At 45.4% G+C, this 66,998-nt stretch overlaps 1 pseudogene; it reads right to left on the reverse strand.

Moving 5' to 3' along the window:
* Window positions 1-10,663: 10,663 nt before the first annotated feature.
* LOC138666841 (glucosidase 2 subunit beta pseudogene) lies at window positions 10,664-27,398 on the reverse strand (annotated as a pseudogene).
* Between the last annotated feature and the right edge of the window lie 39,600 nt (window positions 27,399-66,998).

Below are 66,998 nucleotides of genomic sequence, written 5' to 3' on the forward strand. Positions count from 1 at the left end.
AAAAATAGTTACTGACAGTAAGTACAAATACTAAAATAGCAAGACTGCACTACCACCTCCGGCCAGAAGGGGGAGCTCCAGAGACTCCCCTTGATCCATTCTGGTCTGAGAGAAGAAATGGCAGTTGGGCCAAGGAGCTGATAGTGAGAGGTCATACAGTTGAATCTCTAACAGCCCTGTGACTGTTACCAGGCCTAAATCACCGGCCTGAGGAGAAGAGGGATAGAGAAAAAGGACATTGTGAGAACCGGGTAGCATTAATCACTACCCAGAACAGGCGCAAAGACGGATACCGGATCCGTGGCTGTATTCATTATATATAATACAGCAACCGGAAAAACGTGAGGTGATATCAGCTTCACTAGGGTCGGATGCAGCAACAGACACAGAGTTCAGCGGTACTCCCAGAGGGGGTAAACCGATAAAAGGACTCGGGTTGCCCGTCGAACCAGGACCCGGAGGGGACAGATTGGGCCGGCAGCCAGTTCACATACAGCAGCAGGGCCACACAGAAATTGCGCACAATAAGAGGCGAAGACCCCGGCAGGGTCAAAGTAACTCAGAGTTCCCATACAGACTCCGGTGACAGGACTGGTTGTAAATCCTTTTATGTTAAAGTAAACTGGTTAAACGTTTCAGTGCCTCAGTCTTTCATTTGGACAATAGCCATCTATCCAGGATCGAGATCGTCACCGCTGGGAGAACCTGCTGCTGATCAAGTAAGTGCCTGTCCCCTCATGATACCCCTTACACTGTGCATTGCCTGAGGCCACAGCACCGGGTCAAGCCACCCGTGACATCCCCCTCAAGAGACAGACTCCATTGGTCCGGTGTTGGGTATCCCGGTCTCCTGGGCGTCACAATTGGTGTCACGAACAGGATCTAGCCAGCCCGTATACTGGGTATTGTGTGCCGTGATTGGAGCCCAAAACTGTAAAAACTGGGATGAAAAATCTTGAAAATTGACTTTATTAAAGAAAAATCCATTCCCCATTGAAAACTATTGAAAGTGACTTTTCCCCATTGGTTATAATGGAGTAAAGATGGCCGCCATCCCCTGAGGTAATCACTTCATAACCATTAGGCACGAGACTGTTAATTGAGCTACGCCATCACCTGAGCCCCAGTCTAACTGAAAAACTTCAGAATTCGCCATTACAGAGCGCGGTGGGTGGGAGCAGCAGGGGGCGTGTCATTGTGGGCGGCACCAAGCTGAGCGCTCTGACATCAGAGCAAGGGGAAAATCGATCCTGCTGCACAGCGGAACGAATCTACACTATCCCGACGGAAGCGGAGGACCGGAAGGGTCCGGATTAACTAAGGGGGCACAGTATGTCGCAGCACGGAGACGCCGCAGCACTCGGCAACGCTAATGCAGCTGAAAGACAGAGTGTCAATAGAGAGTCCGGCAGCGCAGCGGTGCAAGGAGTGGCGCCCATCATGCCGGTGCTGATGCCATATACCCCGGGTGGCCCATGGCTTCCAATGTATGAAGGTGAGCCTAATACCCTTGACGATTTCAGAGAAAAGATGCTGGCCCATTTTGACATGTTCCCTGTGGGTGAAGTTCAGCGTGTTAGTCTCCTGATGATGCAGTTAAGTGGCCATGCTAAGCGAGAAGTCACAGCATGGGCAGCTGATCTAAAAGGCACTGTTGAACGCATATTTGCTGGATTAAAAGCTACATTTGAAACCACGGCCAGCAGCAAAGCTAAAATACGATTCTTTAGTTGCAAACAAAAAGCTAATGAGGGCGTGAGAGACTTTGCCTTAAACCTGCAGGAAGCCCTTAAATCACTTACACTGGATGAACCCATTTTTAACACCGGAGCGGATAAACTGCTAAGAGATCAATTTATTGAGGGACTCTACACCCCTTCTCACCGGGGGCATGTGAGCATGCTTGTTTTTAAGAACCCTGAATTGACATTTGCCCAATTAAAGGAGAGCGCTATACGTCTCCAGCTGGCAGAGGCACCTCGGGATCAGGATCCTGCGCAACCCATGGCAGAGGCACCTCAACAACAGGGAGTGCCAGTGACATCAGCTATGTCTGGGGCCATTGCTAAGCCCCTGGGGCCCAGTACTAATGAGGCTCTTCAACAAAAGCTTGACTCTTTAGCTGATGTTGTTGCTTCAATGGCTAAAACCATGCAGGAGATGAGAGGACACAAGATGGAGTTGGCAAACTGTAGAGAGGATGTTCCATGGATGAGACCCCGGAGATACCCGACATGGAGAGGACGACCCCGCGACCGCTACCAACCGGATGGACAGCCCATTTGCCGCCGTTGCCAGCAGCCGGGCCACTTTGCACGAGATTGTGATTTAAACGGGAATCCCCTGGGAATGCGGGCCGCTTCGCAGGAATGAACTTTCAAGGCCCAACACCCTGGCACGACAGGTACATCGGAGGACGACCCATTATCCCTATCGTGCTGGACGGAATTCCCCTCAACGCTTTGCTGGACACAGGTTCCCAGATTTCATCTATACCGTATATCCTTTATAAGAGGTACTGGGCTGATGCAGATATTGATAAAGGGCCCTCTGATGTTGAACTAGATATATGGGCCAGTAATGGTAAGTTGGTACCGAAACTAGGATTCAGGGAGATGACCATAAAGATTGGTAAAGTAGAACTGAAGAAACAGGGTATAATTGTTGTTGATGTTGACCGGCGGAACTGTGAACCAACTGTATTGATAGGAATGAATGTGTTAGAGAACTGCTTTTCCGAAGTCATTTCTGTCTTACAGCAAATTGCTGAAACTGCCCAATCCTGCCAGCAGAGAGTTCTCCGGAGGGAAATAAAAGTATTGATGTTAAGGCAACAGGTAGAAGTTGCAGGTGGAGAAATCGGCAGTGTGAGGGTAAGTGATCCAACGTCTATTGTAATCCCACCAAAAACAGAAATGCTGGTATGGTGTAGAGCAGCCATTGGTACTAAGGGACGAGATTATCAAGCCTTAATAGAACCAGTGTACACCGACAGCAGGCCCACTATACTCACAGCACGAGGGATAGTCGAGGTACACCGGGGACGAGTGCCGGTACGACTTTTGAACTGTGAAGAGGAAGAGGTCACTTTGCCAAGGTATGCTACAATGGCAAAGCTATATACTGTTGACAACAATGCCATCACAACCATTGAGCCCTTAGAACCAACCTGTCAGGTGGAAGGCAATGGCTCAGATGGAGAAATGGAGGATTGGTGCCAACAGCTACACGTGGGCATAAATTCAACACCTACCCATCAAAAACAAGGGGTGTATAGGCTAGTGAAGGAATATGAACAAGTCTTCAGTAAACACCCATTGGACTTCGGACGGATAGAAGGGGTAGAACACACAATCCCCACAGGTGACCATCCCCCAATAAAAGAAAGATATAGACCCATACCGCCCGCTCACTATCAATGTGCAAAAGATATGCTGAGGGAAATGAAACAGGCCGGGGTAATAAGAGACAGCTGTAGCCCCTGGGCGGCCCCTCTAGTGATTGTCAAAAAAAAGGACGGAACCATGAGAATGTGCGTAGACTACCGGAAGATTAATAACATCACCCATAAAGACGCCTACCCCTTGCCTAGGATTGAAGAGTCCTTAACTGCTTTGAAATCTGCTAATTATTTTTCCACCTTAGACTTAACAAGCGGGTATTGGCAAGTCCCTGTGGCTGAGAGAGATAAGGAAAAGATGGCATTCACCACACCAATGGGTCTATGTGAATTTAATCGCATGCCGTTCGGACTCTGCAACGCATCCAGTACCTTCCAGCGGCTGATGGAATGCTGCCTCGGACACAAGAACTTCGAGACCGTCCTCCTGTACCTAGATGATGTGATCGTCTACTCAAAGACTTACGAACAACACTTAATAGACCTGGCAGAAGTGTTCAAAGCCTTATCCAGGTATGGCATGAAAGTCAAGCCATCCAAATGTCACCTTCTCAAGCCAAAGGTACAGTACCTGGGACACATCGTGAGTTCGGAGGGAGTAGCACCAGATCCCGAGAAAATAAGCGCCATAAGGGATTGGCCAAGACCTACCAGCGCAAAAGAAGTGAGACAATTCCTGGGATTGGTGGGTTACTATCGCAGATTTATAAAAGGATTTACCAAGTTGGCAGCACCCTTGCAAGACACCTTGGTAGGGCAGACGAAGAAACCTTCAAACCGAAACCCTCCTTTTCAGTGGAACGACGAAAGGGAAGACTCCTTTGAACAACTAAAGAAGGCACTAACCGGAGAAGAGGTTCTGGCATACCCAGATTACCATAAACCTTTCATCCTCTACACCGATGCCAGTAATGTGGGACTAGGAGCGGTGCTGTCACAAAAGCAAGAAGGTCGGGAGAAAGTCATCGCCTTTGCAAGTAGAAAGCTCCGGCCTACTGAAAGAAATTCAGAAAATTACAGCTCCTTCAAATTGGAACTACTGGCAGTAGTTTGGGCTGTGACGGAGCGTTTCAAACACTATCTGGCCGCTGCAGAATTTATTGTCTATGCTGACAACAATCCGTTGACCCACCTGGACACAGCCAAATTAGGTGCGTTAGAACAGCGATGGATAGCCCGGTTATCTAATTACAACTTCATAATCAAGTATCGAGCAGGTCGCAAGAATGGAAATGCCAATGCCCTATCCCGGATGCCACACTTGAGAGATGTAGAAGAGGAAACGGGGGAGCTTGAAGAAATTGAACTACCAGCCTTCCATCGTCCCAAGGCAAAACATCATCAGTCAAGTACCTATCAGAAACAACAAGAGGTGAATTTTAATCCGTTAGCACACCATAGATGGGCTGACACCCAAGACAGCAATCCGGCTGTGAAGTTGGTGAAGGAACTGTTGACTGAGCAAAGTGCATATCCCTATGAGGATGCCCCAGAAGAGACGCATCAACTCTGGAAAGAGAGAGGCAAAATGTTCCTGTATCAAGGGAAGCTCTGTAGAAGATACACCAATCCGAAAACACATGAATTGGTTTGGCAGATTATTGTGCCTAAACAAGATGTGAAGATGGTCCTCGAAGCTTACCATAATGGTGCTGGTCACTTCGGTTGGAAAAAGTTAGAAGTACTTCTAAGAGAAAGATTTTATTGGGTCGGGATGAGAAAATCAATCGAACTGTGGTGCAGAAATTGTGGCCCGTGTAACCTCAGAAGAAACGATCAAAAGAACCAAAGAGCACCACTGCAGCCCATAATCACCAAACAACCACTTGAACTTGTAGCCATGGACCACGTGAAGTTGACACCAAGCCAGTCCGGCTATGTCTATGCCTTGACCATCGTGGACCATTATTCTTGTTTCTTGGTAGTAGTACCCGTAAAAGATCTGACAGCAAAAACAGCAGCCAAAGCGTTCCAAACGTACTTTTGTAGACCCCATGGATATCCGGAACAGGTTCTCACCGACCAAGGTACAGCCTTTGAATCAGAGATCTTCAGAGAATTCTGTAATATGTATGGTTGCAAAAAGATCCGGACGACGGCCTATCATCCACAAACAAACGGCTTATGCGAGAAGATGAACCATATTGTAATAGACCTACTAAAGACTTTACCTGAGACAGAAAGGAATCAATGGCCAGAGAAATTGCCTGACTTGGTGGATCTGTATAATCATGTCCCGGTGAGCTCCACCAACTGCACCCCAGCTTACCTTATGCGTGCAAGACCCGGCCAATTACCAATCGATCTAGAAATGGGAATTCTGAAACCAGACGCAGAAGTTCAAGACTCCAATTGGGATATCATACGGCAAAAGCAGTATCGCCAAGTGCAAGAGAGTGTGGAAAGAAGCCTTCAGCAAACTAGAGAAAGACAAGAGCGAACTTTCAACCAGAATGCTCTAGCGACCCCATTAAGACCGGGTGACCAAGTGCTCAAGAGAAATCGTCGAACCAATAAACTGGACAATCAGTGGGAAGCCGTACCCTACACAGTTTTACCAACAAGAGTGGATAATCCTAAAATGTGTCTCATTAGCAAAAACGGAGGCTTAACATCTGTACTAGTGTCAAGAGACAATCTTAAATTATGTCCGGAAGCATTGAAAGAGCCAGACGTTGTCCAGCCAGAACCAGAAGTTATTCAACCCATACAGGTTCAACCAGTAAAGGAAAAAGAAGAGGAAGTGTATCACACCTGTATAGGAGACTTTCCCAAAACCCTACTAACATACCATGGTGCAGTAGTGGTTCCCATGGTGGCCTTTTACCCAACACCGAACCCAATACCAGAAGTCCCAAGACAGGAAGAGGCTGACCCCGTACTACAGGAGGTTCCAGGCCAGGAAGAACAGATTCCTGGTCAGAGTAATCCCATTCACGGTGGACTTGCCAACTCCATAGTCGTGGAATTATCTTTAGCAGAGCGGGCAGATACTACATCCGCAGTAGACAGTAGTACACCACATGAAGAGACACCGCTATTACGTAGATCACAGCGTAGTACCCAGGGTCAATTACCGGCCAGGTATGCAGATTACCAACTATAAAGCTCATAATGTGAATTGTATATATGTTATGCCGTATATAGTTAAACAGAAAATGTAGTATAGTCATTGCTATCAGTCTGCAACGTTTAAGCCCAGTGCCTACAGAGACTTGTCTATATGAACTTATTGCATATTCTTGAACTTTTTATCAGCCCGGAGGCACTAAATCAAAGCTCCGGAAAGACTGCTTTTTGAACTTTGCTTTTTGCTCTTTTTGAACTTTCTTTAGACTTTATATTGATAACTCCGTTGGAAAAATGGAACTAAATTCCTGGACACTAAGTACAGTGCCGTTCCTAATACCTTCAAGGATAGAACTGTATTAATGGACGCTATTTGAAGTGACTTTTTACAGAACTCTATTTTTGTTTCCTTGAGTGGTTTTTGTAACTTTTCATTTTTAAGACTCTGTACATATTAATTGTTATTTCAAAATGTTATTGTCCCACAGTCCCGGAGTACTGTTCTTAACTAAGGGGGAATGTGGCACCCCTAGGGGTATTTGCCACAAAAATAGTTACTGACAGTAAGTACAAATACTAAAATAGCAAGACTGCACTACCACCTCCGGCCAGAAGGGGGAGCTCCAGAGACTCCCCTTGATCCATTCTGATCTGAGAGAAGAAATGGCAGTTGGGCCAAGGAGCTGATAGTGAGAGGTCATACAGTTGAATCTCTAACAGCCCTGTGACTGTTACCAGGCCTAAATCACCGGCCTGAGGAGAAGAGGGATAGAGAAAAAGGACACTGTGAGAACCGGGTAGCATTAATCACTACCCAGAACAGGCGCAAAGACGGATACCGGATCCGTGGCTGTATTCATTATATATAATACAGCAACCGGAAAAACGTGAGGTGATATCAGCTTCACTAGGGTCGGATGCAGCAACAGACACAGAGTTCAGCGGTACTCCCAGAGGGGGTAAACCGATAAAAGGACTCGGGTTGCCCGTCGAACCAGGACCCGGAGGGGACAGATTGGGCCGGCAGCCAGTTCACATACAGCAGCAGGGCCACACAGAAATTGCGCACAATAAGAGGCGAAGACCCCGGCAGGGTCAAAGTAACTCAGAGTTCCGATACAGACTCCGGTGACAGGACTGGTTGTAAATCCTTTTATGTTAAAGTAAACTGGTTAAACGTTTCAGTGCCTCAGTCTTTCATTTGGACAATAGCCATCTATCCAGGATCGAGATCGTCACCGCTGGGAGAACCTGCTGCTGATCAAGTAAGTGCCTGTCCCCTCATGATACCCCTTACACTGTGCATTGCCTGAGGCCACAGCACCGGGTCAAGCCACCCGTGACATCCCCCTCAAGAGACAGACTCCATTGGTCCGGTGCTGGGTATCCCGGTCTCCTGGGCGTCACAATAGGCGATCTTGGTAAGCCATCAGCTCAACCGACGGTGATTTAAGAAGACAACCAAGGATGCTTTAAACCTTCATGCAGTGAGAAGATCAATGACATTGACATTAAACATCATTACCTGTGTGATTTAGTAGAATGTGGCACAATAGAGTTTGTTTATTGCAAGAATTACCCGATAATAGCTAATAGTATGACGAAGCAGTTTCTAAGAGCCAAATTTGAAGAATTTAGAACCACTACAGGACTGACAGGATAAGTAGTTGTTGAGTGGAGGAATAATGCTTTTTATTGTATATATTGCAACAACTACTAATTATTACAGTTTAATAGTGCATGAGATTGTGCCACCAGCAAAAGTGTTATGTTGCCAGTAAAGCACTACTACAAAAAAAAACACGATATTCCTCCTCACTATGTAGCTGAAGCACAGATTTACTGTCACTTTGTAAGCTGACAGACAAGATGCTAAGATCTTCCCTAAGCTATAATGAATACAAGTTGTAAGCTGTTATCTTTGTTCATAAGTAAGTATATTTATACTCTTGAACGGCTGGACAGTACAGAGATTAATCCGCTGCCAACATTGCCTCTAATTCTATCCTCTTCCCTTCTCCACTCTCCATAGAACTGTATAAGAAGGTCCGTATTCACTAAAGACAGATAAAACTTTTGAATTGAGACTTGAGAATTAATGATCGATCCAGGAAGAGAAAGAAGCCGATTTCTCGGATAAGATTTATTATAAAGTATATTATTTTCATATGCATTACATATATATTTTTTTTAAATTAAAAGATACAATAATGGTAACTGTTTAAAGGGGTTGGCCACTACTTTACATGCCCCTTTCATGTGAACTAACTTCCTTAGATAAGCACTTCACTAAATACTTTGCTTTCACTGAGAAAGAACAGCCATTCTCAAATGGGTAAAAAATATATTTTTATTCACAATTTCAAAAATAAACAATAATGGTCATATAAATAGTCCAGTAAATACAGCACAAAAGGGGATACATAAAATCAGGTACAGAAAAAGAGGTGGGAACACCTGGAAATAGCAAAGCAGTATGTAAACAACAATACAATGTTAATATAAGTTATCAACTTCCAAAGGGAGACAACGTGCCTATATATATTTCTAAAGTGTCCATATAGTTATAAATAAAGTGCAAGTGCTCTATATATAATAGACCATACAATTGGTGTAGACACGACACATATCCCTTTAGATAGTAGAGACAAAAGTAAGACACAATGTCACATAGTTCAGACTATAGGTCCTATAGATACAATTAAACATAAATAGCTCAAAAAGTCAAATAAAGCAATGCATATTTAACTCCAAGTATAGGTATCCATGTGCCCACCACACCCGACGCACGTTTCGCTCTGAAAGCTTCGTCCAGGGCTGATGGGCAACTGGTTAATGAGCTATTTTAAACAATCATTGGCCAATGAGACAAAGGCACACCAGCCTCTGTTGAATAATCACCTAAACGCGCATTTCGGCATATGACTTCCTGCCCGTGGTTGTGGAAGGACTGCACCATCACATGATACAATCACATGTCCGCAGTGTCATTGGATATCTACATCCTGCTGTGCAGCTCGTCCGGAACGTATAGTCGCCCGCGGCTGTGAAGGTGATGCATCCATCACGTGATATGATCACGTAAACAACACGTCACCAATAGAGTTGAGCGACTTTAACTTTTTTAGGATCGGGTCGGGTTTCGCGAAACCCGACTTTGTCAAAAGTCTGGTCGGGTGAAATCGGCAGATTATTGCGAAAAGTCGGGGGCCGACTGAAACACGAAACCCAATGCAAGTCAATGGAGAAGCAAAGTCGGCAGTGAGTGGAGGACAGGAAAACACCTACAGTGCCCATTTTAATGCCAAAAACATCAATTCTTATTACTTAAGCTTGTCAATCTTAATTTACTTTATAATAATAGTTAGGCATTGAAAACTGGGGGTCATTTGGCTAAAGTTGTGGGGGGGTGCGCCTGGCTCAAGATTTTCGTGGGCCCAGGAAACGCGGAATACGTCACGGCGGTGGAGCAGGGAGAGGTAAGTATTTCAACTTTGCAAGTACTGTGATCCTGAGCAAGCAGGGGGGGGGCCACTTGTTGGCATTGGCACAGGGCCCCTCATAGTACGGCAGTGTGTTTGGCCGGCGTCACACTCACCACCAAAAAATGAGTACAAAGTACTCACAGACCACTATGACACTGACAATATAAAATCAATAAAGTTTATTGAAAATTCATCTAAAATACATATCGTACCATATGAGGATCTCAAAAAGACTCAGCCAGAATTCCATATATAGCAGTGGTAACTTATCAGCACCTATCACATAGCATTGTAAGTTTATATATATAAATACTTATCCCATATGAGGCTCGCGAAACATCCTTTAAGGTTACCATTTGATATATTGTTACCTGGATGATGAGAACTTAACATTAGGGACATCTTGATAAAAATGTTAAAAGTAAATCAATGCTTACCCATTCTTAGTTAGAGTGCCACTGCAAGGAACGCCCTGACGCGCGTTTCGCCCACGTGCTTTCTGAAGGGTAGTGTATGTGTGTAAAAGTGTGTAAATAAAGTGAAAGTGACGCAGGGCAGCAGGGATGGCGGGATGGTGGATGGAATGTGTCTTTTGGTTGCCTTTGTCCTTTACTGCAGAGATGGGGTGAAGGTGGGACGGGGGTCTGGAATGAGGTTAGGGACGATGTGGAAGTGAGGAACAAGGCGGCCGTTGGATCTAACTCTTCACAGTCCGTCTGGTTCCGTTCACATGTGGTCTTCTCTACGTCTGCTGTTCTGCTGGTATCACAGCTCGTCATGCTCTTCCTGGGGGATGTCCACCGGCTGATGGCAGGCGGCCGCAGTGAAGAACTCCATGAGGTATTCGCAGCGACTGGGCTCAGAGGTCGACGTGACCATGGTCTCCTTCCCGCAGTACAGAATCCCCATGATCCCAAATTAGTCTCTGAGCCTCCAACCTTCAGCTTCTGTGTCACACGACTAAATGGACACCAGCGATAAATATATTCGCTGGTCGATAGCTCGTCGCATTGTCCATAAAGATAAGAAAACTCCCCATGTGACCCAAAATTCAAGTAAATCTCCTTCTCCAGATTCCTAATTGTATCCTCAATTTCTCGCAGTGACTTCTCCACTTCATCATACTGATTACGAGCCACTTGAGCAGTGTCTATCAGAGCCTGGGTGGTCTCGTCATATGGGGGCATCTCCACTTCCTCAGTGGGAGACTTGCTTGCTGGAGCCCTGTGCTCTTCTTCAGAGTCGTCATCATCATCCTCCTTATCTCCCTCAGCTACGTCATCCTCATCTTCCTCAGTGGGGATTTCCGCGTGGCTTTCTGTCCCCTCTTCCAGTGGGGGCAATGGTGGGGCGTCGCTCTCTGACTTGAACTTCTTTTTAATCTGTGGCCACACAGAGTCCAGGAAGGTGGCGGCGTCCACCGAGTACGACCCTCCGAGGAGATCCAGGGCTTCTTTATCGGACAACGATCCGTCCCCATCTGAATCCAGCTCCATGTGAGAGAGCAGCTCCGGGGTGGAAACCATGCCGTCCGAGTCCTGGTCTCGGCGAACACTTCCAGGCAGCGTTTCTTCTCCATTGCGGCCTTCTCAGCGTCCCTCCGCTCTTCCCATTCCTTCTTGTGAGCATCTGTGGCTTCCTTCTTCAGCGTATGAAAATACGGTCCATTTTTTACGGCCGTAATACGCAGAAATGTTCCCAAAATAGTGATCCGTATGTCATCCGTAGGCAGGGTGTGGCAGTGTATTTTGCGCATATCATCCTCCGTATGTAATCGCTATGGCATCCGTACTGCGAGATTTTCTCTCAGGCTTGCAAAAACGGACATACAATGGATCCATGCTCTCAAATGTTCCTGAAAACATATATACTGTCAGTGAGACATATATATATATGTATATATATATATATATTAATATTTCATACAGCGCTAGATAGCAGAAAGGCAGGTAATTAAATTGCCGGCTTTTGCTATCTCCTTCCAAAACCTGACATGATATGAGACATGGTTTACATACAGTAAACCATCTCCTATCCCTTATTTTATTACATATTCCTCTTTAGTAATGTTAGAAGTGTATGTGTGTAAAATTTGATGTCTCTAGCTATTAAATTAAAGGGTTAAATCGCAGAAAAAATTGGCTTGGGCTCCCGCGCAATGTTCTCCGCCAGAGTGGGAAAGCCAGTGACTGAGGGCAGATATTAATAGCCTGGAGAGGGACCATGGATATTGGCCCCCCAAGCTAAAAACATCTGCTCCCAGCCACCCCAGAAAAGGCACATCTGAGGACATCCAGCAGAGGGCGCATCACCGCGACTCGAGGTAACTACAGGTCATTCCCCTGCATTCCATTCATTCCCCGGGTTTTTACAGCCACGAGCACAGCTGCATTAGCAGAGCTCCTGGGTGTAAAATGATTTAACCCCTTCAGATGGATTTACAGCGTGGAACATTACTGATCGACGGAAGGTATGGAATATTGTTGTTTGTTTTGTTTAACTTCACATCTTCCAGATGTGCCTTTTCTGGGGTGGCTGGGGGAAGATGTTTTTAGCCAGGGGGGGGGGGGGGGGGGGCAATAACCATGGACCCTCTCCAGGCTATTAATATTATTGTTATTATTACTTATTTGTATAGCACCATTGATTCCATGGTGCTTTACATGAGAAGGGGTTACATACAAGTTACAGATATCACTTACAGTAAACAAACTAACAATGACAGACTGATACAGAGGGGCGAGGACCCTGCCCTTGCGGGCTTACATTCTACAGGATTATGGGGAAGGAGACAGTAGGTCGGGGGTTGCAGGAGCTCCGGTGTTGGTGAGGTGGTAGCTTCGGTAGTGATGAGGCGGCAGCGGGGTCAGTGCAGGCTGTAGGCTTTCCTGAAGAGATGGGTTTTCAGGTTCCATCTGAAGGATCCGAATGTGGTTGATAGTCGGACGTGTTGGGGCAAAGAATTCCAGAGGATGGGGGATATTCGGGAGAAGTCTTGGATGAGGAGCGAAAAAGTGTGGAGGAGAGAAGGAGGTCTTGGGAGGACTGGAGATCATGTGAGGGAAGATTTGTGGATGGTTGTGGATGGCTTTGTAGGTCAGTATTAGTAATTTGTTAAGTAAAAAAAAGTATTAGTAATTTGAACAGGATACGCTGGTGGTTTAGGAACAACATGAGACAAGCTCTGAAGGAGGTGGTATCTGTATTGACCGCAGACCCTGAACCTAGCAGCGCAACTAGAAATAGCCATGGGGGGTACCTGACGCTCCCTAGACCCCTCGGCACAGCCTAAGATCTAACTTCCCCTAAAGATGGAAACAGGAAACCTATCTTGCCTCAGAGAAAATCCCCAAAGGAAAGATAGCCCCCCACAAATATTGACGGTGAGAGGAGGGGAAAATAACACACGCAGAGATTAAATCAGATTTTAGCATAGGAGGCCAGTCTAGCTTGATAGACAGGACAGGAAAGGATACTGTGCGGTCAGTATAAAAACTACAAAACAATCCACACAGAGTTTACAAAATCTCCACACCTGACTAAAAGTGTGGTGTTGTGAATTCTGTGGCAGAGCTCCCTCCTGTGGTCACAAGTGGTACTTCGGCTGATTCTCTCTGTGAGCTTCTGTTGGTGGAGGGAAGTGGTACTGCGGCTTCTGAGTTTCCTCCCTCAGGTGATCTGGTGAGGTCGTTAGGTGCTTCTCTACTTAACTCCACCTAATGCTTTGATCCTGGCTTCCTGTCAATGTTCCAGTGTTGGACTTGCTTTTCCCTGGATCATTCCTGTGGCCTGCTGCTCTGCATAGCTAAGTTCTTCTTTGCTATTTGTTTGCTATTTTTTCTGTCCAGCTTGTCTAATTTGTTGCTGGAAGCTCTGGGACGCAGAGGGTGTACCTCCGTGCCGTTAGTTCGGTACGGAGGGTCTTTTTGCCCCCTTTGCGTGGTTTTCTTTAGGGTTTTGTGTAGACCACAAAGTTACCTTTTCTATCCTCGCTCTGTTAAGAAAGTCGGGCCTCACTTTGCTGAATCTATTTCATCTCTACGTTTGTCTTTTCGTCTTAACTCACAGTCATTATATGTGGGGGGCTGCCTTTTCCTTTGGGGTATTTCTCTGAGGCAAGGTAGGCTTATTTTCTATCTTCAGGCTAGTTAGTTTCTCAGGCTGTGCCGAGTTGCATAGGCAGAGTTAGGCGCAATCCACGGCTGCCTCTAGTGTTGTTTGGAGAGGATTAGGGATTGCGGTCTGCAGAGTTCCCACGTCTCAGAGCTCGTTCTATGATTTTGGGTTATTGTCAGATCACTGTATGTGCTCTGACCGCTATGTCCATTGTGGTACTGAATTGCCTTTCATAACAGTGTGGAGGGTAAATCTGCTTCCCAGAGCTTCCAGCTAACAGAAAAAATCCATAATGACAAGCTGGACAAAAATAGAATGCACAGAACAATAAGTCCACAACATGTGGAATGAAATGAGCAAAGCCAGAACTTATCTTTGCAGAACTGGTCAGGAAACCAGGAGAATCCAAGCAGAGATGTGAATCCAGCCAGAGAACATTGACAAGTGGCATAGGCTGAAGACTAGAGCCAGGTTAAATAGCAGAGCCAGGATAGACGATTAGTGAAAGCAGCTGCTAAAGCTAAACCCAAGGAGCGGCAGTTCCACTCAAAACCACCAGAGGGAGCCCAAGGGCAGAATTCACAAAAGTGCCATTTACAACCACCGGAGGGAGCCCAAGAACGGAATTCACAACAGTACCCCCCCCTTGAGGAGGGGTCACCGAACCCTCACCAGAGCCCCCAGGCCGATCAGGACGAGCCAAGTGAAAAGCACAAACTAAATCGGTAGCATGGACATCGGAGGCAACAACCCAAGAATTATCCTCCTGGCCATAACCCTTCCACTTGACAAGATACTGGAGCCTCCGCCTCGAAAAACGAGAATCCAAAATCTTCTCAACCTCATATTCCAACTCTCCCTCAACCAACACCGGGGCAGGAGGGTCAACCGAGCGAACAACGGGCACCACATATCTCCGCAACAAAGATTTATGGAAAGCATTATGAATGGCAAAAGAGGCTGGAAGAGCCAAACGAAAAGAGACCGGATTAATAATTTCAGAAATTTTATAAGGACCAATAAACCGAGGCTTAAACTTAGGAGAAGAAACCTTCATAGGAACATGATGAGAAGACAATCAAACCAAATCCCCCACACGAAGCCGGAGACCAACACGCCGACGGCGGTTAGCAAAACGTTGAGCCCTTTCCTGAGACAACGTCAAATTGTCCACCACATGAGTCCAAATCTGCTGCAGCCTGTCCACCACAGAATCAACACCAGGACAATCAGAAGGCTCAACCTGCCCAGAAGAAAAACGAGGATGAAAACCAAAATTACAAAAGAAAGGTGAAACCAAAGTAGCCGAACTAGCCCGATTATTAAGGGCAAACTCGGCCAACGGCAAGAAAGACCCCCAATCATCCTGATCAGCAGACACAAAGCATCTCAAATAGGTCTCCAAGGTCTGATTAGTTCGCTCAGTTTGGCCATTAGTCTGAGGATGAAACGCCGAAGAAAAAGACAAATCAATGCCCATCCTAGCACAAAAGGCCCGCCAAAATCTAGAGACAAACTGAGAACATCTGTCAGACACAATATTCTCCGGAATGCCATGCAAACGAACCACATGCTGAAAAAACAATGGAACAAGATCTGAGGAGGAAGGCAACTTAGGCAAAGGTACCAAATGGACCATTTTAGAGAACCGGTCACAAACAACCCAGATAACAGACATCTTCTGGGAAACAGGGACCGGCAAAGGCAAAAGCAACCCACTAGCGCGGGAACAGCAAGGCTTGGCGAAAAATATCATGCATGAAAGACTGGAACACAGATGGAGCATTAGAGAGCCCAAATGGCATCACAAGGTATTCAAAATGGCCTTCGGGCGTATTAAATGCAGTTTTCCATTCGTCACCCTGTTTAATACGAACAAGATTATATGCCCCTCGGATGTCAATCTTAGTAAACCAACTAGCCCCCTTAATCTGAGCAAACAAATCAGTAAGCAAAGGCAAGGGGTATTGGAATTTGACAGTGATTTTATTAAGAAGACGATAATCAATACAGGGTCTCAAGGAGCCATCCTTCTTAGCAACAAAAAAGAAACCCGCTCCCAATGGTGACGAAGAGGGCCGAATATGCCCTTTCTCCAAAGATTCCTTAACATAGCTCCGCATGGCGGCATGCTCTGGCACAGACAGATTGAAAAGTCAGCCCTTAGGGAACTTACAACCAGGAATCAAGTTAATAGCACAATCACAGTCCCTATGTGGAAGAAGGGAACTGGACTTGGGCTCATCAAATACATCCTGGAAATCCGACAAAAACTCAGGGACCTCAGAAGAGGGGGAAGAGGAAATTGACATCAAAGGAACGTCACTATGTACCCCTTGACATCCCCAACTATTCACAGACATAGTTTTCCAATCCAGCACCGGATTATGTTCCTGTAACCATGGAAATCCCAGCACAACAACATCATGCAGGTTATGCAACACCAGAAAACGGCAATCTTCCTGATGTGCAGGAGCCATGTTCATAGTCATCTGTGTCCAGTACTGAGGTTTATCCTTAGCCAAGGGTGTAGCATCAATGCCCCTCAAAGGAATAGGGCTCTGCAAAGGCTGCAAGGAAAAACCACAGCGCCTGGCGAATTCTAAGTCCATTAAGTTCAGGGCAGCGCCTGAATCCACATATGCCATGACAGAAAAGGACGACAATGAGCAAATCAGGGTCACAGATAAGAGAAATTTAGGCTGTATAGTACTAATGGTAACAGACCTAGCGACTCTCTTAGTACGCTTAGGGCAATCAGAGATAACATGAGCAGAATCACCACAGTAAAAACACAGCCTATTCTGACGTCTGAATTCCTGCCATTCTATTCTAGTCAAAATCCTATCATATTGCATAGGTTCAGGACTATGCTCAGAGGATACTGCCATATGGTGCACAGCTTTGCGCTCGCGCAGACGCCGATCAATCTGAATGGCTAGAGACATAGATTAGTTCAAACCGGCAGGCGTAGGAAAGCCCACCATAACATCTTTAAGGGTTTCAGAAAGACCTTTTCTGAAAATAGCAGCCAGAGCCTCTTCATTCCATTTAGTGAGCACAGACCATTTTCTAAATTTCTGGCAGTATAACTCTGCTGCTTCCTGACCTTGACACAGGGCCAACAGTGTTTTCTCAGCATGCTCTACAGAGTTAGGTTCGTCATACAATAATCCGAGCGCTTGAAAAAATGCGTCTACATTCAATAATGCCGGATTCCCTGTTTCAAGAGAAAAAGCCCAGTCTTGCGGATCACCACGCAGCAAGGATATGATGATTTTCACCTGCTGAATGGGATCACCTGAAGAACAGGGTTTCAAAGCAAAAAACAATTTGCAGTTATTTTTAAAGTTCAAAAACTTGGATCTGTCCCCAAAGAACAAATCCGGAGTAGGAATTCTGGGCTCTAAAGCCGGAGTCTGGACAACATAGTCCTGGATACTCTGTACTCTTGCAGCCAGTTGATCCACACGAGAAAACAAACCCTGAACATCCATGCCAGAGCATATATCCTGCACCACCCTGTTAGGAGTCGAGTTTCCTCTGCTGCACAGGGGGAATCTCGATCCGTGTCTGCTGCGGTCTCCCATTCGGTATCGGCCGCAGTGGGCTCTGCTCAGTGGAGACGTCGCTCCCAGCGTCTCGCTGGGGCTGATTCGGTGCATAGGGTCACTACTGCCTTTTCTGGCTTTCCTATGGTACCCTGCACTGATCTGCGGCGAGCGAGCCTCTCTGGGACTAAGTCCTTGTTTACTCACACTGAGCATGCCCAGGGCAGGGTCTCCCATTGGAGGTCGAGGGCCACATGTTCGGTCACATGCTCAGGTGCTGCAGTACATTCCATTGGTCCTTCTGGAAGGTCCTGAAAGGGCAAAACATGCTCAGGTACTGTAGCACTTTCCATTGGTCCTTCTGGAAGGTCCTGAAAGGGCAAAAACTTCAGTAGCAGCTTCCTGTGCTGCAACTATATAAACTGCGCATGACCACACGGCCATGCGCTAGTATCGTCTTATGCTATATGCTTTGCGCCAATGTGGTCATGTGTTTGAATGTGTTCAGGGACCCGGCTGAAATAAGCCTCTAGAATGCTGGCACCTCCGGCGAGGAGATTGTGTTTAAGTGTGTTCAGGGACGCGGCTGAAATAAGCCCCTAGAATGCTGGCATCTCCGGCGAGTAGTTTTGTATGCATGCATGACCACTCACTGCTCACATCTGGGTAGTTGGCCTGTGCCTCTGTGAAACTCTAACAGGGCACAGAGCTTTCCTCTCGCGGTTACTCTGTGAAGCTAACAGAGTTGGTATATACTGCCATATAGAGCCGCCATTATTTAGCAGCAGGTGCTTTCCTGCACGGTGGATCCCGGGTTGCGAACGCACCAATTCCATTTAATAAATTATATATTTGGTGCGTTCCGCCAACCCTAACACACCCAGATATCAAGAGGAAAAAAGAGGCAAACCAGAGCACAGAAAAAAAAATGGTTCAGAACTTTCTTTTCCTTCTTTTGAGATACATTTAATTCATTTTTGGCCACTTGTACTGTTATGATCTGGTGGTTTAGGAACAACATGAGACAAGCTTTGAAGGAGGTGGTATCTGTACTGACCGCAGACCCTGAACCTAGCAGCGCAACTAGAAATAGCTGTGGGGGGTACTGTTGTGAATTCTGTGGCTGAGTTCACTTCTGTGGTCACAAGTGGTATTGCAGTCTCTGGGCTTCCTCCCTCAGGTGTTTTGGTGAGCTCGTTGGCTGCCTTGCTATTTAGCTCCACCTGAGTCTGTCTTCCTTGCTCCTTGTCAATGTTCCAGTGTTGGATCTGAGCTTCTGCATCTTTCCTTGGGCCTGCTGCTCTGCTAGATAAGTGCTTCTAGTTTGTTTTCTGTTTTTTCTGTCCAGCTTGCTATTAACTTTTGCTGGAAGCTCTGAGAAGCAAAGGAGTGCACCGCCGTGCTGTTAGTTCGGCACGGTGGGTCTTTTTGCCCCTTTGCGTGGTTTTCGTTTTAGGGTTTTTTGTAGACTGCATAGTTCTCTTTGCTATCCTCGCTCTGTCTAGAATATCGGGCCTCACTTTGCTGAATCTATTTCATTCCTACGTTTGTCTTTTCATCTTGCTAACAGTCATTATATGTGGGGGGCTGCCTATTCCTTTGGGGTATTTCTCTGAGGTAAGTCAGGCTTGTATTTCTATCTTCAGGCTAGTCAGCTCCTCAGGCAGTGCCGAGTTGCATAGGTAGTGATAGGCGCAATCCACTGCTGCTTATAGTTGTGTGAGGATAGATCAGGTACTGCAGTCTACAGAGATTCCATGTCTCAGAGCTCGTCCTATTGTTTTTGGTTATTGCCAGATCTCTGTATGTGCGCTGATTACTGCACGCTGTGTTGCCTGATTGCCAGCCATAACAGTACAAGGAGCCACACCAATGATTCCCAATAGAGGGAAAAAAGAAATCCTGACATCATTTTTTTTTCTTAGCTCTGTCTTCAGTCTTTTTTTTCCCCTAGACATTAGAGTGCTTCAGGACACAGCTGTGGACATGGATATTCAGGCTCTGTGCTCCTCAATGGATAATCTCGTTGTAAATGTACAAAAGATTCAAGATACTATTGATCAGAAATCGATGCTAGAACCAAGAATTCCGATTCCTGATTTGTTTTTTGGTGACAGAACTAAGTTCCTGAGCTTCAGAAATAATTGTAAGCTATTTTTGGCCTTGAAACCTCATTCTTCTGGTAATCCTATTCAACAGGTTTTGATTATTATTTCTTTTTTGCGTGGCGACCCACAGGACTGGGCGTTTTCTCTTGCACCAGGAGATTCTGCATTGAGTAATGTTGATCCATTTTTCCAGGCGCTGGGATTGCTCTACGATGAGCCTAATTCAGTGGATCAGGCTGAGAAAAATCTGCTGGCTTTATGCCAGGGTCAGGATGATGTAGAAGTATATTGTCAGAAATTTAGGAAGTGGTCAGTACTCACTCTGTGGAATGAATCTGCACTAGCGGCTTTGTTCAGAAAGGGTCTCTCTGAAGCTCTTAAGGATGTAATGGTGGGATTTCCTATGCCTGCTGGTTTGAATGAGTCTATGTCCTTGGCCATTCAGATCGGTCGTCGCTTGCGCGAGCGTAAATCTGTGCACCATCTGGCGGTATTGTCTGAGAGTAAACCTGAGCCTATGCAGTGCGACAGGACTATGACTAAAGTAGAACGGCAAGAACACAGACGTCTGAACAGACTGTGTTTCTATTGTGGTGATTCTACTCATGCTATTTCTAATTGTCCTAAACGCACTAGGCGGTTCAATAGCTCTGCCGTTATTGGTACTGTACAGTCCAAATTCCTTTTGTCCATTACCTTAATGTGCTCTTTGTCATCGTATTCTGTCATGGCGTTTGTGGATTCAGGCGCTGCCCTGAATCTGATGGATTTGGATTATGCTAAACGTTGTGGATTTTTCTTGGAGCCTTTGCGGTGTCCTATTCCGTTGAGAGGAATTGATGCTACACCTTTGGCCAAGAATAAGCCTCAGTACTGGGCCCAGCTGACCATGTGCATTGCTCCTGCACATCAGGAAGTTATTCGCTTTCTGGTACTGCATAATTTGCATGATGTGGTCATGTTGGGGTTGCCATGGCTACAAACCCATAATCCAGTATTGGATTGGAACTCTATGTCGGTAACCAGCTGGGGTTGTCAGGGAGTACATGGTGATGTTCCATTTTTGTCTATTTCGTCATCTATTCCTTCTGACATCCCAGAGTTCTTGTCGGACTTTCAGGATGTATTTGAAGAGTCCAAGTCTGATGCCCTACCTCCGCATAGGAATTGTGATTGTGCTATCGATTTGATTCCTGGTAGTAAATTCCCTAAGGGTCGTTTATTTAATTTGTCCGTACCTGAACACACCGCTATGCGCAGTTATGTGAAGGAGTCCCTGGAGAAGGGACATATTCGCCCATCGTCGTCACCATTGGGAGCAGGGTTCTTTTTTGTAGCCAAGAAGGATGGTTCGCTAAGACCGTGTATTGATTACCGCCTTCTTAATAAGATCACTGTTAAGTTTCAGTATCCCTTGCCATTGATTTCTGACTTGTTTGCTCGGATTAAGGGGGCTAGTTGGTTTACTAAGATTGATCTTCGTGGTGCGTATAATCTGGTGAGAATCAGGCAGGGAGATGAATGGAAAACGGCATTTAATACGCCCGAGGGTCATTTTGAGTATCTGGTGATGCCGTTCGGACTTGCCAATGCTCCATCTGTTTTTCAGTCTTTTATGCATGACATTTTCCGTGAGTATCTGGATAAATTCTTGATTGTTTACTTGGATGACATTTTGATCTTCTCAGATGATTGGGAGTCTCATGTGAAGCAAGTCAGAATGGTTTTCCAGGTACTGCGTGCTAATTCCTTGTTCGTGAAGGGATCAAAGTGTCTCTTCGGTGTGCAGAAAGTTTCATTTTTGGGGTTCATCTTTTCCCCTTCTACTATCGAGATGGATCCGGTTAAGGTTCAAGCCATCCAGGATTGGACTCAGCCGACATCTCTAAAAAGTCTGCAGAAATTCCTGGGTTTTGCTAATTTTTATCGTCGCTTCATCTGTAATTTTTCTAGCATTGCCAGACCATTGACCGATTTGACCAAGAAGGGTGCTGATTTGGTTAATTGGTCTTCTGCTGCCGTGGAAGCTTTTCAGGAGTTGAAGCGTCGTTTTTGCTGTGCCCCTGTGTTGTGTCAACCTGATGTTTCTCTTCCGTTCCAGGTCGAGGTTGATGCTTCTGAGATTGGTGCAGGGGCGGTTTTGTCACAGAGAGGTTCTGGTTGTTCAGTGTTCAAACCATGTGCTTTCTTTTCCAGGAAATTTTCTGCTGCTGAGCGTAATTATGATGTGGGCAACCGAGAGTTGCTGGCCATGAAGTGGGCATTCGAGGAGTGGCGTCATTGGCTTGAGGGTGCTAAGCATCGCGTGGTGGTTTTGACTGATCATAAGAACCTTACTTATCTTGAGTCTGCCAAGCGCTTGAATCCTAGACAGGCCCGTTGGTCGTTATTTTTTGCTCGTTTTGATTTTGTGATTTCATACCTTCCGGGCTCTAAAAATGTGAAGGCGGATGCTCTGTCTAGGAGTTTTGTGCCTGACTCTCCGGGGTTATCTGAGCCGGTGAGTATCCTCAAGGAGGGAGTCATTGTGTCTGCCATCTCCCCTGATTTGCGGAGAGTGTTGCAGAAATTTCAGGCTAATTATTATTATTATTATTATTATACATTTTTACAGCGCCATTTATTCCATGGCGCTTTACATGTGAATACGGGGCAAATATAGACAAATACATTAAACATGAGCAGATAACAAGGCACACGAGTACATAAGGAGGGAGGACCCTGCCCGCGAGGGCTCACAGTCTGCAGGGGGTGGGTGAGGATACACTAGGAGAGGGAAGAGCTGGCTGTGCGGCTGTTCAGTAGGTTGAGGATCACTGCAGGCTGTAGGCTTGTCAGATAATAAACCTGATCGTTGTCCGGCCGAGAAACTGTTCGTCCCTGATAGGTGGACTAGTAAAGTTATCTCTGAACTTCATTGTTCGGTGCTGGCCGGTCATCCAGGAATCTTTGGTACCAGGGAGTTGGTTGCTAGATCCTTCTGGTGGCCATCTCTGTCACGGGATGTGCGTGCTTTTGTGCAGTCCTGTGGAATTTGTGCTAGGGCTAAGCCCTGCTGTTCACGTGCCAGTGGGTTGCTTTTGCCCTTGCCGGTCCCGAAGAGGCCTTGGACACATATTTCGATGGATTTCATTTCTGACATTCCCGTTTCTCAAAAAATGTCGGTCATTTGGGTGGTCTGTGATCGCTTTTCTAAAATGGTCCATCTGGTGCCCTTGGTTAAATTGCCTTCCTCCTCTGATTTGGTGCCTTTGTTCTTCCAGCATGTGGTTCGTTTACATGGCATTCCTGAGAATATTGTTTCTGACAGAGGTTCCCAGTTTGTCTCGAGGTTCTGGCGAGCCTTTTGTGGTAGGATGGGCATTGATCTATCTTTTTCCTCGGCCTTCCATCCTCAGACTAATGGCCAGACCGAACGAACCAATCAGACCTTGGAAACATATCTGAGATGTTTTGTTTCCGCTGACCAGGATGATTGGGTGTCATTTTTGCCGTTGGCTGAGTTCGCCCTTAATAATCGGGCCAGCTCGGCTACCTTGGTCTCTCCATTTTTCTGCAATTCTGGGTTCCATCCTCGTTTCTCTTCAGGACAGGTTGAGTCTTCGGACTGTCCTGGTGTGGATTCTGTGGTGGACAGGTTGCAGCAGATCTGGACTCAGGTAGTGGACAATTTGACCTTGTCCCAGGAGAAGGCTCAGCTTTTCGCTAATCGCAGACGCCGTGTGGGACCCCGACTTCGTGTTGGGGATCTGGTTTGGTTATCTTCTCGTCATATTCCTATGAAGGTTTCCTCTCCTAATTTTAAACCTCGTTTTATTGGTCCGTATAGGATTTCTGAGATTCTCAATCCGGTGTCTTTTCGTCTGATCCTCCCAGACTCCTTTTCCATACATAATGTATTCCATAGGTCGTTGTTGAGGAGATACGTGGCACCTATGGTTCCATCTGTGGAGCCTCCTGCCCCTGTTTTGGTGGAGGGGGAATTGGAGTATATTGTGGAAAAGATTTTGGATTCTCGTGTCTCTAGACAGAAACTCCAGTATCTGGTCAAATGGAAGGGTTATGCTCAGGAAGATAATTCCTGGGTTTTTGCCTCTGATGTCCATGCCCCAGATCTTGTTCGTACCTTTCATGTGGCTCATCCTGGTCGGCCTGGGGGTTCTGGTGAGGGTTCGGTGACCCCTCCTCAAGGGGGGGGTACTGTTGTGAATTCTGTGGCTGAGTTCACTTCTGTGGTCACAAGTGGTATTGCAGTCTCTGGGCTTCCTCCCTCAGGTGTTTTGGTGAGCTCGTTGGCTGCCTTGCTATTTAGCTCCACCTGAGTCTGTCTTCCTTGCTCCTTGTCAATGTTCCAGTGTTGGATCTGAGCTTCTGCATCTTTCCTTGGGCCTGCTGCTCTGCTAGATAAGTGCTTCTAGTTTGTTTTCTGTTTTTTCTGTCCAGCTTGCTATTAACTTTTGCTGGAAGCTCTGAGAAGCAAAGGAGTGCACCGCCGTGCTGTTAGTTCGGCACGGTGGGTCTTTTTGCCCCTTTGCGTGGTTTTCGTTTTAGGGTTTTTTGTAGACTGCATAGTTCTCTTTGCTATCCTCGCTCTGTCTAGAATATCGGGCCTCACTTTGCTGAATCTATTTCATTCCTACGTTTGTCTTTTCATCTTGCTAACAGTCATTATATGTGGGGGGCTGCCTATTCCTTTGGGGTATTTCTCTGAGGTAAGTCAGGCTTGTATTTCTGTCTTCAGGCTAGTCAGCTCCTCAGGCAGTGCCGAGTTGCATAGGTAGTGATAGGCGCAATCCACTGCTGCTTATAGTTGTGTGAGGATAGATCAGGTACTGCAGTCTACAGAGATTCCATGTCTCAGAGCTCGTCCTATTGTTTTTGGTTATTGCCAGATCTCTGTATGTGCGCTGATTACTGCACGCTGTGTTGCCTGATTGCCAGCCATAACAGGGTACCTGACGCTCCCTAGACCCCTCGGCACAGCCTAAGATCTAACTTCCCCTAAAGATGGAAACAGGAAACCTATCTTGCCTCAGAGAAAATCCCCAAAGGAAAGATAGCCCCCCACAAATATTGACGGTGAAAGGAGGGGAAAATAACACACGTAGAGATGAAATCAGATTTTAGCATAGGAGGCCAGTCTAGCTTGATAGACAGGACAGGAAAGGATACTGTGCGGTCAGTATAAAAACTACAAAACAATCCACACAGAGTTTACAAAATCTCCACACCTAACTAAAGGTGTGGAGGGTAAATCTGCTTCCCAGAGCTTCCAGCTAACAGAAAAAATCCATAATGACAAGCTGGACAAAAATAGAATGCACAGAACAATAAGTCCACAACATGTGGACTGAAATGAGCAAAGCCAGAACTTATCTTTGCAGAACTGGTCAGGAAACCAGGAGAATCCAAGCAGAGATGTGAATCCAGCCAGAGAACATTGACAAGTGGCATAGGCTGAAGACTAGAGCCAGGTTAAATAGCAGAGACAGGAGAGACGATTAGTGAAAGCAGCTGCTAAAGCTAAACCCAAGGAGCGGCAGTTCCACTCAAAACCACCAGAGGGAGCCCAAGGGCAGAATTCACAAAAGTGCCATTTACAACCACCGGAGGGAGCCCAAGAACGAAATTCACAACAGAAGCCCTAGGGACACACTTCACCTGTGGGAAGGTATACCATCTAGCTGCCATGCCATCACCCCCAGCGGACTCGCAGCATCGGTCATCCTGACCGAACACCACAGGTGGCGTCATGAACACTTCCATCACCTTTAATTGGGCGCCCCTTAGCAGGGCCACGGACCGGTTCGGGCCACCATGACATCCCAAGAACCGTGACAGAGCGACCAGGTGCCGAGTACGTTGCCCTGCGCCTGGGGGCGATCCAGTTTACTGTATGTAAACCATGTCTCATATCATGTCGGGTTTAGGAAGGAGATAGCAAAAGCCGGCAATTGAATTACCGGCTTTTAAGCTATCTAGTGCTGTATGAAATATTAATATATATACAGTATATATATATATATATATATATATATATATGTGTGTCTCACTGACATATATATATATACATATATATATATATACATATATATCCCCCTATACTATGTGTAGACATTTATTTCAGCTATTTTTTTCTAACCTGTCAGTGTGATTTTACTGTACACCGCACTGAATTACCGGCTTTTCGCTAGAACACCACTGCGTATTTCTCGCAAGTCACACTGTTGGTCCGTGTGTAATCCGATTTTTTCTTGCACCCATAGACTTGCATTGGCGATTCTTGCCCGAGATATGCTGACAATCGCAGCATGCTGCGATTTTACTCGGATCCTGAACACGGCCGAGAAAATATCGGATGATGGGAGCTGCCCCATAGATTAACATTGGGACGAGCGCAATGCGATTTTTTATCGCATTGCACTCGTCTGTATTACGGTCTAGTGTGACCCTGGCCTTATCCTAACATATCAATGCTTTTGAAGGATATGTTATGGCTTAACAACTGACCAATATTTGCTGAGCAGAAATAAACAAACTTTTGACTGGTTATAGATATTTAGCCTTTGAATTGTTTTTGGCTGAACAGTGATAGTTACAAAATCAACTTCTGATTACCAACGTACAGCAATTTTGATTGGGATCTCTGGAGACAGCTGACTGCTGTGCTCTAATGAATGAAACAAATGTGCACATACTTCAGGGGTCCCACTCTCGGGATCAGTGATTCCACCTAGATTTCCTGGTCCCATCCAATTTGGTAACGGCAAGTGGACTATAATCATATCATATGTTTATGTTTTTTACTTTTTTATTTTTGGAAGAGGAAAAAGGATGTCATTTGAATTTTTATTTTCTATATATTTAAAAACTTTGCTACTTTATTTTTAGTCGTCTTTTGGGGATTATGTATGTAGGTAGAATGAATGTCTCTGTGGCTATCCTTCAAAGGTGTATCAACATGGCCGCTACCTTCAGCAGGTCTCCATTTGCCATGGCAACCCATTGGCACCCCATGATCACTATGCAGTGGGGGCAAAGGGTGCTTGAAATGTAACAGTGGTGGAATAGCTAGCCTTAAAAGCTGATATTAGAGATTGACAGCTACATTTATGGGGCTATAGACAGCGATCCGACGTCTCTCTGATTGCTGCTGTTATGTCTTGATAATCGTTGAATAATCCAGCACCCACCAAGTACAGAGCAGGCTCAGTTTCTGATTTCAGCACCTAACGTGCGACATACATTTACATCACATGTCAAGAAGGGATTAAATGGGACTAAAATGTATTACCAGAAACAACTCAACAATAGATGTGGCACTGTTATTGTAAACTGGATGTGACTGATGCTCTGGTTTTGTAAATAAAATAATATTAATAATATCCATAATTTCCATTAATCTTCAGGTTTAAAGGCGTTGTTAACATTCTTGCATAGGATGGAATATCACTATGCTGACATGCATCCTCAGAGTAAGTACGCCAGCCTCAATGGGTAGGGATGAGCAAACATACTGGGTGATAATCTGTTATTACACGAGTATCATGGTGCTTGGATGTGCTCGTTACTCACTGAATAATGGGTCGTGCACTGCGTAAAACGTAAATCCCTGCCCCGCATCTTTGGCGCCTGTTACACAGCCAATAAGCATGCTGGGATTGCTCATGAGTCGCAGTAATGCTGTCTTGGTTGTGGCATTACTGTGATTGGCTGTCTGTCAGACATCAGGGAATATAAAAAGACAGGTGCCTCTTGGCTCGGCACACTGACGCCATTTCACAGCTCTGTGACACTTCATATAGGAGTGAGAGAGTGTTTGTCTAGGCTTTTGTTCACAGTATAACGAATCAGAGGCCTTTAGTGTTGATATTAGTGCTGAAGCTGAACCCTCATACTAACAGCCCTTCTAAGGGCTAATCTTGTGCTTTGCTGTTTGTATCACATACAATCTGTATTTAGCCTAGGGAGGGAGAGAGAGTCATAGGAGCAGGGAGAGTGACAGAATCCAGTCTATAGACAGGGATTATGTCTGTGCAGTCCACTGCTAAATATATAGCTTCAGCTTTTTTGTGGTGGCTGAAAATATTTAATACATTTTGATCCATTAATTTCAAAACAAAAACCGCATTTTCTTATTTAATAGATGTTTCAGTTTAGTGACAGAATCCTCTGTTTCTCTTGTATTAAAAGCCACCACAGTATCATCACCGAATACCTCATCCAATTTTGTGAGCCACTTTTTTTCACGGGCTCTATGGTCCATACGGTCAGTTGGCGAAGCTGTGAAAATACACAGTAATAATATAATTTCAAAACAAAAACCGACACTGAGGACGTAGTTAGTAATGAAAAACTCCCTTCTATAGGACATGCCCATTGCATTCCACCGGGGATAAGCAGGGGCAAAACTCCCCAATACTATGAACCTACAAATTCAAAAGAGCATCATGCCCCATAACAAAAGAATAAATATAATACACGAAAATATCATAAAAAAAATGGAAGAAGAGACAGTCCGCACAATTTAAATCTTCCCAGCGTGGCTCCTTTTCATCAGCATCCTCTATGGATGAAGAGCAAGCCTGTAGCAGCCATCTTAATAATACACTCAATGATAGACTGGGATTGGGAAAAATGGGAAACCGTAGAGGAAAGAACAAACGCCACTTTACTCCTCCACAGTCCCTCGAGAAAAAGGCAAAGCCTACCAATCATTTGGAGGTAATAAATCTGTCTGATCATGTACTGTCCAAGGATCAGTTGAGTGTCCTTGGCTTAGGACTGACTTTTGTCCCTACTAACTGTTTTAATTATTTCACAGCCATGGAGGACACACAACTGTTCCTCAGGAAGGTCATCCTACGTAAACTCCATTTTAAATCTCGGGATGATTATAACCCTGATACAATTTTGGAACAGGAGGCATTGGCCACACTTGAGGAACTGGCGGAGGAGGCGGACCTACCAGCTACAGGTACCTTTCCTACCTCGGTCACACGTAGATGCACCACGTTTCCCCCCTTTTCACTCTGTCCCCAAATTGACATCTTTAATAGATTGGTATTGGAGGACTTGAAGAAAATCCCGAGTGATAAGAGGGGCAACAACCTAACGCCTGCACAGTGTAGGGCTATAAAAGAACTCAAAGCCATGCATGATGTGGTAATAAAACCTGCGGATAAGGGGGGAACGTGGTCATCTGGCCAACGGTGAAATATGAAAAGGAGGCCTTCCGCCAGTTAAAAGACCGTGAGGCCTACACTCCCCTGACGAATAATCCATTATCCAGATTCTCGGGTGAGCTATTTGAGATTCTGGACCGGGCCCTGACACGGGGAATTATCCCAAAAAAAGTATTTGAGGGGCTGTTTGTGGAACATCCGATAGTCCCTACCTTCTACCTCCTGCCGAAGGTTCACAAGGATCCTGTTACACCCCCGGGGCGTCCGATTGTCTCGGGCATAGGGGGGTTGTGCGACTCTGTTTGTAAATTTATTGAATACTATCTGCAACCTTTGGTTGAGTCGCTCCCCTCCTATGTCCGGGACACGACGGACGTCTTGGGGAAAATGGATGGTCTGACTTTGGAACCGGATATGGTGTTTGCCACTGTCGATGTAGAATCTCTCTACACTAGTATCCAACATGAGGATGGTCTGGAGGCGGTCGAATTATTCCTGGGTATGAGCAATCTGGACCCCTTGATGCAGGCCCTGATCCTGGAGCTATTACAGTTTGTTCTAACACATAACTTCTTTCTGTTTAAGGATCGGTTCTTTTTGCAGAAACGCGGCACTGCCATGGGGGTGGCGTGTGCGCCCTCGTACGCTAACCTCTTTCTCGGTTTGTGGGAGAGGGAGGTTTTAGGCGGGGGCGCGTGCGCCGCCTCCCATGTGCAGTGCTGGTACCGTTATATTGATGATGTGTTGATGATCTGGCGGGGTCCCGAGGGGGCACTCGTGGATTTTATCCGCGACCTCAATCAGAATAATCGTAACATCAGGCTGACCCACAGGATAGCGAGGAATGATATTGATTTTTTGGACATTAAAATCATGAGATGTGAGGATGGGGAGATACAGACCGACGTCTTCCGAAAGGAGACGTCGGTCAATGCTCTCCTACACTCCACCTCGGCACACACTAGGTCCACTATACGTGCTATACCTGTGGGTCAGTTCCTTAGAATGAAAAGAATATGTTCTGCGGATGAGGTCTTCGAGAGGCAGGCTCGGGACCTTGCCGGACGATTCCAGGATCGGGGCTACAGTAACAGAGTCATCAAAAAGGGATACTTAAGAGCCAGAGCATCACCCAGGAATCGGCTGCTCTGTAGACCTCCTAGATCCACGGCATCTAAAAAAACTCAACCGTTGAGATTTATCTCCACCTTTAATAACAGGTGTGTTAGGGGTCGAGTTCCTGCTTCTGCACAGGGGGAATCTCGAACCACCTCTGCTGCGGTCTCCCATTCTTGTCCAGCCGCAGTGGAGTCTGCTCAGCAAAGACGTCGGTCCCAGCGTCTTGCTCATTCTCACTCTGTTCTGAGAGCTACTGCTGCTTCTCCAGTCTCTGCCATTAAAGTCAGTGCTGGTCAGCGGCGAGCTGACTTCTCTGGGACTAAGTCCTTGTCTGCACGTACTGAGCATGCCCAGGGTAAGATCTCCCGTTGGAGATTGAGGGTCATGTGCTCAGGCTCTGCAGCACATTCCATTGGTCCTCTTGGCAGGTCTTGGAAGGGCAAAGGTGCTGTGGCCACTTCCTGTGCTGCTGCTATATAAACTGCAGGAACACATGGGCTACTTGCACAGTGAACAAGTCTGTATGATCATGTTCACACACCACCAAGAAGACACAAAAGAGAATAGTAAAACCAAAAACACTCAGTTTGGGCTATCTGCACAATAGCTGTTCTACCCTGTATGCACACATGGATTTTTCCTCTCTGAACCCTGTTCACACAGGTTATATACAGATGATCAGGTTTTTAAATACATCAGATAGGGATTGCATACATTAGTTAGGACTGCTCTGATAAGGGTATACCGTGAAGATTGGTAGAGCAGCTTAGTATACATTTTTTGCAAAAAACGTATCAACCAAATACCCTGTTTTTTACATCTTTTACTAGCACTTGCGGATTACTGCAACATTTTTTCAAACTTAGTGTTTTTGGTTTTACTATTCTCTTTTGTGTCTTCAGGTTTCTTGGTGGTGTGTGAACATGATCATACAGACTTGTTCACTGTGCAAGTAGCCCATGTGTTCCTGTTTCCATAATTGTTCTCTTGTGTCTACAAGACTGGGGAGTTCCACCACTCCTCTTGGGCTATCTGCACAATAGCTGTTCTACCCTGTATGCACACATGGATTTTTCCTCTCTGAACCCTGTTCACACAGGTTATATACAGATGATCAGGTTTTTAAATACATCAGATAGGGATTGCATACATTAGTTAGGACTGCTCTGATAAGGGTATACCGTGAAGATTGGTAGAGCAGCTTAGTATACATTTTTTGCAAAAAACGTATCAACCAAATACCCTGTTTTTTACATCTTTTACTAGCACTTGCGGATTACTGCAACATTTTTTCAAACTGAGTGTTTTTGGTTTTACTATTCTCTTTTGTGTCTTCAGGTTTCTTGGTGGTGTGTGAACATGATCATACAGACTTGTTCACTGTGCAAGTAGCCCATGTGTTCCTGTTTCCATAATTGTTCTCTTGTGTCTACAAGACTGGGGAGTTCCACCACTCCTCTTGGGCTATCTGCACAATAGCTGTTCTACCCTGTATGCACACATGGATTTTTCCTCTCTGAACCCTGTTCACACAGGTTATATACAGATGATCAGGTTTTTAAATACATCAGATAGGGATTGCATACGTTAGTTAGGACTGCTCTGATAAGGGTATACCGTGAAGATTGGTAGAGCAGCTTAGTATACATTTTTTGCAAAAAACGTATCAACCAAATACCCTGTTTTTTACATCTTTTACTAGCACTTGCGGATTACTGCAACATTTTTTCAAACTGAGTGTTTTTGGTTTTACTATTCTCTTTTGTGTCTTCAGGTTTCTTGGTGGTGTGTGAACATGATCATACAGACTTGTTCACTGTGCAAGTAGCCCATGTGTTCCTGTTTCCATAATTGTTCTCTTGTGTCTACAAGACTGGGGAGTTCCACCACTCCTCTTGGGCTATCTGCACAATAGCTGTTCTACCCTGTATGCACACATGGATTTTTCCTCTCTGAACCCTGTTCACACAGGTTATATACAGATGATCAGGTTTTTAAATACATCAGATAGGGATTGCATACGTTAGTTAGGACTGCTCTGATAAGGGTATACCGTGAAGATTGGTAGAGCAGCTTAGTATACATTTTTTGCAAAAAACGTATCAACCAAATACCCTGTTTTTTACATCTTTTACTAGCACTTGCGGATTACTGCAACATTTTTTCAAACTGAGTGTTTTTGGTTTTACTATTCTCTTTTGTGTCTTCAGGTTTCTTGGTGGTGTGTGAACATGATCATACAGACTTGTTCACTGTGCAAGTAGCCCATGTGTTCCTGTTTCCATAATTGTTCTCTTGTGTCTACAAGACTGGGGAGTTCCACCACTCCTCTTGGGCTATCTGCACAATAGCTGTTCTACCCTGTATGCACACATGGATTTTTCCTCTCTGAACCCTGTTCACACAGGTTATATACAGATGATCAGGTTTTTAAATACATCAGATAGGGATTGCATACATTAGTTAGGACTGCTCTGATAAGGGTATACCGTGAAGATTGGTAGAGCAGCTTAGTATACATTTTTTGCAAAAAACGTATCAACCAAATACCCTGTTTTTTACATCTTTTACTAGCACTTGCGGATTACTGCAACATTTTTTCAAACTGAGTGTTTTTGGTTTTACTATTCTCTTTTGTGTCTTCTGCTATATAAACTGCGCATGACCGCACGGCCATGCGCTAGTATTGTCTTTCAATCGCTAATGTGTGTATGTTGTGAGTGCAAGTCGTCCTTGGATACCCCTACCCTATTGAATGACTGTTCGCGGAAGGTGTATGGCTGCTACCTAGCGCCCGACTTATCCTACAGCACTAGTCACACATTATAGCGTCCAGTTGCTGTGACCGCCAGTACGGCGCCGTGCACTTCCTCTGTGCTTTCCTTACCCAAGCCTGGGTGGTTAGTGGCGTTCGTCAGTGCAGCACTGCATGCACTCTTGTGCCTTAATATTGCTCTTCAGTCTCCTTACACACCCAGGTGCGGTGTTGTGCCAGCAAGGGTCTAATCGGACTTCAATCCTAGTTGGGGTTGAGTTCGCTGACTACTTGCTCGCGCTTTAGGTGCGGTACAGCGGTCCTGTGCCTTAACAGGATTGTTTCTTTCACGCTGGGTGAGGTTAACCCACGCATGTATACTTTAGTGTACCGCCATATAGTCTGCTAATTGCTAGCAGCAGGTTTTCACCTGCACGGTGGACCCCGGACTGCGAACGCATCTATACCATCTGTCTTGGTGCGTTCCGCCAGTCCTAACAGAATACTAGCGCCAGGGTCTGGCTAGTAAAATGGCGGACGACCAGCGTTTACAGCGGTACATCCAGCAGCTGGAGGGAAGGTTGGCGGCTCTTGAGCGTTCAACCTCAGCTGTGGATGTTACTGCTGTCACTGTTCAGGCTGCAAGTGTGGCTGCAGCTACCTTGTCCACTGCCGCCCCTGTACCGACGCTATCTCGCCTCCCGCTACCAGAGAAATTTTCTGGTGACAGTAAGTCCTGTAGGGGTTTCGTAAGTCAGTGCTCAATACATCTCGAGCTTCTGGCTTCTCGTTTCCCTACAGAGCGGGCTAAGGTGGGCTTTATAATTTCCTTATTGTCGGACAGGGCGTTGCAGTGGGCTACGCCGCTGTGGGAGCATGGCGATCATGTGGTGCAGAGTGCTCCGTTATTCCTGAGCACTCTGAAACAGGTCTTTCTAGGACCTCGTGTCACCCATGACACGGCGCTCCAACTGTTGGCACTGACTCAGGGCTCGTCCTTGGTCAGCCTTTTTGCCGTCCATTTCCGCACTCTAGCATCTGAGCTGGAGTGGTCGGATAAAGCCCTTATCCCTATATTTTGGAGGGGGCTGGCTGACCACATTAAGGATGCTCTGGCCACTAGGGAGATTCCCGCCACACTGGAAGAGTTAATAACAGTATCTACTTGCATCGACCTCCGTTTTCACGAGCGGAGGTTAGAGCGAGCCCAGTGTAGGCAGAGGTTTCGGCTGGCTCCCACCTTCGCCAAACCTTTGGAATCTCCAGTCCAGGCTCCTGAGTTCCAGGAACCTAAGGTGGTGTCACGAGCGGGATCTAAGTCCCAGACCGCTCGTGCACTCCAGGGTTGCCATGTATGCCAACAGTCAGGACATCTTGCCACCAGATGTCATCAGCGGTTGAGGAAACGTCAGCGTCTAGTGGTAGTAGGTGGAGGTGCACTAGACACTGCGACGTTTGCCTCCAAATTGTCCTTTAAGGGGACAATTACCTTTGGCTCATCCTCCCACTCGGTAGACCTCTGCGTGGATTCTGGGGCGGAGGGCAATTTTATGTCTTCTGCCTTCGCCCAACGTCACGCAATACCCCTGGTTATGCTATCTCAACCAGTAACGGTACGAGTGGTGAATGGGTCGACACTCCCCGCACAGATAACACATCAGACCATCCCTGATACTCTGTCCATGTCGCCATCCCATCAGGAGATTATTTCTCTGCTCATCATTCCTGAGGGTATTGATGAGGTCCTGTTGGGGATACCTTGGCTACGGTACCACTCTCCTCACATCGAGTGGTCCTCAGGCAGAATTCTGGGATGGGGTGAATCATGTGGGGGTAGGTGTCACTGAGAGTGCGTTCAGGTTGCTACTACTGAGGTACCCGCAGATCTATCCTCTCTCCCCAAGCAATATTGGTCTTACGCAGACGTGTTCTCCAAAAAGGCGGCGGAGACCCTTCCGCCCCATCGCCCCTATGACTGTCCTATCGATCTCTTGCCTGGTGCGGAGCCTCCCCGGGGTCGAGTTTATCCATTATCTCTCCCGGAGACGGAGGCCATGTCTCAGTACATTCAAGAGAATCTGGCAAGAGGGTTTATCAGGAAGTCAGTGTCACCTGCTGGGGCAGGGTTCTTCTTCGTGCAGAAGAAGAATGGGGAACTACGTCCATGCATAGACTACAGGGGTCTCAACGCTATCACCGTTAAGAACAAGTATCCTTTGCCCTTGATATCCGAGCTCTTCGATAGGCTTCGGGGAGCTAGAGTGTTTACTAAATTAGATCTGCGGGGTGCTTAAAACCTGATTCGCATCCGTGAGGGGGACGAATGGAAAACGGCGTTTAACACCAGAGATGGGCACTATGAGTATCTGGTGATGCCCTTCGGGCTCTGTAATGCCCCAGCCGTTTTTCAAGACTTTGTCAATGACATCTTCCGGGATATGCTTTCCACCTCAGTTGTAGTCTATCTGGATGATATTCTCATCTTTTCTCCAGATATTGACTCCCACCGGAGAGATGTTGGCAGAGTCTTCGACCTCCTACGGGCAAACTCTCTTTACGCTAAGTTGGAGAAGTGTATGTTTGAGCAGGAGTCTTTGCCGTTCCTGGGCTATATCATCTCCGCCCAGGGATTGGCTATGGATCCTGCCAAACTACAGGCTGTGATGGACTGGCAAGAGCCCCATTCTCTTAAAGCGGTGCAGCGCTTTATGGGGTTCATTAACTATTACCGCCAGTTCATTCCCCACTTCTCAACTCTGGTAGCTCCCTTGGTAGCCCTCACCAAGAAGGGAACGAATCCTAAATTGTGGTCGGAAGAGGTCTCCAAGGCCTTCACTTCTATTAAGTCCCACTTTGCTAGCGCTCCCATCTTACATCGTCCCGATGTGGATAAGCCATTCCTAATGGAGGTGGATGCCTCATCCGTTGGTGCTGGAGCAGTCCTCTATCAGAAGGATGCTCAAGGTCGGAAGCATCCATGCTTCTTCTCTAAGACCTTCTTGCCAGCGGAGAGAAACTACTCCATCGGGGATAGGGAGCTGCTAGCAATGAAGTTGGCCTTTTCAGAGTGGAGACATCTTCTGGAAGGTGCGCGGTTTCCCTTCCAGGTTTACACTGACCACAAAAATTTGGGCTACTTACAAACAGCCCAGCGGCTAAATTCTCGCCAAGCCAGATGGTCCTTGTTCTTTTCCCGGTTCCACTTTTCTCTTCATTTTCTCGCCGGGGAGAAGAATATTCGTGCTGATGCTCTCTCTCGCTCCCTTATGTCAACTGAAGAGGAGGAAGAGGAGCCTCGGCTTATTGTTCCTTCTGAGAGCCTGAGAACCGTAGCGCCGGTTTCGCTTGAGTCTGTGCCTCCGGGCAAGACTTTTGTGCCCATTAATTTGCGACCAGAGGTTCTCTCTTGGGCTCATTCGTCCAGAGTGGGTGGACACTTTGGGACAAAGAGGACATCTGAGCTACTGGCGAGGACGTACTGGTGGCCGCATATGGTCCGGGACGTCAGGGATTATATTCTGGCGTGTGTCTCCTGCGCCAAAAATAAATCTCCGCGTCAAAGGCCAGCTGGGTTGCTCTATCCCTTGCCGGTGGCAGATAGGCCCTGGGAGATGGTCGGGATGGACTTTGTCGTGGGTTTGCCCAAGTCTAGCGGCTATACCATCATCTGGGTCATCACCGATCATTTCTCGAAAATGGTGCATTTGGTGCCGCTACCACGGTTACCTTCTGCACGGGCCTTGGCTGAGTTGTTCATTAAGCACATCTTCCGCCTACATAGTATGCCTGACAAAATTGTCAGTGACCGGGGTCCCCAGTTTGCGTCTCGGTTCTGGAGAGAGCTATGTCGTCTTCTCAGTATTGAGTTGAATCTCTCTTCCGCTTATCATCCCGAGACGAATGGGTTGGTAGAGAGGGCCAACCAGACCTTGGTCACATACCTGCGACATTTTGTTTCAGCCAGGCAGGATGACTGGGCATCCTTGCTATCATGGGCAGAGTTTGCGCTGAACAACGCCGTAGCCGACTCCACTGGACAAACCCCATTCCTCCTCAACTATGGTCAGCATCCACGGGTACCTGTGCCTATGCCCGTGTCTTCCGCAAACTCCAGGGTGGCAGACTGGGCTGTGGAGGCACGGGATATTTGGGACCGCACTCAGGATGCCATTCGGGCCTCTAAGGAGAGAATGAGGTCCTCCGCCGATGCTCATCGGCGCCCCGCTCCGACCTTTGCTCCTGGCGACTTGGTGTGGCTCTCCGCCCGTAACATCAGGCTGCGAGTTGAGTCCACTAAATTTGCTCCTCGCTACTTGGGTCCCTTCAAGGTCCTCGAACAGGTTAATCCTGTGGTCTACCGTCTGGCCCTTCCTCCACGCCTTGGTACCACCAACACCTTTCATGTGTCCCTCCATAAGCCCGTATACATGTCCCGGTTTTCTGAGTCATCTGCCGGGACATCGGGTTCGTCTATGGACGATTTCGAGGTGAACGCTATCTTGGGGTGCAAGGTGGTACGTGGCAAAAAAATTTTTTTGGTGGACTGGAAGGGTTACGGACCTGAGGATAGGTCCTGGGAGCCTGCTGAGCACATTCGGGCTCCGCAGCTCATTGCTGCCTTCGAACGTAGCGAGGCCCAAGGAGGGGGGGGCCCTAGGAGGGGGGGTAATGTTAGGGGTCGAGTTCCCGCTTCTGCACAGGGGGAATCTCGAACCACCTCCGCTGCGGTCTCCCATTCTTGTCCAGCCGCAGTGGAGTCTGCTCAGCAAAGACGTCGGTCCCACCGTCTTGCTCATTCTCACTCTGTTCTGAGAGTTACTGCTGCTTCTCCAGTCTCTGCCATTAAAGTCAGTGCTGGTCAGCGGCGAGCGGACTTCTCTGGGACTAAGTCCTTGTCTGCACGTACTGAGCATGCCCAGGGTAAGATCTCCCGTTGGAGATCGAGGGTCATGTGCTCAGGCTCTGCAGCACATTCCATTGGTCCTCTTGGCAGGTCTTGGAAGGGCAAAGGTGCTGTGGCCACTTCCTGTGCTGCTGCTATATAAACTGCGCATGACCGCACGGCCATGCGCTAGTATTGTCTTTCAATCGCTAATGTGTGTATGTTGTGAGTGCAAGTCGTCCTTGGATACCCCTACCCTATGGAATGACTGTTCGCGGAAGGTGTATGGCTGCTACCTAGCGCCCGACTTATCCTACAGCACTAGTCACACATTATAGCGTCCAGTTGCTGTGACCGCCAGTACGGCGCCGTGCACTTCCTCTGTGCTTTCCTTACCCAAGCCTGGGTGGTTAGTGGCGTTCGTCAGTGCAGCACTGCATGCACTCTTGTGCCTTAATATTGCTCTTCAGTCTCCTTACACACCCAGGTGCGGTGTTGTGCCAGCAAGGGTCTAATCGGACTTCAATCCTAGTTGGGGTTGAATTCGCTGACTACTTGCTCGCGCTTTAGGTGCGGTACCGCGGTCCTGTGCCTTAACAGGATTGTTTCTTTCACGCTGGGTGAGGTTAACCCACGCGTGTATACTTTAGTGTACCGCCATATAGTCTGCTAATTGCTAGCTGCAGGTTTTCACCTGCACGGTGGACCCCGGACTGCGAACGCATCTATACCATCTGTCTTGGTGCGTTCCGCCAGTCCTAACAAGGTGGGAGGACATTAGGGAGATTCTGCAAAGACATTGGTCGGTACTAAAAACGGAACCAACTTTGAATAAAATTCTACCTGATCGCCCCCTTCTTACTGCAAGAAGAGGGAAGAGTCTAAAGGACCAGTTGGTAAGGAGCCACTACGTTCCTGTTATCCCTAGTATTTTTGGATCAGGACCTCAGAGATGGGGGTGTTACCCTTGTGGGTCATGCAAGGCCTGCGCTAACATCATCAGAGCTACGAATTTTTCGGCGGCAGGGGGAGGTAGGGACTTTCGCATTTTGAGTTATATATCTTGTAGCACCACCTTCGTGGTGTATTACGCCACCTGTGCGTGCAATCTAATTTATATTGGCCTCACATCACGGGAGCTTCGTGTCAGGGTCCGGGAACATGTTAGGGGCATTGTAGCGGCGAAAGATGCGCCTGAGATATCGGAACTTAATACCATTCCGAGACATTTCAGGCTTCATCATGCCTGTAACCCGGCATCATTTAAAGTACTTGGGATCGACAGGGTACATGCTGGGAACAAAGGAGGGGGGTACCTTAAGCGTATCCTGGCACAAATGGAGTGCCGATGGATAGTTGCACTGGGCACCATGGTCCCTAATGGTCTTTACGAGCAGCTATCATTTGTCCCTTTTCTATAGGCGTGGGGGCTATGTCCTCTGTTCTCATGGTTTTATCTTCATTGTTTTTAATTGTTTTGTTCTTTTCATGTGTTTTTCAGAGTTTTTTATTTTTATATCTCGTGTATATTGATGTTACTATTATGATGTGAGTCTGGAACAAGCGGCTACTGTCTAGTTCGCCTACTGGCTGTAATTCCTGGAAGATTTGGAGCACATTGCACTAATTTAACGTCTCTCGACATGAAACAACGTGGACGCTGAAGATATAGCATCAGGAACACTCCATTAAATTGGAAAGGATTGTTTAACGGTGTTATTGATACTTCTACCCGTTTGGGGTGTATGTTATGTCGCACGCTATTTGTCATTTGTTATTATGTGATCCGGTGCTAGTTACCTGCAATGTCCGGTGCCAGTAGGTTTTGCCCATCTTCATCATGGCTACCGCGGTGGAGCGCATGCGCGGTGGAACTTTGGTAACGCCGCGCTTCTGAAGGCTTCCGTACAGCGACGCCGAGTTACACTGACGTCACGAGGGATTTCCCTCTATGCTCGGCACCGCTGGGAAGGCCGGAAGTGGCGTGGTGTCTCCCACTGTTTCCGCCCGCATGCGCCGCACGTCGCTGCGGGTAATCAGCTACAGCCGCACAAACAGTATAAAGACCGGGAATGTTAGTACAACCACTCAGCCCCCCGAGGAAGCAACATAATACGCAAAACGCACGTCGGGGCTTTCGGGAGGACACTCCACATCGGGTTTCTGCACATAATGGGTAAGCGTTAGACAGACTGCGGGTTAATTCATATGGCGGTTCATTGTATCCAGGCAGGTGTTACACAGATAGGTGCCGCTTAGGTTAGGGTACATGCTGGGAACAAAGGAGGGGGGTACCTTAAGCGTATCCTGGCACAAATGGAGTGCCGATGGATAGTTGCACTGGGCACCATGGTCCCTAATGGTCTTAACGAGCAGCTATCATTTGTCCCTTTTCTATAGGCGTGGGGGCTATGTCCTCTGTTTTCCTGGTTTTATCTTCATTGTTTTTTTATTTAGTATGTGCACATTCCTGTGTATGTGTTCTGCTTTGTATCATACACCTTACCCTCATATTTGTACTTAAGTTCTATTGATTTTTGTTTAATAAAATTTATTGATTTTTTATGGTATTTTCGTGTATTCTTTTGTTATGGGGCATTTTGATCCATTAAGTATTACATGCTTTGAGGTCCTTTTTGTGTTGTATAACACACCCACAAATTGTTGAAACATTTTCCTGGGCTAAATTTCTCAGCCAACTATTATTCCATAGTGTGGAGTACATTTTTTATCTCTAAAAATGTTAAAAAGCTTTTAAAAATATTGCAGGCTTCCATTTTTCAACCATACAATGTTATGTGGTCTGTGAACATTTCTGTGATCTCTAAAACTGAAAAAAAGCTTTTGAAAATTTTGTAGGCTTCCCAGGAGACTAGTGATCCCACACTAGGACACTCCGAGGAGCCCTTTACAACATAATTTCTTGATTGTGGACTCACAACCTGCATGCTCCAAGATGGGCAGGAGGACATCCTGCTTAGTGATGCACAAACCTTAGAGCAGACACAGCCACAAAAACATGATGGTAGGGAACAACAACTTTGGGATAAGGAGGAAGATGATGATGAGACACAGTTTCCGCTAAGTCTATTTTTTGTTAAGCCACGTAGTAAATGGACCAGGGTTTGGTGGTGGGAAATAAAGTGTTGGATAACAAAGTCACCAACCCAACCTGGGAAGTTGGCAGAGTGAGGCCAGCAGCGCCCGTTGGTGAGAGATCGTCAGCACCGAAACAGACACAAAGAGGCAGTGTGGTGACCAGAGGAAGAAGGCGGGCCACTGTTCCGCAGAGCACCAGCACTCCTGAATTTCTCCGTTGATGATATCGGTAATCCCCAGTCTGTTTTTTTTTAAAGAGTTCTGAGACAAAGAATATGACCATTTGCAACCTGTGCCATGCCAAGATCAGCAGAGGCCTAACCTCTAAGAACCTAAACACCAACAGCATGATCAGGCACATGTTATCTAAGCACCCAACTCAGTGAGCCAAACGCCTGGGTCCACAATTGGTGCCATCAGGTGACACCACTCCTTCTTCCCCTGTGCTAGGTGCTTTCCAATCCCCGTCCAAAACACTGATGTCTCCTGTGCTGCTTCTATCCTTGCACATTCTGACTTACCATCATTAGGGACTTCTAAATCCTTGTCCCAGCATTCGACTGTCTCTAAGTCACGCCTTGGAATGAAAAAAAAGTTCCCAGCCACCCACCCACAAGCTCAAATGCTAAAGGGGAACATTTCCAGGCTGCTTGCCATGGAAATGTTGCCATTTAGGCTGACCGTCATGGAGGAATTCCACTGACTCATGGTGGCAGCTCTCCCTCGGTACAGTCTTCACTTTTTCTGCTGGTGTGGTGTTCCCAGGTTTTACCAGCACATAGTGTCTAGAAACGTTACCCATGCCCTTACCAATGCACTTACTAGCACGGTCCACTTAACGACTGACAAGTGGATAAGCGCTTGTGGCCAGGGATGCTACATTTCCCTGATGGCACATTGGATGAACAATGTGGAGGTTGGGGCCGAGTTACACCTTGGCAAGGAGCATGTGCTCCCGACATCGAGGATTGCTGGCCCCATTTCTATCAGAGTTTCCTCCATCTCCTACAGCAGTTCCTGCACCCCCTCCTGCTAAGATCACCTTTAGACTTGTTCTGGTGGTGCTCGGGCTTGTCTAAAAAAATGTGTGAAATGACTCACAGAAATTGCTTCTGCCTCTTAAACTGTTGCTAATGTTTTTGCGCTGACGACTCGATGTTCTCGGCATTGGAAGTCTATGACTGCAATGCACACTGTGTGCCTCACTGCTGTCTTGGGGAAAATTGCTCTTAAGATTGTTTACAAGGGTGTTTCGATACTCCAGCATGTGCACTCGGAGCATCTGGCAAAATTTCTCTTGTACGATGGATCTAACAGAGTGGAAACCCAGTAGTCAGAACTATTTCTAATCCTAAAACTATGGGCATCATGTTGCAGTTAGTGTAGCCAGAAGGCGCTCATGTGTCAGGCGCTTCCATTAGATCCAAGTCAATGGTGTCTTGGTGGCGGTGGTAACATTCAAGATTGCTTCCTACATTCCCGCCCTCCAACCACTAACAACAGAGAAAAGAGATCATTATTCTCTTTATCCCCTGAATGTTGCACGTCCATCACCTCTTCTTCCTCGTCCTACTCCATTTGTTCATCTGCTCCTTCACCTTCAGTAACAGTTTTTCTGGTAACATGAGCCCTCATCGATCGCTGTAATCCACCCTCTCATAGCACCCTCCTGTGTGACGACAGTCTGGAACATAGAGATCTAGTTATACCTTCCAAATCCTCTTCTGCTTCCACCTTTTCCTCTGGGACCACCAGCTCCTTCCGCAGACTATTCAAAGTGTGTTCCAGCATGTAGATGACTGGCATAGTGATACTGATGATGGTATCGTCAGCACTAAACATCTTAGTAGTTATTTCAAAACTTTGCATAAGGTTGCAGAGGTCCTTCATCTTTGCCCTCTCCGCCAGTGTGATTTGCACAACGTCCATACTGTGTTGGCCCAGGTTATACAAAAGGTCATACTGTACCAGGGTTCGTCACTGCAACATATGCAGAGTGGAATTCCACCGTGTAGGCACATTGCATATTAAACGGTTAACTGCTAGGCCAAAAGACCTCTGGAGCGATCCAAGTCGATTACCTGCGAGGTGCGAACGGCGGAAGTGAGCACACAGCAACCATGCGTTCTGCAGCCGCGCTTCCAGTCCGAGATAATGGCCAAGAAATTGCTGTTCCAAAAGGTTGAGGATGTGAACCATGCGAAGCTCGTGCATGAGGGTACCCCGGCATTGGGCCGCCACCAATATCACACCGTTATCGTACCGTTATCGTTATAGCTGTCCACAACCCTGTGTGACTGTGATTTCCAAGGCATAATAATTTAAACACTGCCTGATTGCGATGATCCCTGGCTGCGCAGTAAGGAAGTGTTGGGGATTCTCTCTGCACTGTTGGAATGCTTGTCTCATTAAGGGTGAGGTTGAGAGTGCAGGTGGAGACCCTATTGGAGGTGGAGGAGCCACAGCAGTGGAGGAATTGTTAGATTCAGAGGTTTGTCCCAAAAGCCTTTGGAATTCAAACACTTGTGGGGCTGCCTGTTAACTTCCTGCCCCCACAGACACTAGTGCCCAGTCAGCAAGATGTAATACCCCTGCCCATGTTTGCTCATCTATGTGCCAGTGTTAAAATGAACCCTGGCAGACATAGATATTTTCATGGAACAGGTGATGTTATCTGCGACATGCTGGTGTAACGCAGGCACAGCTTTCTTAGAGAAGTAATGGCTATTGAGCAACTGGTACTGTTCACCAGGCAGAAAAGTAGCAAATCCATGGCCAACAGATTGTAGATGGTGGAGTTCAAGCTCTTAGCTTTCACAAGTGTAGGAGGAAACATTCTTTCATGTGACCACAACTGCAGGACTGAGGGCTGGCTGCTGTGCTCAGAAATGGTGGAGTAGGGTGAACACGACAAACTGCTCGACTGTGAGTGAGGTGCAAGCAGAGATTTTATGGTAGATAATTGGCTCTCACTCACCCTGACTGTAGGGGGTAAACAAGTAGATGTTCTGCTGCCGGAGACCTATGTGAGAACACTTGCCACAGTGACGGAGGAGAAGAAGCAGCAGATGAGGTTGATGGGATGGCCGGTGGTTGGCAAGGCCTGTTAGTCCACATTTTAGCGCAGTAAGATTCCCAGACTATAGCATGGTGATCGTGCTTGTGCCATTTCATGCATGTAGTAGTCAAATTATTGCACTTTTCTCTTCTACTTAGTCGTTTTTTGAAAATTTCGCAGAAAACGTGAGTTGGGTCATCTTTTGCGGTTTCAAAAAAGGCCCAAGTTAGGCAACTTTAGCCGCCCCTGCGAACTATGGACCCGTGACCGCTTCTAACCACAGCCAGAGTTGTGACTGAAGATGAGGTGCTTGTTGTGGATGCATCACTCCGTGTCTTTGTGGCAAGCCATGTCTTCCTCCTCTTCTTTTGCTGAGCTACTCAGCTGCATGCTTCTGGGTTCACACCAAGTAGGATCTAAAACCTCAATGCCATCCGTTATGTTCTCCCACTCTTTGCCCTGAGAGTCACCCTCCTAATCTTCCTGCCCTGCCTGCACAGTACAGTCTGCTTGCCTCAGTTATCTGAGTCTCATCAGGATCACCTCCTTTCCCAGGTGTTAACGTGTTGTGATGATGGTCTGGATTTAACTCGCACCGTACTTTGTCCAGCTCCGTATACAACTGAATAAAAATTGGGCATCAGTGCAGATGCTTTCGTCCTTTTGATTTTGTGAATATTTTCAGCAGATCTCTGATGCCCATGGAATAGAATGTGTGAAAAGCTCTACAGATTCCCCCATCTGTGGTTCCCCACAGTCAGTTGGGTGGTTGGAGAGTTGTGACATGGGAGGGAACAAGGGTAATTGGGGTGCTACCTTTGAAGATTGTACCCTGTGTGATGCTAAGCTGGAGGAAGAGGAGGAGAGGCCACTTGAAGCAGCGCTTGCCATCCACTGGAGCACATGCTTTTTCTGGCCCTCATCTACAAGGCCAGTAACAGTTGTCACTTGTCTTTGGATAGGACGAGATAGTGTTTGTTCAGTAGAGCTTTCAGTAACATTACCACCTAACCCAACCCACGTACACGTCGAACACCAAGCTTATTCCCCCTTCCACCATGACCTTGCTTTTTCCCACTAATGTTGGATGTACCTTTCCCCTCTTTTAACCAGTTGTTTCATAAACCTAGGCCCAGATCTGTCATTCACCTGTCACTAAATTAACAATCAGTATTTATTTGCTGAGATGTGTCTAAACTACATGATCAGAAAGGATTTAGATTCTGAAGTGTGGCCTTATACCTGCACCACAATATTAGCACAAATGATTTTGATTAGGAAATGTGGCCTCTTGCCTGCACCACAATATAAGCACAGAAGATTTTGAATAGGAAATGTGGCCTCCTGGCTGCTCCACAATATTACCACAAACGAGTTAGATGCTGGAAGGTCTATCTCACACTGAATCCTATCTAGCTGAACTAACAGAGAATAAACCACCTATCTAACTGCACTGCTACACTGACAAAATTTTGCCACCAAAACGACATGTCCGATTTTTATATGGAGATGGACATGTGACTTCAGCAGCCAATGACAGAAGCCCTTGTGTCAGGAAGTTGTGGATGGTTTCTGTGCCCTGATTGGCTGCTGAAATCTCTACACGTTAAGATGAAACAAAAGAATAACAGTCTGCCGCTCCTCTGACCTCTCCCCACACACTCCCCTCATCAAACACATCCTCCATGCTCATCAAACAGCACCACTATACAAGCCAAAGTCATAACAAAAGCATTAGTGGAATCTCAATCGTTTATCAAACTGTGCCCAAATTTTGCTGACTTTGAGGGAAAATGTTCTGTAACCCGAACACAAATCCGAATGAGCTATGTTCGTACTGAATTTGAAATTGGCAAACATCATCTCTAGTCATTATACAGGAAACAAAGGAGCACATCAACAAATACATAATATATTTTTGGAGATTTATCTTTGTTTTTTTTTGCATAGACAATGTCTCTAAGGCTAGTTTCACATTTGCGTTTAAACACGCAGCGTTTTTAACGCAAACGCATGTGGTGAAAAAACGCATGTAAACGCGTGCAAACGCTGCGTTTTTTAGACGCATGCGTTTTTGCATGTGGTAAAAAAAACGCGGCGTTTTGACGCATTTACATGCGTTTTTTCCTGCATTTGCGTTTTTGAAACGCATGATGAGAAGTGTGTGACAGCTGCCAATCATCAAAATCAACTAAAAAACCCACTATAAACAGAAATAGCTAGGGTTAGGGTTAGGATCCCTAGGGTTAGGGTTAGGATCCCTAGGGTTAGGGTTAGGGTTAGGATCCCTAGGGTTAGGGTTAGGGTTAGGATCCCTTTAGGGTTAGGGTTAGGGTTGGGGTTGGAGGTGGCTTATCAGTGTGTATTCTTGTGTTTTTCTATAAAAACGCAAGCAAACGCATGTGCTTAAAAACGCATGCATTTACATAGACAGCAATACCTTTTTTTGCCGCAAAAAAACGCCTCTAGAAATTACTACATGTTGCATTTCCGCAAAAAAATGCAAGCATAGAAAGGACGCATGCGTCGGCAAAACGCGGCAAAACGCATGCAAAAAAAGCATGCATTTTTAATGTTAAGTATAGAAAAAAAACGCATGCTTTTTTTGCGCTAAAACGCAGCGGCAAAAAACGCAAATGTGAAACCAGCCTAAGAACACACGTAGATAAGTCCTGGGTAAAAAAAACTTGTGACATAATGGATTTTCCTGTACTATTCCTGTATTATACAGAGAGAAAGGTCCTCAAGTGATTACAGTAATGGAAAATGAAGATGGGCCACTAGATAAGGGGCTTGCGAGTAAAGCATCGTTGTTGCAATTCAACATCTTTTATTGAATAATCATGGTGCAACTCTTTTTCCTTTTCTTTTATCCAGAGTTTGTGAATCTAAGCTGCACAAAAGCCTCCTGCAAACACACACTATTTTTTCTGTTTTATACTGGGTCTTAAGGGTCTACCCTCCAGCCTCAGCCTGCCATGCCAAAACGCTGTTCTCCAGCATCAGCCACCTTGAGGAAAATTGTCTTGAATCTCCACGGGTCACAGTCTTCCTATGTCATTAGCTTTTAAAGATACAAATCTATTGTCATCTGTGAATGTTGCATAATCTCTTGAAAAGACCTAAAATAAGACAGACCTTAGGCTGTGTGCACACATTGCTGATTTTTCACGGTTTTTCGTGTTTTTTCACGATAAAAACGCTATAAAGCCGCAAAAAAAAGCATACAATATGCATCCCATCATTTAGAATGAATTCCGCGATTTTTGTGCACATGATGCACTGAAAAAAACGCATCGCGGTAAAAAACGCAGCATGTTCATTAATTTGGCAGGTTTTTTGCAGATTTCCCACTATAAAATGCATTGGGAAATGTCCGGAAAAAAACGCACCAAAAACACGGTAAAAATGCGTAAATTTCTTGCAGAAAATTTCAGGTTTTTTTCAGGAATTTTCTGCAAGAAATCCTGAACGTGTGCACATAGCCTTAAGGTACCTTCACACTAAACGATATCGCTAGCGATCCGTGACGTTGCAGCGTCCTGGCTAACGATATCGTTTAGTTTGACACGCAGCAGCGATCAGAATCCTGCTGTGATGTCGTTGGTCGGGAAGAAAGGCCAGAATTTTTTTTGGTCGCTGGCTCTCCCGCTGACATCGCTGAATCGGCGTGTGTGACACCGATTCAGCGATGTCTTCGCTGGTAACCAGGGTAAACATCGGGTTACTAAGCGCAGGGCCGCGCTTAGTAACCCGATGTTTACCCTGGTTACCATCCTAAAAGTAAAAAAAAAACAAACGCTTCATACTTACCTTCCGCTGTCTGTCCCCGGCGCTGTGCTTTCCTGCACTCACTGTGAGCACAGCGGCCGGAAAGCACAGCGGTGACGTCACCGCTCTGCTTTCCGGCCGCTGTGCTCACAGCCAGTACAGAGAAGCACAGCGTCGGGGACAGACAGGGGAAGGTAAGTATGAAGCGTTTGTTTTTTTTACTTTTAGGATGGTAACCAGGGTAAACATCGGGTTACTAAGCGCGGCCCTGCGCTTAGTAACCCGATGTTTACCCTGGTTACCGGCATCGTTGGTCGCTGGAGAGCTGTCTGTGTGACAGCTCTCCAGCGACCAAACAGCGACGCTGCAGCGATCCGGATCGTTGTCTGGATCGCTGCAGCGTCGTTTAGTGTGAAGGTACCTTTAGTGTCTATTCTCTGGGACGGTTGACTCTCATGGAAGGTCTCTCTGAATTCACACATTGCTACAGCTGCACCTTTTATGTTGCCTCCTGTCTTTATTACCGTCTCATATTTTCACTCCATGGCATCTTCATGGCAGAATCCTAAGCCGTGACACCACCCCGGGCCCTGTGTCAGTAGAAGAAAAAACACTCTATCTTCTTTTACACACATTATATTTATTTCTTCTTCCAAACCAAAGAAGCATATAACATAGCTGATGTAAATTGGGATTACTCATCCCTACATCAGTGTCAAGTTCTCCCAAGGCCAGATTAAATGCTGGGGTTTGATGCTCCAATAATGAAAGATCAGCTTTTGTTGCTACCAAGGGTATTTATACTATAGAGCAAGCCATGTTGCTGCTATGGGCCACCTGTAATGAAGGACACCTATTCCAGATTGGCTGCATCCATTATTATTATTATTATTATTATATTATTATACATTTTTATAGCGCCATTTATTCCATTGCGCTTTACATGTGAATACGGGCCAAATATAAACAAATACATTAAACATGAGCAAATAACAAGGCACACGGGTACATAAGGAGGGAGGACCCTGCCCGCGAGGGCTCACAGTCTGCAGGGGATGGGTGAGGATGCACTAGGAGAGGGTATAATCATTAGTAATAACTTGTGCAGGATTTTCTTCTCCACATATCCTAAAACATAAATAAGGATGGGGGAATCGCCTCATGATAATAGCAAGGTATGAATAGTACTGCCATGGGTTTTGTGTGTCAAGCTGAAATTAAAATGATTTTCCATTTTCAACAAAGTGGTTTCCAAATTATTCGAATCATAATTATCAGAATAATGATTATAATAAAATAACAAAGCCACTTGCTCTGTCGGTACACAGAGCCAACTCTCTTCTGCCACTCCTGTCTATGTATTTTGGCTGCAGTGGTGATGCCTCAACCACTGCAGAAAGTCGGCACTGAACCTGGGAGGGTAACTTCCATTGATGGTATTTTACATGACTGTTATCGTTTGGGGACCACGTTGTTGAGTGTGGAGAACCTCTTTAAGCAGCACCTAGAAAAAGCTCCATTGCAATGTATGCTATTGGGTCCTTCACTTCGATTTGTCCAAAGTAGATACTTGTGGGTGAAAAACTGATAATTACTTATTATTAGTAAGATAGAATTTGAGGACATGGCATATTAAAGACACAAAAAGTCCCAAAAAGTTGCTTTATCTTGAAGTTATAGACTGATGCTGGGAAAAAAAACACTGGGATGATGACAATGTTTTCTACAATTCTGCATGTAGTGTACAACGACACCTATATACACAGACACCATTAAAAAAAAAAATACATATTTATGATAAGTGACAGGTTCTCTTTAAAGTGTCACCCATTGTTTGTCAAGTTTGACACATCTTTAGATTTAATGCTTCTGTCTACAAATGATTTTCTGGGGTAACTATTGCAAATTTATTTTAGAAGTTCTAATTGTTTAATCTTTCTTAAACCATAAATGCTAAGCTAACTCTGTCCACATTCCCACCCACTTACTAAAAGTGGCAAGGTTGACATCAAAGTGTAAAAAGTCACAAATGTTAGATAAACAACTTGTGACTTGTTTTGCAAGATTTAAAAAATTTACAAATAGTAAATCCTGATAAAATTGTCAATCTATTAAAACCGCAACCCCTTTTCCAGTAATGAATCAAGACTGATGAAAACAGCGCTAAATGGAAAAAAAGATGCAGACATGCGAAATATTACTAAAAAAAAAGACACCCCCAAAACACAAAAGACTCCACAAAAATATGAAAATTGGCTAAACCTTTCTGCTAAATTAAGGACTCCAATTTCTTACTTTCTAAAACACTAGCTGTACTATCCGGCTTCTCTCGGGTTAATAGCTGCTGTTAGCAAAATAGAATGTGTTAACAAAAATTTATTCTGCACACAAAAACCACAAAACAAATAGAAATGTAATTATTAACAGGCAAAAACTAAGCTAATAGAAGCATTTCACAACATATATTAGCTTTGTTATACAGAGAATGTCCTTTGTTGCCTATATTAACCAATCAGAGCTCAGATTAATTAACTGTAGCAAAATAGAAGCTGAGCTGTGATTGGTTGCTATTGGCAGCCTGATAAATCCCCAGCCAACAGGAAGCCCTCCCCCTGGCAGTATATATTAGCTCACACATACACATAATAGACAGGTCATGTGACTGACAGCTGCCGTATTTCCTATATGGTACATTTGTTGCTCTTGTAGTTTGTCTGCTTATTAATCAGATTTTTATTTTTGAAGGATAATACCAGACTTGTGTGTGTTTTAGGGCGAGTTTCATATGTCAAGTTGTGTGTGTTGAGTTGCGTGTGGCGACATGTATGTAGCGACTTTTGTGAGATGAGTTTTGTGTGGCGACAAGCATGTAGCAACTTTTTGTGTGTAGGGTTGCATGTGACAGATTAGTGTAGCAAGTTGTGTGCAGCAAGTTTTGCGCATGGCGAGTTTTGCGCGTGGTGAGTTTTATGTGTGGTGCGTTTAGAGTATGTGCAAGTTTTGTGTGTGGCAACTTTTGCATGTGTTGCAACTTTTGTGCATGCGGCAATTTTTCCGCGTGTGCAAGTTTTGCGTGTGGTGAGTTTTCCATGATGTGAGTTTTGCACGTGTGGCGAGTTTTGGGTGAGCCTAGTTTTGCATGTGGCGAATTTTGCGCATGGCGAGCTTTGAGTGGCAACTTTTGTGTTTCGACTTTTATGTGGCGAGGTTGGTGTATGTGTGGTGAAATGTGTGCTCAGGGTGATATATGCGTTCAAGCACGTGGTAGTGTGTGGCGCATTTTGTGTGTGTTCATATCCCCGTGTGTTGTGAGTATCCCATGTTGGGGACCCACCTTAGCAACTGTACGGTATATACTGTTTGGCGCCATCGCTCTCATTCTTTAAGTCCCCCTTGTTCACATCTGGTAGCTGTCAATTTGCCTCCAACACTTTTCCCTTCACTTTTTCCCCATTATGTAGATAGGGGCAAAATTGGTGAATTGGAATGCGCTGGGTTAAAATTTCCCCTCACAACATAGCCTATGATGCTCTCAGGGTCCAGACGTGTGACTGTGCAAAATTTTGTGGCTGTAGTTGCGACGGTGCAGATGACAATCCCAGACATACACACATACATACACACATACACACATTCAGCTTTATATATTAGATTCTGCTATCTTCTAACAGAGTATTGCCCAAGCATGTTTTTCAACGCCTAGCACTACTAACATTTGGGCTTTGCAGAATATTTGCCTGCCTTTACTGTGACTTTGATGATATCACTAGAGGGCATGAGGTCTTTTTGTGTGGGTGAACTTTGGCTTAAATGTTACATTGCAACACAAGTTCATGAACATATAGCTGCTGACAAAAAAAGCGATTTTATTCCTGTATCAATAAGAAATAGTAGGACAAGAAAAAAAATAAGGCTAAAATACCTTTATTATATGGGTAAATTGTAACACTACAAACAAGAGAGGTTCACACACGGAAGGTACCGCAAATAACACAGAATTACATTAGTGGTAGTACTGTGAATTAAAAAGTGCAAATGATTTAAAAATTCAATATTAAAATGAATCAAGGTTAAAATACAATACCCCAGGTACTATTTACGCAAAATGATATATATTGCAGACAAGAGGGACCAGTCATATTCTAATGTGACAAAGAAAAATAATCATGATAATAATAAATATAAGTGTGTATAAACACAGCAATCAATAAAATAAATAAATATTAAAAATACAATAAGAGTGCAATGCAAAGTGACTACAGAGAGCAACAACAGTGATGTATCAATCAATAAAAATAATAAATAATGAATAATTATGTGTCATACAATAAAGTGGCAACAGAGAACAACAGCTGAGATAAACCAACAAAGACTGTGCATGCAAAAATCTTGGTGTTGTGAATACAAAAATAAAAATAATACTAGATGAATCTACTATATAATTGTCTAAGGGTCACTTCCGTCTGTCTGTCACGGATATTCATTCGCTGATTGGTCTCGCCAGCTGCCTGTCATGGCAGCCATGACAATCAGCGATGGGCACAGTCTGGAAGAAAATGGCCGCTCCTTACTCCTGGCAGACAGTGCCTGTCGCCCGCATACTCCCCTCCGGTCACCGCTAATGCAGGGTTAATGCCGGCAGTAACGGACTGCGTTATGCCGTGGGTAACGCACTCCGTTACCGCCGCTATTAACCCTGTGTGTCCCCAACGTTTTACTATTGACGCTGCCAATGCGGCATCAATAGTAAAAAATGTAATGTTAAAAATAATAATAAAAAAAAAACCTGCTATACTCACCCTCCGTAGTCCGCTGAGCCACTCGCGCCGGCCGCCATCTTCCGTTGCAGGTTTCGGTGGCAAAGATGGTATGGGAGAAGGACCTGCCATGACGTCACGGTCATGTGACCGCAACATCATCACTGGCCCAGCGCGCCTGCATGAGAAGGACCTGCCATGACGTAACGGTCATGTGACTGTGACGTCATCACAGGCCCTGCGTGCCTGCGCGAGAAAGACCTGCCATGATGTCATGGTCATGTGACCGTGACATCATCACAAGTCCTGCGCTCATACCAACCCTGGGACTGGAAGCTGCCGTGGACTACAAGGGGCCCTTGGAAAGGTGAGTATATGTTTATTTTTTATTTATTAACCTGTGACAAACGTGGCTGGGCAATATACTATGTAGCTGGGCAATATACTACGTGGCTCTGTGCTGTATACTACTTCGCTGTGCAATATACTACGTGGCTCTGTGCTGTATACTACGTCACTGGGCAATATACTACGTAACTGGGCAATATACTATGTGGCTGGGCAATATACTACGTGGCTGGGCAATATACTACGTCACTGGGCAATATACCATGTAACTGGGCAATATACCACGTGGCTGCGCAATATACTATGTCACTAGGCAATATACTACGCAACTGGGCAATATACTACGTGGCTGCGCAAAATATACTACATCACTAGCCAATATACTACGTAACTGGGCAATATACTACGTGGCTGCACAATATACTACGTCACTAGGCAATATACCACGTCACTGGGCAATATACTACGTGGCTGGGCAATATACTACGTGGTTTGGCAATATACTATGTGACTGGGCAATATACTACATGGTTGGGCAATATACTACGTCACTGGACAATATACTACGTGGCTGGACAATATACTACATGGCTGGGCAATATATTACGTCACTGGGCAATATACTACATGTCTGGGTAATATACTACGGGGCTGGACAATATACTACGTGACTGGGCAATATACTACGTGGCTGGGCAATATACTACGTGACTGGGCAATATACTACGTGGCTGGGAAATATACTACGTGACTGTGCAATATACTACGTGGCTGGACAATATACTACATGGCTGGGCAATATACTACCTGGCTGGGCAATATACTACGTGACTGAGCAATATACTACGTGGCTGGGCAATTTACTACGTGGCTCGACAATATACTACGTGACTGGGCAATATACTACGTGGCTGGGCAATATACTACGTGGTTGGGCAATATACTACGTGGCTGGGCAATATACTACATGGGGTGTGCAAAATACTACATGGACATGCATATTCTAGAGTACCAGATGCGTTAGAATCGGGCCGCCATCTAGTAATAAATAATAACGGTACTGAAAATATCTCAGCAAAAATGCATGTGCAAAAGGTGAAAGAGGAACTAAATTGACTAATCACAAAATCTCGGTATTGAGCTGGTTAAGCAAAAAGTGCTGTAAATAAAGACAGTAGATTACTTAGGTGTATGGAAGTGACCATGTGGCATGCCCACACGCGTGTTTCGGAACCTGTCTTTTTGTTTGATAGCAGTGAAGTCGTCTGGCAGGCGTGTTTTCTTCCATCGCCACTCCATGACCCTGGATGCTTGTCAAAGTTTTTGGTAAGATTGTTGTGCCAGGGTTGCCTATTGATTCATCGCACTTTGCCATGCATGAGACATGACACATAATTATTCATTATTTATTATTTTTATTGATTGATCACTGTTGTTATGCCCTAGCCCGTGCTCATGCCCGTACCTCCGTGGGGCCCCCGTCGGGTCTCCTGCTCTCTCTCTGCTCCCAGCCACCCTGCCGTGGTCTCTGGTCTTCCTCCTGCTCCCTGGCGCGTGGCCAGCACTTCCCCGAGTATGGAACTGTGGGCGCACACGAGCTCCCGTCTCTTAGAGAAACAGCGCGCATTTTTTAAAATATGCTATTAACCAATCATGTTATGCTGTGTGTTTATTTCTGGTCCTTCTGCCATTGGTAGGGCGCCGGAGCAACAAGTGTTTCCTGTTGCTAATTTCCGGTTCAGTGTTCCGTTTGCTTTGAGCTCTGCTATGCCTTGCCTGTGTCCTCCTTGTATACGGCTAATACTATTTGTCTCATCAGACTACTGGTGACTCCTTACTCGGAATTTGGGACAATCCCTGCGCTCCTTCTACTACTGCTACCCGGTCCAGCCGTTATACTAAACCTGTACCCAGGTCTACAACAGTACTGCCTATGCCAGTTCCGTCCCTTGCTTTTGCTATCTGTATCCGACTGCATCTACTTCTATTACTCCTGCCAGAATATCGGCACTGCTAGGCCAGCTTCCACATAAACCGGGATCTGTCTGTAGGTAGCACCTGCATGCCCTGGGCATCCATTCTGACCCTGTACGAGGGGTTTTACTACGGGTGTCTGGGGTTCGCATAGTTATGCCCCCTGCAGTTATATCGGTTGTGGTCCCGTGGTTCCACAAAAATAGAAACAAACAAATGTGCATTGCAACACCTGTGCCTCCGCTTCCATTCATTACAACTGTTGTTGCTCTGTGTAGTCACTTTGCATTGCTCTCTTATTGTATTTTTTATATTTATTTTATTGACTGCTGTGTTTATACACACTTATATTTATTATTATCATGATCATTTCTCTTTGTCACATTAGTATATGACTGGTCCCTCTTATCTGCAATATATATCATTTTGTGTAGATAGTACCTGGGGTATTGTATTTTAACCTTGATTAATTTTAATATTGATTTTTTAATAAATTTGCACTTATTAATTCACAGTACTACCATTAATGTAATTCTGTGTTATTTGCTTTTCCTTCTGTGCATCTCTCTTGTTTGTAGTGTTACAGTTTACCCTTATAATAAAGGTATTTTAGCCTTAATTTTTTCTTGTCCTTCTATTTCTTCACCCTTGTTCTGTGATTTCCACTTTTTGGTTTTACACTATTTCTGAATGGTCTGCCATTCCTTCTGATACAGCAGATGTATATTACCACTTGATTATATTACCCCTTTTTTATTATCAGTGATATACATCTATTGCTGTTTCCAATACGCGCTTTTTTCTCTGTATCAATAAGAGAATTGTGCCAATGTAAAGGTCTCTCTCAGCTCAATATTACTGCAGTCAATAAACAGTGAACCTTGGATGTGGACAACATGAGGGTTATTAAATAACTTAGTGGTCAAGTTTAACTGAAACTTTGAGCTTTGTGTCTGCTATGGGGCACTAGGGGGATTCTGTCAAACACAAAGCCTTGTAAAACCTTAATATTACTTTATACAATATTGTATAATTTAATATAGAGAATAATTTGTGGGAGGTCCCTGGTATAAATGATCCAGGTCTGGAGCACAGGGGATTTCCTTGGATTTACTTTGTTTTAAAAACATGCTTTTATGCAGCCCTAAGTAGCTTTGTAATTTCCACATCAGATCGCTTTGTTCCTGTCTCAGATCATGTGCCATACATACTTAAGCAGATTGTAATGAGAAAAAAAAAAAAACCACGATGTTCCAGCTCCAAAAGGTAAAATAAACAAACTTTATTGGGAAAATATAAAAACATGAAAAATCATGAGTTCCATGAAGACAACACCATGACCTGCGTGAGTTTGGCTACGCGTTTCGACCGGAAAGGTCTTTGTCAAAGCACATCTACCAAGATTCCTGTAAGAATACAAAGAACCCTTCTGCCAATCAGGTAACTACAAAAAGGTCACATGTTTAAGGTCCTATAGGACATGATATATCTAAACTAAAAAAAAAAAAAAGGAACCCTTCTGCCAATCAGGTAACTACAAATAGGTCACATGTTTAAGGTCCTATAGGACATGATATATCTAAACTAAATTTAAGAAAACGAATACAAAAATATATACAAAACATGCAAAAACAACAAATACATGAATAATAACAAAAATATGATAAAATTATCATGAAAGATCATTCTCAATAGTGAAACATAATTTCGTGACGTTTATTTAACCCTTCAGGAAATATGGTCCCTAGATTAAATATCCAAAATGCTTCACGTGTGAGCAAAGATCTGGCCAGATCACCGCCGCGGGGAGGTTTTTTCACTTTTTCAATGCCGGTAATTGTTAAAGAACTAGTATTCCTGGCATGTACGTCCACAAAATGTTTTGCTGCTGCAGATATATTGCGGTTGATATTTCTGGTACTGGAAATATCATACAGATGTTCGGAAAAACGTGTTTTTAGTTTCCGGGTGGTGCAACCAATATAAGATTTGTTACAAAGGTTGCAATCAATTTTGTAGACAACATATCTTGAATTACAATTAATGAAATCACGAATATGAAAAAAATTAGTTTTATTAGAATCATAAAACGTTTTTGTAACAGCCATATGTTTGCACGTAGTGCAATTAACGGTGCCACATTTGTAACTGCCCTTGCAGTCTAACCACGTTTTAGACCTGCGGTTATTCTGTGATACAATTAAACTCGGAGATAGAATGTTACCGAGAGTTGGAGCTCGTCTGGCCACAACATTGCAGCCTCCGTCCAATATTCTCGCTAAAATGGGATCCTCATACAATATAGGTATGGTTCTATTAATAATAGTTTTGATTGCATTAAATTGGGTGAACGTGAAGCATTTTGGATATTTAATCTAGGGACCAGATTTCCTGAAGGGTTAAATAAACGTCACAAAATTATGTTTCACTATTGAGAATGATCTTTCATGATAATTTTATCATATTTTTGTTATTATTCATGTATTTGTTGTTTTTGCATGTTTTGTATATATTTTTGTATTCGTTTTCTTAAATTTAGTTTAGATATATCATGTCCTATAGGACCTTAAACATGTGACCTATTTGTAGTTACCTGATTGGCAGAAGGGTTCCTTTTTTTTTTTTTTTAGTTTAGATATATCATGTCCTATAGGACCTTAAACATGTGACCTTTTTGTAGTTACCTGATTGGCAGAAGGGTTCTTTGTATTCTTACAGGAATCTTGGTAGATGTGCTTTGACAAAGACCTTTCCGGTCGAAACGCGTAGCCAAACTCACGCAGGTCATGGTGTTGTCTTCATGGAGCTCATGATTTTTCATGTTTTTATATTTTCCCAATAAAGTTTGTTTATTTTACCTTTTGGAGCTGGAACATCGTGATTTTTTTTTTTTTTTTCCATTGGTTCGCATCGTGTCAGGACTTGGTTCCGTGCTCTGCTGGATATGGTGAGCTGGCTTTTTTTCTTTTTTCTTTGCAGATTGTAATGAGGGCGATCTGAGCTACCGCCAGGGGCCCGGGGCTATAGGGGGGCCATCGCCAGATTACTTTCATGATAGTGTATTGTGCACCACCATTGGCGCACATATCCCAGCAGTGAGCTTTCCTGGTGTTGCGCTGCTATAGAATGGCAGAGCACCTCCAGGGGAGCTCCCATCGCATCTACTGTGGCCATCACCGGTCGTCAGAATGCAGTTCTCAGGGGTGGCAAGTGCTGGCTAGCCTGTCCCTTTTTTGAGACTTTTTGGGATGACCCAACTCACATTATCTGCCAACTTTGTAGAAAACTACTGAGTAGATGCAAAACATCCAGTAAATGGACTATTACATGCATGAATCGGCACATGTGTGATCAACATGCGTTAATCAGGGAATCTCACTTCCCTAAAATGCGGACTAGTAGGCCTCGCCAACCACCGCCAGCCCCATCAACCACATCTGCTGCTTCTTTCTCCTCCATCAACGTGGCAAGTGTTTTTGCACAGGTCTCCATTCTCCATTTGCAGAACCTCCACTTGTTTACCCGCTACAGTAGTGGTGAGTGACAGCCCATCAGCTGTTACAGAAGTAACATGTCTGCCGTTTTTGACCGATCTCAAAAATGAGCACATCACATCTTTCTCAATCCACCATAACATCCGCATCTGCACTTCCCCACTGAAAAATAAAGACAAAAAGGTAGAAGACAAGGGGAATGAACTTAGCTTGAGCAGATTCAGAGAGATAACACCAAACGTCCTCAAACAGCTCCAGAGAGGAAGTTAGCTGACTGCTATAGCTTAAAGCCTTCACAAGGGAAAAATGTGAATATTACCAGTAGTAGACTGGGGATTTATAAACACTCAGGTCCAGATGTGTCAACTAGAGCTGGAGGGAGGTTGTCGCTGGGTCCAAGAGACAAGGATTAAGGAGGCATCTGTAATGCCAAACGCAGAGACCTTCTGCAGCCAGATGCAGAACGACAGTCTGTTGCATCTGACACACCCATGACATTCATCCCCCTCCCTGATTATAACCAGGTTATAGGCCCCCCTTAATTCCAACCTGGAGAAAACCTTAGCTCCCACCACCTGATTGAATAAATCTGGAATCAGAGGAAAAGGATATGGATCTCGAATAGTAATTAGATCCAATTCCCGGAAATCGACACAGGGACGGAGACAGCCATCTTTCTTTTTGATGAAAAAGGACCCTGCCTTCACCAGCAAAGATGAAGGTCTGATATGTCTCTTCTCAAGACTCTCAGCAATAAAATCTTTAACAGCTCGTCTTTTAGGACCAGATGGGTTGTACAGTCTGGACTTGGGTAGTTTAGCACTGGGAGTCAGTTTAATAGGACAATCATATGCACGATGTAGGGGCACATCCTGACACCCCTTTTCAGAAATAACATCCTCAAAGTCAGACAAAACGTAGGTAAGGTCCCCGTAGATATTGCAGAAAGGGAAATGTTTAGGCAGTTATGACAGTAATCTCCGCACTCCACAATTTCTCAGGATTGCCAATCCACAGTCAGATTATGCTTCACCCACCAGGGTAAACCCAGAACAATTAGAGTGGGGAGACCTTCCAGGAAATAGTAAGGAATTACCTCATAATGAAAAGTGTCTGTTGAGGGCAGAGCAAAGTACTGCAGTGCGCAGGCGCCAGGAAAGGTCAGAGAGGCCCAGCATCTGCGCACTGCGCCGAAGCCGCAGCGTGAAGACAAGAAGAGGACGTCATCCTATGAAGATAGGAGGCCCCGGACCGCGACGCCCATTGGACTGGACCACCCCCCCAGGTGAGTATAATCTAACCTCTTTTTCTCATCTTTCAAGATACATCGGGGGCTTATCTACAGCATTACAGAATGCTGTAGATAAGCCCCTGATGCTGGTGGGCTTAGCTCATCTTCGATTTTGGGGGTGACAGGTTCCCTTTAATAGCTGTCTACAAATATCTGAAGGCATGTCACAGAGTTCTGCCCATTAGGGCAAAAGACAAGGTTAAAATTACTGTTGTTCCTTTAATAAGATGTAATTCTCTGTTAGTGATGTCTAATCTAGTAATAGCACAATCTGGTGAAGTTTAAAGGGAACCTGCACCTGTTTTGGCCGCTGTAAGATGCTGCAACTGCCTTTCAGGGCTTATCTACAGCATTCTAGATGATGAAGAAAATGAGGATAGGCTGTTTGGAATAGGAACTCATCTTCATGGTGCCCAAGTTGAATTCATGGAGAAACATCCTGTAATAATTCCCGGAAATCATAAAATTACAACTCTGCTCGTGCAACATCACTACGTTCTGGTGAGACGCCAGGGTCGATTGTTTACTGAAGGAAATCTATGAGCTGTTGGACTATGGATAGTTGGAGCCAAGAGATATGTGAATAAACTCATCTTCAACTGTCGCAAACTTTGTGGTGTGTTTCAGAACCTGAATATGGCCAAATTCCCACCAGACAGATTTAGTACAGATCCTCCCTTCACCAACAATGTTTGGGATGTATTTGGACATTGGTCAGTGGTTACAGAGTGCACTAGAGGGATCCATGCCAATGCAAACAAGGAGCTATCATGTTTACCTGTATGTCTATCAGAGCTGTACGTATTGAAGTATTTGAATCCATGGACACTTCAAGTTTCATAAATGCTCTTTGACGTTTCATTGCCTTCAGAGGCGCATTGAAGCACATTCACTCTGAAAGAGGCGCAAATTTTGTTGAAGCAGTAAAGGAACTTCAAATTCCTTCCAACTTAGATATTACCAATGTGGAAAGATATTTTAGAGAACAAGGATGCACGTGGACTTTTAATTTACCACACTCTTCTCACATGGGAGGTGCTTGGAAGAGAATGATAGGAATCCTGAACTCGATCTTCTCGCAGGCAGGAAGTGCAAGACTCACACATGAAAATCTTACTACATTTTTGACAGAAGTTTCAGTGATCATGAATGCCAGATCATTGACTGCACTTTCTGGTGACTCTGGAGATCTGACTATTTTCACTCCTGCCATGTTATTCACTGAGAAAACCAGTACTCTGACTGCTCTGCTTGGAGAATTCAGTGACAAAGATGTAGCAAGGACAACTGGGGTGGTAGTCCTGACCGAGCTCACCCACTAAACACAGTCTGTGAATACCCCGGCCCCTTGTACATGCAACATGGGATGGATTAGGCTGTTTCCCCCAGATGCAGTTACCTTCTCTCCTTGTGTCACAGCAGTCCAGATAATAGATGTTCCAGGGACACTCTGTACTCCAATGGGGAATATAAATTTTATTGAACAATAGAAGACTGAAGTAAAGGCAACAGTGCAATACTGGTTTTCCTATTCCTTCCCTGTTCCGTTCTGCCACTGCAGCCACAGCAATTGCAGCAGTCCAAGTCCAGACAAATTCCACACACCGGGCATAGCCCTACAGAAGCGGGGGCCTTTCTGGCAATCCTAAGGCCCGTATTGCAAGTCTCACTCTGAGTGTTCAGTCCTTAATTCAGAGCAGCAGTTCCCTCCTGTCTTGGAGGCCTGGCAATGCCCTGTGTTCCTCTGCATCTGCTCTGTCCAAAGTCCCAGATTCCTGTTCCCTCTCTGCTGCTGCTGCTGACCCGACCCACAACATTAACTGTTCACTGTCCCTGAACTAGCAACAATGCTTAAAGGGGACAGTCACAATACAATATATCACAATTGGAACAGTACAGACATTGCAGTACAAATACAGCATAATAATACAACAACATATAGGTGCATCATATGGCGGTATACAAAGTGCATCACATACATTGCAATAATAAATGAAGAACATGTTTATATCAAGTGCACGGGGCGAGGTCACATGGAAGGAGGAGAGGGCGCAACTGGGGGGACTGGCAACCTCCTTACACAGACAGCAATGGAGGCAGGTGCAAAGTGTCTATAATGTTTTCTGGGACAGGTGGAGAAAGCAATATCCCTCTACCTTACAAACAAGGAAGAATTGTCAGTCTGACAAACTGAACATCAAACCTGGTGATGTTGTACTCATGAAAGACAGCCAGTCACACCGGAACGAGTGGCCATTAGGCCTTGTCACCAAAAACATTCCCTAGAATGGGACTGGACGCATAGTCGAATTCAAAGTGTTGAAGTTTGGTGAAAGTAAACTATTCCTCAGATTAATAGCGGAATTTGCTTTTTTGCTTTCGCCAAAGGAACCTAGCAGTGGCATCAGTTGATGCCAAGCGGGAACAGTTCTGCCCATTAGGGCAAAAGATGAGGTTAAAATTACTGTTGTTCACTTTAATAAGCTGTAATACTCTGTTAGTGACATCTAATACGGTAATAGCACCATCTATTGACAATTAATTATATTACAGTTGTGTAAAACTTTCTCCTGCATTATGCAAATAAAACGCCAGTATCCTGGATAAAGTATATTTGGTAAGTGAACTATTTCTGTTCTGTGGTATTGCGTATTCAGAACTGTTGTTAAATCAAACAGTAATTGTTGCTAGGTCATGTGTCCACATGTACAATCTCCATTTTGCCATGTGCTTTCACTGTTAATTGTGATTGTTATAGTTATATGATATTCTAAGCTAAATACTTATACTTGTTATTTATATTCTTGTAGTTTTACCATTTAAACATTGCAATTCTATACATCCATCTGTTGACGAATAAACAAATTAGACTACAGAGAACGGTCTGCTTATTTTGGAAGACAGAAGGTTTATGCTGTATGCCAGATTGCACACTGTGAGAACGTGTAAGAAGACAGAACACACAGTGTAGAGGGATCATCCTTATTCTCATTTCCAAATGGAAACATGAGAAGCAATGTAATGAAACTGAAAGGGAGAAGAGGCTGGACAGACATCTGTCTGAGATGGTCTACATTTAGCCCAACTTGGGTCTCTCCCTAAGGTGGCTAGCATGTATGAGATGGTTTAGTGATTCCTGCATTGAGCAGGGGGTTGGACACAATGACCTTAGAGGTCCCTTCCAATTGTAACATTCTATGATTCTATGATAGAATATAACTAGAGAAGAGCGAGCACTAAAATGCTCGAATGTTCATTGCTCGAACTGAGCAATTCATAATTCTCAAATGTATAAAAGGAGTCAATGGGAAATACAAGCATTTTTCTGGCAGACCCTACAAAGAGTTCTATTGGGCAGTGTAAATGGTGTCACACTTTTATTCGACTTTAAGGGCTGATAAAAAATCGTTCATCATTGCAAATAATTGGAGTTTACATGAAAAAAATGTTAAGAAACATTCTTTCCTGTATAAAGACTTTTATATAAGGCAAAATTTCGAAAGGATTTTTGAAAAATAATAAGTAAACCAAAATATACATTTTAGTAATAATTGGAAATTCCAGTGTACTGTAATTTGTGAAGGATGCAAGAACTGACAAAAATGTTATGTAAGAGGGACTCAGATACACCCTGTGTTAGACATAAAGTAGGGCCTCATACACATTCTGTCCAAATTGTTACGTAGTGGTACTCTTAGGCTCATAAAGGGAATTCACTAAGTACAGATCCTGCCCAAAATTACAAGCAGGATCATCCATACATTCTAAGGGGTGCACGCATGTGGGGTCCGGCACGCGTCTCCCTGCAGCAAACATATCACGGCAGCTAAAGTATCTAGACATTGCAGTTATTTCAATGGCCGGGAATTAAGATCGACCAAACCCCATAAGCTCCCTATCTAACATCACTGAAGGGGAGCTTAATTGTCTCCTCACAACCTGTGCACTTGACCCCATCCCATCCCACCTCCTCCCCACCCTCACCACCACTCTTATCCCATCCCTAACCCACCTCTTCAAGCTATCGCTAACGTTGGGTACCTTCCCTTCTGCTTACAAACATGCCACAATCATGCCTATCCTAAAAAGCCAAACCTCGACCTAACTGCTATGTTCAGCTATCGCCCAATATCACTGCTCCAATTTGCTTCCAAATTCCTGGAGCAGCATGTCCACACTGAACTTTCCTCCCACCTCTCATCTAACTTGCTCTTTGACAATCTACAATCTGGTTTCCACCTCCATCACTCCACTGAGACAGCCCTGACCAAAATTAGAAACGACCTGTCCTCTGCTTTCGGCACAGTTGACCACTGCCTCCTACTACAGATCCTCTCCTCCTTTGGCATCAAAGATCTCGCCCTATCCTGGATCTCCTTATACCTTTCCAACCACACATTAAGCATCTCCCACTCCCACACTACCTCCTCATCCCACCATCTCTCTGTTGGAGTCCCCCAAGACTCTGTTCTAGGACCCCTACTCTTCTCAATCTATATACTTGGCCTGGGGAAACTCATAAAGTCCCATGGATTCCAGTTCCTCCTTTATGCTGGCCCAGACTTCACCTCTCTTCTGTCTAGAATCCCAGAGTGCCTTGGATTAACCCTTGACTCTGCCCTGTCCTTCAAACCGCACATCCAAGCTCTTTCCACTCCTGTTGCCTCAGCTCAAAAATAACTCCAGAATCCATAATTTCCTTAACCCTGAATCTACTAAAATGCTTGTGCATGCCCTTATCATCTCCCACCTCAACTACTGCAACATCCTTTTCTGTAGCCTCCCTGTTAACACTCTTGCACCTCTTCAGTCCATCCTTAACTCTGCTGTCCGACTAATTCATCTCTCTCCTCACTACTCTTCCGCTTCTCCCCTCTGCAAATCTCTTCACTGGCTCCCATTCCCTCAGCGTATCCAGTTCAAATTACTAATACTGACCTACAAGGCCACCTATAACCTGTCTCCTCCATATGTCTCTGAACTAATCTTGCGATATGTTCCCTCATGTAATCTTCAGTCCTCACAAGACCTCTTTCTCTCCTCCACACTTATTCGCTAATCACCCAACCGCCTCCAAGACTGTTCCCGAATATCCCCCATCTTCTGGAATTCTTTGCCCCAACACATTCGACTATCAACCACATTCGGATCCTCCAGATGGAACCTGAAAACCCACCTCTTTAGGAAAGCTTACAGCCTGCACTAACCTCCCTGCCTTCTCACAATCACCACTATCGGAGCTAATGCCTAACCAACATCGGAGCTGCTGCAATCCCCAAGCCTACTGTATCCTTCCCCACCATCCTGTAGAATGTAAGCCCGCAAGGGCAGGGTCCTCTCCCCTTGTGTTAGATGTCGAGTTCCCACCGCTGCACAGGGGGAATCTCGAACCGCCTCCGCTGCGGTCTCCCATTCTTCTTCAGCCGCAGTGGAGCCTGGTTCAGGCAGATACTGTGCGCTGGGTTACTGCTGATCTTCCAGGCTCAGCCATTGTAACCAGCACTGTTCTATGGCGAGCAGATGCTCCTGGGACTAAGTCCTGCTTTTCCTCCTCTGAGCATGCCCAAGGGACGACCTCCCATTAGAGGTCTGGGGTCACACGCTCAGGTCCTGTAGCAGCTCCTATTGGACTGCTAGGAAGGTCCTTGAGTGCTACAGCTATAAAAGGTTTGCATGGCCGCACAGCCATGCGCTAGTATCAACTTATGTTCATGAGTGAGATTCCCCCTGTGCAGCAGAGGAAACTTGACTCCTAACCACCGCAACCACATCAGTATTAACTCATTATTTCTGCAGCATCTGCATTTGTCTTTTTCTACTTATGTTCTAATTTTAATTACCTGCTGGGAAAAGAAGGAATATCTTTCTTTTCTTCTTCATGTCCTTTAGGCTAAAATAAAATAAATAAAATAAAGTACAGTACTTGTTAGTCTAAAATACTGAATTTTCAACATAGAAATTTACAACTGTCATATTCACACAATGTGCAGTCTTTTGACACCTTTAACCCTGAAGTTGTCTTCACAAGTCCTGATTAGTGATGAGTTAGACTGTTCGGCACTGTTCAATACATGATCAAGCATATGGGTAATTGGGTTGGCTAGATACTTGATCTAGTATCACAGGTAGTGTTGAGCATTCCGATACTGCAATATCGGGTATCGGCTGATATTCACTGTATCGGAGTTCCGATACTGAGTTCCGATACTTTTACAATATTGGATACCGGAATCGGAAGTTCACATAATGCAATGAGCCAGTTTTATTCTATTCAGCCAATAAGGATCCTAAGAAGTGTGGGCACATCCTGTAAGGCATGTAAGCCATGTTAACTAATGGCATGGCTGTGATTGGCTGCCCAAATAATGTCATGATGGAGTGGGAGTGGGCGGTGTGTGGGCGGAGACTGCGTGTCTGTGTGTGGGGTCTGTGCATGACCGTTGGGGGTCTGTGCGGGCCTGGCGGGGGTCTGTATGGGCCTCTCGGGGGTCTGTACGGGCCTCTCGGGGGTCTCTATGGGCCCCTCGGGGGTCTGTACGGGCCCCTCAGGGGTCTGTACGGGCCTCTCGGGGGTCTGCGGGCCTGCCGGGGGTCTGTACGGGCCTCTTGGGGGTCTGTTCAGACCTGCCGGGGGTCTGCACAGGCCTCTCAGGGGTCTGTACAGGCCTGCCAGGGGTCTGTGCGGGCCTCTCGGGGGTCTGTGCGAGCCTTCCAGGGGTCTGTGTGGGCCTCTCAGGGGTCTGTGCAGGCCTCCCGGGGGTCTGTACGGGCCTTTCGGGGGTCTGTGCGGGCTGCCGGGGGTCTGTGCGGGCTTCCGGGGGTCTGTACGGGCCTCTCGGGGGTCTTTGCGGTCTGCCGGGGGTCTGTACGGGCCTCTCAGGGGTCTGTGCGGGCCTGCTGGGGGTCTGTACGAGCCACTCGGGGGTCTGTGTGGGCCTGCCGGGGTCTTTGAATCTGTGTGCAGGCATCGTCCGATGGGACTACAAGTCCCATCAGGCTATGCCTGCTATAATGACAGTGATTGACACATTAGCCAATGATGGGACAGTAGTAGTCCCATCATCCGGCTAATGTGTTGAATGTAAAAAAAAAAATACACAAACATACATACCACATACAACATACTACATACAAACTACATACATACAACATACTACATACATACTACATACATACAACATACTATATACCAGTGGTCCCTAACTCCAGGCCTCGAGGGCCGCCAACAGTGCAGGTTTTCAGGATTTCCTTATTATTGCACAGGGGTTGGAATCATCACCTGTGCAGATGATCACATTACCACCGATGCAATACTAAAGAAATCCTGAAAACCTGCACTGTTGGCGGCCCTCGAGGCCTGGAGTTGGGGACCCCTGCTATATACTATATACATACATACTAAATACTACATACATACATACATACAACATACTACATACAAATGTAACGGACCGTTATGCCGGTCGCTGCTCGAGAACAGAATACGGCGCTGCTATGAATGACTCAGAGCACAATATGATATTAAACCAACTTATA

Source organism: Ranitomeya imitator, chromosome 2, assembly GCF_032444005.1.
Source record: "Ranitomeya imitator isolate aRanImi1 chromosome 2, aRanImi1.pri, whole genome shotgun sequence".
NCBI classification, from domain to species: Eukaryota; Metazoa; Chordata; class Amphibia; order Anura; family Dendrobatidae; genus Ranitomeya; species Ranitomeya imitator.